General features: G+C 47.5%; 2 long non-coding RNA genes across 2 annotated transcripts; both read left to right on the plus strand.

The window, feature by feature from the left end:
- Positions 1 to 27466: 27466 nt before the first annotated feature.
- Positions 27467 to 30089, plus strand: LOC140216571 (uncharacterized). Its single transcript, XR_011893195.1, has 2 exons — positions 27467 to 28126; positions 29813 to 30089. It is a non-coding gene; the product is annotated as an uncharacterized lncRNA (long non-coding RNA).
- A 27431-nt stretch (positions 30090 to 57520) lies between these two features.
- Positions 57521 to 58392, plus strand: LOC140216572 (uncharacterized). The gene is made up of 2 exons (XR_011893196.1): positions 57521 to 57737; positions 58255 to 58392. It is a non-coding gene; the product is annotated as an uncharacterized lncRNA (long non-coding RNA).
- The last annotated feature ends 13697 nt before the right edge of the window (positions 58393 to 72089 follow it).

Below are 72089 nucleotides of genomic sequence, written 5' to 3' on the forward strand. Positions count from 1 at the left end.
TACCAAACCTCCAGGCGGTATCGTAAGCCTTATCGATATCGAAAAAGACTGCTAAACAGAGTTGCTTGTGTACGAATGCTTCTCGCACTGTATTTTCTAGGCGAACGAGATGATCAGTCGTTGAACACGTTTTCTTAAATCCGCACTGGTGGATGTCAAGGAGTTCACGTGATTGAAGAGTGAACGTCAGCCTAACGTTCAGGATACATTCAAATGATTTTGCCAGGCAACTTGTGAGGGCTATAGGCCTATAACTACTAGGGGTGGTTGGTGGTTTTGCAGGTTTCAGGAACGGTACAATCACGGCTTTTTTCCAAGCTTCCGGAATTTTTCCCGACACCCATATTTATTGAAGAATTGCAGAAGTGCGTTCACAGCAGCGTCTGAGAGGTGAGCGAGCATTTCATAATGTATTTCATCAGGGCCGGGTGCCGTCTGTTTACCTGCGGACAGTACTTTTTGGATTTCGTGAAATGTGATTAATGCATTATAGGGCTCATTTGTACAGCCACTTGTAGGAAGTTTTTGTTTTTCAGTTGTATGTTTGTGCTTCAGGAACGATTGAGTGTAGTGTGAGGAACTTGAAACATTAGAAAAATTTCCCCTAGTACGTCTGCCTGTTCCTCTATACTTGTTTGTGTGCCAGGAGCTGTTAAAAACGGGATTGTGAAAGGGGAGATGATGATGATGATGATATGTAGTGTTTATTGGCGCAAGGGCCAAGTGTGGCCAAAGAGCGCCAAGACAGTGGTGATGAGTTTGCAATGTAGTTATGGCATCGATGGGGATAATGTAAAGTGGCTGTATAGGGGCCTTAAAAATAGTCGCTCTAGAGTGCGTAAAATCTATCTGCAATAAGAATATGTCGATGACAATGACGTGTTCTATGTGCAATAAAATCCATCGTGAAAAGAGTGATGCAAAATAGAAAATATATAAGCTGGTAAAATCACTTGGAGCACTGCTGCCTCGCCAGAGCCCTTGACACGCAAGGGACGAGAGGCATGTGCTATACGGAAAAACTATCACAGCGCTATCCTCTATAGAGAGGAGGCGCTGCGAACGTATGGGCTAATTACATGTAATACAACATCTTTCAGGAAACCTAGGACTGCGTTAGTGTCAAAGAGCGGTTCTGCTCCGAGTAACATAACAGGATGGAGGGGGATATGCTGCCGGTATGCTAAGGGAAAATGTTTCTTTCTGTCATGTTCGGCTTCCCGACACTCCAGGAGGACGTGGAGGACGGTCAGCCTTTCCCCGCATCTACCACAGGTTGGAGGCTCCTTTCCCGTGAGCAAAAAGTTATGTGTGCCAAAAGTGTGTCCTATTCTTAGCCGGCAGAGTAGGACATCTGTCCGACGTGATTTTGTTGCAGAAGGCCAGAACCCTAATTGTGGCTTTATTACGTGCAGTTTATTATTTGTTTCCATGTCCCACGAGCGTTGCCAGTAGTTCCGCAGTTTTCTGCGCAAGTAGGGCCTCAGATCTGTGACAGGGACTGCTGCGGTAGGATTTACAGAATACGATGCTATTGATGTGGCCATCTGGTCCGCCAGAGCATTGCCTTCGATGCCCCTATGACCCGGCACCCAGCATATGGTGACATGCTGGTTACATATATACGTTTTACATAGGACGGAATAGAGTTCATTGATTACTGGGTTTTTGTGCTTAGAAAATGACATTAGGGCCTTCACAGCACTTAGTGAGTCCGTATATATAACTGATTTCTCGAGTTTTGATTTCTTTATATACTTTACAGCTGACAACAGTGCGTAGGCCTCAGCCGTAAAGATGCTTGTTTCCGGATGCAGTACATCGGATTCCGAGAAGGATGGGCCGACGGCTGCATAGGACACCCCCTCGGGTGACTTCGATGCGTCTGTGTAGAACTCCGTGCAGGAGTGTTTGTATTGGAGTTCCCGGAAATGCATTTGTATTTCGATCTCTGGAGCGTGTTTTGTAACTTGCATGAAAGATATATCGCATTCTATGTGCTGCCACTCCCAAGGAGGTAGCAGCTTGGCTGGCTGCATTAGGCGGGGCTCGAGGAGTGGGACATGCATTTCATCACTAAGCTCCCTCACACGCATCGAAAAAGGCCGTCTTACGGAAGGACGATTATGAAAGAGCGTGGCATATGTCATATCGTTAATGGTATTAAAACATGGGTGTTGAGGATTAGAGTGGACTTTCAGGAAATACGTTTGGCTGATGTATGTTCTCTGCAGATGTAGTGACCACTCATTTGATTCTGCATATAAACTTTCTATGGGACTTGTTCTGAAAGCTCCAGTGGCCAGTCGAATTCCTAGATGGTGGACCGGATCTAGCATCTTTAGCGCGCTCGGGGCTGCAGAATGATAGATCACGGCACCGTAGTCCAACCGCGATCGGATGAGGCTCTTGTAAAGATTCATTAAACATTTCCTGTCGCTGCCCCATGCTGTGTGGGATAACACTTTAAGTAAGTTCATTGTTCTTAAGCATTTGACCTTGAGGTACTTTATGTGTGGAATGAAAGTTAATTTCGAATCAAGTATGATGCCTAAGAACTTGTGTTCTTTGTTCACAGGAATTCGCTGACCATACATTTCGATACTGGGTTCTGCAATGAGTCCTCTCTTTCTTGTGAAAAGCACACAAGAACTTTTGTTGGGGTTGACTTTAAATCCGTTTTCTTCTGCCCATTTGGACACTTTGTTCAAGCCCTGTTGAACTTGCCTCTCACATACTGTAAGGTTGCAGGATTTGAATCCTATCTGTATGTCGTCTACGTAAACAGAATAAAAAATGGCTGGCGGTAACGAGGCACGAAGGGTGTTCATTTTCACGATGAAGAGCGTGCAGCTAAGTACACCTCCTTGAGGTACACCAGTTTCCTGTATAAAAGGTCGCGACAATACATTGCCGACTTTCACGCGAAATGTACGGTTGGACAAATAGCTTTCTATTAAGACGAGCATATTGCCACGGATGCCAATTCCCCACAAGTCTCTCAATATTCCATAGCGCCACGTAGTGTCGTACGCCTTCTCCATATCGAGGAATACGGATAGGAAATATTGTTTATGTAGAAAGGCGTCGCGAATGTTTCCCTCAATGCGCACAAGGTGATCGGTTGTGGACCGCCCTTCTCTAAAGCCACACTGAAAGGGATCGAGGATATTGTTGAGTTCAAGGTAATGTACAAGTCTGCGGTTAACCATTTTTTCAAAAAGCTTACAAAGACAATTTGTAAGAGCTATCGGACGGTAACTTGCCGCCAAGGAAGGGTCCTTGCCCTGTTTAAGAACAGGGACCACAATCGCTTGTTTCCATGTGGATGGGAGGTTTCCCGCAGCCCAAATAGCGTTGAAAAGCGTGAGTAGTGTAAGTTTGGTGTCAGCGTGTAAGTTTCTGATCATTTCATACATGACCCTATCAGGTCCCGGCGCAGAGCCCCTGCATGTGGTCAAGGCAGCTCTCAACTCAGCAATATTGAAAGGCCGGTTATAAGGTTCATTCTGCCTGGATTTTCGTATTATGGGCTTACATTCTTCTATTTGTTTGTATTTCAAAAATGATTGCGAATAATGGTTTGAACTCGACACGCTCTCGAAGTGTTCCCCAAGTGAATCTGCCTGATCTTTTATTGTTTCACCTTGTGTGTTTACCAAAGGAAGTGAATATGTTTGGCGCCCTTTTATCCTATTAAACCGGTTCCAGACTTTGGCCTCATCTGTATACGAGTTGATACCGGATAAAAACGTCTGCCAACTCTCCCTTCTAGCCTGTCGGCGTGTTCGCCTGCCTTGCGATTTCACTTTCTTAAAGTTAAACAGATTCTCCGCAGTGGGAGAGGCGCGTAGCAATCCCCACGCTTTGTTCTGTTTCTTACGAGCGATCCTACAGTCCTCGTTCCACCACGGGACACGCCGTTTGCATGCCAAGCCATTTACTTGTAATATACATTTAGTTGCGGCATCTATTAAAAAGGCTGTAAAGTATTCCACGGCAGCATCAATTCCTAACGAGGACATCTCATCCCATGAAATATTACTGAGAGTTCGGAATTTCTCCCAGTCAGCTGTATCAATCTTCCACTTGGGAGCCTGTGGTGGATATTCGTTTTCTTTAGGTGTTCTTAATAGTATGGGGAAGTGGTCGCTTCCGTAAGGATTGTTTATAACTTCCCATGCGAGTTCAGGAAAAATAGAAGGAGAAACTATGCTGAGATCAATTGAAGAAAAGGTTTTGTTGGCAAGACAGTAATATGTGGGTGCCTTCTTATTAAGCAGACACGCACCGGAAGACAAAAGGAGCTGTTCAACGAGACGACCTCGCGCATCGATACGAGAGTCGCCCCATAGGGAGTTGTGCGCATTGAAATCGCCAAGAACAACATAAGGTTCTGGCAATTGATCTATAAAGGATTGGAATTCATGTTTCGTTAATTTGTAATGTGGGGGTATATAAAGAGAGCTAATGGTGATGAGTTTGTTTAGGAGAACAGCTCGAACCGCCACTGCTTCGAGAGGCGTTCGTAGCTGTAAAAGTTGACACGCAATGCTCTTATGGATAACAATGGCGACACCGCCCGATGATGCGACAGCATCATCGCGATCTTTGCGAAAAGTTATGTACTGTCGGAGAAAATTTGTGTGTTTAGATTTTAAATGTGTTTCCTGTAAACACAGCACTTTTGGATTGTGTTGGTGGATCAGTTCTTGTACATCATCAAGGTTTCTAAGGAGACCTCTGACGTTCCATTGTAAGATTTGTGTATCCATATTTAATGTAAATTAGTGCTGTGTGTACGGAAAAGGAAAGATGCCTTAGATTACAGAGCCCTTTCGAGGCCCTGTAATTGGTGTTTTGTTCTTTTTGAAGCGTTCGAGTGATGCTCGACGCTCCTTAGGCGCCTGGTGCGCCTTGAGGATAGGTGTGGTGTCCATTGCCTCTTGTGAGGCGCCGGACACGTGCTCTTGAGAGCGGGAAGTTTTCAGAGGGAGTCCCGCCTTGGAGGGCAAGACCCCTGCGCCCACCAGCCCGGAGGTCGATGGGGCTCCCAGAGGGATTTGGCTGCGCTGGCCGTTGCCAGCGCTGGAAGGGGCCTCGGAGGCTGGGGCAGCCTCGGCTGCACCCACCTTCGGGGTGGATGGTCCCTTCTCCTCGGTTGACGGCGCAGCGCTAGCTGCAACCGCCGCGGGGGCAGATGGCGTGACTGCCGACTCACTGCCTGTGGGTCGGACAGCCGCCGGAGGCCGTTGTGACGCTGCCCCCTGACGCGCCACTTCGGCAAAGCTGGCCTTAGGAAGGTATGCAACCCGCCTGCGTGCCTCTTTGAATGATATGTTTTCTTTTACTTTGATAGTGACTATTTCTTTTTCTTTTTTCCAAGACGGGCATGACCGCGAGTATGCGGCGTGCTCGCCATCACAGTTGACACAGTGTGGAGTCTTCTTGCATGTTTCGGAGGGATGTTCAGTGTCACTACACTTGGCACATGTCAGCCGGCCTCGACAGTTCTGTGAACTGTGGCCGAACCTTTGGCACTTAAAGCATCTGAGAGGATTGGGCACGTATGGCCTAACACGAAGTTTGATGTAACCGGCCTCGACGGACTCGGGGAGGACACTTGAACCGAAAGTGAGTATCAGGTGTTTCGTATTGATCTCTTTACCGTCTCGCCTGATCTTAATTCGCTTAACATTTATGACATTCTGTTCACTGAAGCCCTCCAAGAGTTCAGCTTCAGTGAGCTCTAGCATGTCATCGTCTGAGACAACGCCGCGGGTGGTGTTCATGGTTCGGTGCGGAGTAACTGTTATTTGGGTCTCCCCAAATGAGACAAGTTTCGGCAGTTTCTCGTACTGCTTCTTATCGTGGAGCTCCAAGAGAAGATCACCACTTGTCATTCTCGACGCCTTATATCCTGTTCCAAAAACTTCAGTTAAAGCCTTCGAAACAAGGAACGGTGAAATGTTACGCACTAGTTTGTCTGGGTTTTCTGAGTGAATCACATGGTATTTAGGAAAGTTCTGGACTTGTCGTCCGAAAAACTGAAAGAGATCTTCGGTGCGCCCTCGTTTGTGAGGGCGATCAGGGAGTTTGGGGAAAGAAGTTTCCATGAAATATATAAAAATTCGGCAACAGCGCCGACCACCCACCACGGAGCCCAACGAGGGGACGCGGCAGAGCTTGCATCCAAGTCTGCACGACGCCAGTCGTACGCCGTCACTATAACCGAATATGGTGTACCCAAGGTTGGATAGCCACACAGGGTTAACCCTTGCCGCCAAGAAGAAGGAAGTAAATAGAAGGGAGGAGGAGACAGGAAAGGTGGAAAGTAAGGGAAAGACGAAGGTTGTAGGAAGAGAGAGACAGGAAAAGGCGACTGCCGATGTCCTCCAGGTGGGTCAGCCTGGAGGTGCCGTCTGTGTGAAGCCGAGGCCGAAGAGGTGTGTTGCCTCCGCCGGGGGGCCTTAAAGGTCCAGACACCCAGCATCGACTCAACCCCCAGGATCCCCTTTTCCCCAGACACGGCTAAGCCGCGCACGGCTACACGCGGGAGGGTCCCACCCTCGTGTGCTCGGGTCCGTGGTGTCGCAACACACCAAACGCCTGCTGACGCAGACGCCCCTGCGGGGTGTGAAAGGGGAGAAGCTGCCATTTAATTTATGGACTTGTTCCCACATTTTTTTTGGATGTGGTTGAGCTGTTAATAGATGATATGTAGTTCTTCCAGGAAGTTTTCTCAGCATCTCGACGAATGCGGCGTGCGTTGGCTTTCGCTTTTTTAAAATTTACAAGATTATCATGGGTTGGGTATCTACGGAAGATGCCCCAGGCTTTGTTTTGTTTCTTTTTTGCTTCCCTACATTCTTGCGTATACCAGATTTTATGATTATGTCGAACCATTCCTGAGGACTGAGGAATAGCTAGCCGCGCGGCGTTCATAATACAGGTTGTGAACAATTTGTTTTGATCCTCGACATTTAGATTACTCGAGAAAGAGACTGATAGAGACTGATAATCGATTTTTAAGGAGTGGTGGTGGTGTTGACGGTGGTAATGGTGGTGGTGTGTGGTGATGGTGGTGTCGGTGGTGTTGACATCTGCAGCGCGGCACTTCGAAAGCGTGTGAATATTTAGTAAGAATTTTCGGACATCAGCAGCCCCTAAAGAAATGTGTCCCACCTCCAGCAAAGAAAAAATTGTCAGCGTTGTTGATAGCCTTGCTCGCAAATTGCGAAAGCCGCCTATGGTTCTGCATTCACAGGAGGGATTGTAACAGCGCTTAACTATTTAGACTTTGATCTTTTCGACCACATTTGAAAACAAAAATGTGGGCAAGTTATGGCGGGCTGGCCCCCGTTATCGCTCTGTCAATAGACGAGTCAAGCCAACTCATGAGAAACGAAGGCAGCACCACTTTTCTATGCACTGCAAACAAAGGCTTATCTGCAAATTGCAATACTAACAAAAACACCAGGAACTGTGCAAACAAGCAGAAGGTCACGTGGACTCCTTACGCAGCTTAAAAGTTTACACAAAGCTCCTTACGCAGCTTTTCCGCGCGGGCTGGCAAAGGTTATTTTTGGCGACTTTTAGTGAATAAGTAATAATATATATCCACGTTTAACGCAATAACATGGCTTGTTTTAGCCACTACGACAGTGAATCATTCCATCAGCAGGATTATCTCGATTCATATTCTAAGCGGTTGTATGTTCCGTTCTTGTACCTCTCTGAGGGCGGTAAACATGCGATTAACTTCACAACTGATGCGCGCAAAGACCAGCAAAATTAAATATCTGCAGTGCGTTTAAAATGGGGCTCAACGGTCTCTGGTTAGGTGCGTAAGCTTCTCCTGCTTTATTTGTAGTAATAAGCTCTAAGGCATGGACAGACCCACTTGACAAGTCTTTCATGAGTTCGAGTAATACTAATTGCGACTGCGATGGAGATCATCAGCGAATCTCTTGGCATTCACAGTTTTCACAGGACCTGTTGACACTAGATGCTCTCAAGAAAGTAAACGCACGCGCAAGATTTAAAAAAATACGCGTAAAACAAGCAATCTTTGGTCCCACGATTAGTCTGGACCAGGTAGATCTACAATATTGTTACGTAAGAAGACGCAGATGAAAAGCTATATACAAGTATATTTACAACGTAATACGCCGCACTTGGACAAGAGGCAACAGCCCGCGCTAGCCTCCAATGGTCGTCGTCGTCTTCTTACTGCTCGCCTCTTCGTCATTGGTAATACTATTCCGTAGCACTACCCCCGGCGGCAAAAGCGCCGTCCCGGAGCGACTAAAGGCGGGACTCGGAAGGAGTGTAGTAGGCCTTGAGCCTACTGACGTGCACGAGATCACTAGACGCCCGAGTAGATGATTAGGTTAAGCTTACAGGAGCAATTTCGTACTTCACAGGCGTCACCTGGCGCAGCACGCGGTAGGGCCCTTTGTATCGCGAAAGGAGCTTTTCTGAAAGTCCGACGTGACGAGAGGGCGACCTCAAGAGCACGAGCGCACCAGGCGAAAATTGTACGTCACGGTGGCGGGCGTTGTACTGACGCTGCTGAGTGGTTTGCGAGTCCGTTAGTCGAGCACGGGAAAGCTGGCGTGCATGGTCGGCAAGAGCGATGGCGTCGCGCGCATACTCGCTTGTTGAGATCGAAGCAGGAGGAAGTGCCGTGTCAAGGGGCAAGGTCGGTTCGCGACCTTAGAGTAGACAAAAGGGAGAAAATCCGGCGGTGTCGTGCCGGGAAGAATTATAAGCAAATGTGACGTAAGGAAGAGCAATGTGCCAGTCGTGGTGGTCCTTGGAAACGTACTTGGACAGCATATCGGTAAGAGTACGGTTTAACCGCTCTGTCAGGCCATTGGTTTGAGGATGGTATGAGGTAGTCGGCTTGTGTTGAGTGGAGCAGGAACATACAATGTCGGCGATAACTTTCGAGAGGAAGTTACGACCACGGCCAGTGAGCAGCTTTCGCGGGACGCCATGAAGTAAGATAATGTCACGCAAGAGAAAGTCCGCGACGTCAGTGGCGCAACTGGTAGGGAGAGGCCGCGTGATAGCGTATCGGGTGGCGTAATCAGTTGCGACGGCTACCCATTTGTTCCCAGAGGATGACGTGGGAAAGGGAACGAGGAGGTCTAATCCAACGCGAAAGAACGGTTCCACAGGGACAGTGATCGTCTGGAGATGACCGGCAGGTAGCACCTGAGGTGTTTTCCGACGCTGGCAGGTATCACAGGCAGCAACATAGCGTCGGACGGAGCGAGCGAGACCAGGCCAATAGAAGCGGCGGCGGACACGGTCGTGCGTGCGGGTTACGCCAAGATCTCCTGCAGTAGGTGCGTCATGCATCTCAAAGAGCAGTCTGTCGTAGATGTTTTGGCGCGACAAGATCAGATCCGTCAGGGAGGAAGTTCCTTCGGTACAGAATGCCGCCCTGGAGGACATATCAGCGAACGGACGCGTCGGTAGGTGTAGCGCGCAGACGCTCGATGAGTGCTCGCAGCGGTAGGTCTCGGTACTGCTCATCGGCGATGTTAGCGAAAGCAGACACAGAGAAAATGTCGCTGGCGGTACTACTGTCGGCGTCGTCAGGCTCGTCTACCGGGTAACGAGACAGGCAGTCAGCGTCCTTGTGTAGTCAGCCAGATTTGTAGGTGACAGTATATGAATATTCTTGGAGGCGTAAGGCCCAGCGACCAAGTCTTCCTGTATGATCTTTCAGTGAGCATAACCAGCAAAGCGCGTGACGATCTGTGACAACGGAAAAGGGTCGCCATATAAGTATTGGCGGAACTTCGCAACCGGCCAAACTAGGGCCAGACACTCACGCTCAGTGATGCAATACTTGCGCGTGGAGGGTGAGAGGAGCCTGCTGTCGTAAGCGATAATACGGTCGTTGCCGCGCTGGCGTTGTGCCAGTACTGCGCCAATTCCGTGACCGCTGGCATCAGTAGGGACTTCGGTAGGCGCAGAAGGATCGAAATGGGCCAGAACGGGAGGCGTTGTGAGAACGTCGATTAGATGCGAGAATGCAGAGGTTACGTTATCGCCCCACTGGAAAGGGGCGTCTTTTTTCAGAAGCTCGGTAGTGGTCGTGCTTTAACCGCGAAATTTTTCACGAAACGGCGGAAGTAGGAACAAAGGCCGATAAAGCTGCCCACATCCTTGACACACTTCGGAACAAGGAAGTGCGTAACAGCATGGATCTTGCCTGGGTCCGGTTGCACTCCGTTCGCGTCAACGAGATGTCAAAGGACGGTAATCTGGCGACGGCCGAAGTGGCACTTCGATGCGTTCAGTTGCAGACCGGCGCGACGAAAAACAACCAGGACTGCCGAGAGGCGCTCGAGGTGCGTAACGAAGGTTGGGGAGAATACTATAACGTCGTCCAAGTAGCACAGGCATGAGGACCATATGAAACCGTAAAGAAGGGAGTCCATCATGCGTTCAAAAGTGGCAGGAGCGTTACATACACCGAACGGCATCACTTTGAATTGATAAAGACCGCCCGGAGTTACAAAAGCACTATTCTCGCGGTCGAGATCGTCCACGGCAATCTGCCAGTAGCTGGAGCGGAGGTCAATAGAGGAGAAGTAGCGAGTACCATGGAGGCAGTCAGAGGCATCATCGATCCGAGGTAGGGGATACACGTCCTTTTTGGTAACCCTGTTAAGGTACCGATAATTCACGCAAAAGCGCCATGAGCTATCATTCTTTTTTACCAGTACAACAGGTGACGCCCATGGACTACATGACGGTTCTATGATGTTCTTGGCAAGCATTTTGCGAACTTCTGCGTGAATAACTTGACGCTCAGCCGGTGACACTCGATACGGGCGGCGATGAATAGGAGGGGCATCGACGGTATTAATGCGATGTTCAACAGCTGTAGTTTGGGCCAAAGGACGATCGCTAAAGTCAAAGACATCGTTCTAGGAAAACAGAACGCGGTAGAGCTCACGAGCGTGCTCGGACGGCATGTCGGGCGCAATCATTTTATGTAAGTCGGCGATGGTAGAAGTCGTGGACTGCGATAGTAGAGGAGGAGCGGCTGAATTGTTGTCTACCTCAAAAGATGCTATTGAGTGATCCTCGAATGAGCAAAGCTGGGCCAGAGACATCCCGCGTGGCAGCACTTGTGTCGTCAAGCCAAAATTGACCACTGGCAGGCAGATGCTATTCGCCGTAATAGATATAACGGTATGAGGTACCGTGATCCCGTGTGTAAGGAGGACGTCTTGCATAGGAGCCGCGATATACTGACCGTCGGGCACTGGTGGGGATGACACTAGGTCAACGTAAGTCAGTGCCGAAGGTGGCAAGCGAACAAAGTCTATAAGAGCCTATAAGTATATAAGAGCCTGTCTATAAGAGCAGATACAGGAACACCGTCGACTTGCACGTCAAGAAGGTTCAGATGAGTGCGCAACGTCAGTAGAGGATTTGGCGGCGTAGGGAGCAATGCAGCGTCACCTCGAGGAGCTGCATCATCTACATTTCCGGCTGGGAGCGGCGTCCGGAGGGAGTCAGCGAAAAGAAGCGACGGGGCTGGGAAGAGCGAGATTGTCGTCGTTGGGGCGAAGGTGAACGAGAATAGGGGCGGTTCGGCGCAGGAGAGTCAGTGGCGGCATTATCGGAGCGTGCGGCATAGGGACGAGAAGGGCCACCTGAGGGGCGAGAGTAGGCAGTATAAGCAGACCGGGTCGGGGAAGTCCAGTGATTGCGACGACAGTGAAAACAAATGGGCTTGTCGTCAGCAGCGCGCCAGTCAGATGGGTTGCGGAAACATGGTGGGTCAGAGGATGTGGGACGGGGCGGAATCGAAGAAGCCGGATGGGTATCAAGGCGATGGGCCGAGCAGATGGTGTGAAGGCCCATGTTTTCGAACTCCTGGCGGACAACTGCCTGGATCAGGGAAACCGTGACTGCAGGTGCGTTGGTGGGGCTGGAGTCGAAGGCAGCCGGATAGGCGGCCTCAATCTCACGCCGGACGATCTTGGTAATATCGCCAGTGTTGTTGGGACGAGGAGCGTCGGCACAGGTAGATGTCGCTGGGGTGTTGGGCAAACGGGCAAACCGCTGGTCGATACGTCGGCTTTTAGCGAGTTCCAGGCGGCGGCACTCTTATATAACAGCATCCACCGTCGCGACGTTGTTGAATACGAGCAAGTTGAAGGCGTCGTCGGCAATGCCTTTGAGGATGTGGGATACCTTGTCTGACTCAGTCATGCGTGCATCAACTTTGCGGCACAGAGCCAAGACGTCCTGAATGTACGTGACATAGGACTGTGTTGACGTCTGCACACGGCCGGAAAGCGGTTTAGAGAAAACTGAGAAATGGCCCAAATCGCAGAACATTTGAATGTAGAAGTTTGGGCTAGTTGGTGATAACAGAACTTTTGCTAGGCAAAGCAGGCAAATGATTTTGAAAAGTGGGGATTTCTTCAGGTGACGCCTTAATGCAACCAGTACAATCTGCCTTTTTCATTTTCCTGTGCTGCCCTCTGCCGCACGCTGCTGAAAACTTTTTGGAAAGGTCCCAGGGCTTTTGCTGGTTAATTTGTGTAACTGCGGCCACGTTGAGTGCGCGTCGGTTGTGCATTTCGTGGATAGCAAATAATTTTTGGCATTTCCGGGGCAGCATGTCATTCCTGGAAGTCATGTACCACTCGCAGACTACTGCGTTAGCAGGTCTGAGTGCGCTGTTGTGCAACTAGTCCGGCCAATAAAGGCACGCTGAGTTCCGTTTGGTGACACGGCTGCCTTAAAGTTTGTCACTGATTTCTGCACTTGCAGCTTGCTTTTGGTGTTTTTTTTGCACATTATTCAAACAGTTTGCATATTCGAGAAATCTTCGAGCGCAGCCTTATGCGTCGGATTTATCAAAGCGGTGCACTTGTTTACGACATCTGCACCCGCAGGTCGTTCTCATCGTCAAATATTTTGGAAGAAGTGCATCGCTTATATCAAATGTCAAACCGTAGCAAAAAGTTCATATCTGCACATATGTGCCATGTTGTTCCCCCCTGAGACGAGTCAATATGAGCAGCAGAACCATCTAAACAACGGCAACTGTGATCCAGATACATATATTACAGGCTGTTAATTTATCAGTGATTGTCGCTTTTCTTTACCTCCATCATACTTACTTCTTGCGTGCCATAGAGTATTATTAGAGAAAACTGTGCTCGCATAGGTGCTCATTCATCAGCAGAGTTATTCGCTTGCGAAAACATGTGGATTACATCGCTCACACGGCATTGGTATCACTGAGTGAGGCAGTTGTCTATGCTGCTGTATAGTGAATGCAGTCTCTTGTTTTCCATTTTACGCGGATGCAAACAGTGCATCTCTGAAATGGAAAAATGTGTTGTTAAAGCAACACGTACCGACACATCCATATACGTAGCGAATGCGGCTGGCAGCCTACCAGTGCGGGGATGTATAGGTGTTGACGCAGCGCTGTGTCACCGCTTGCTGCTTATTGAGTACGCGCTGTGCACAGTGAAGTGTACTTGATTTCATATTGCTAAGCCCAGAACTGAATTATAAAAGCAGTTTCATTCGACCTAACTGCTTATATTTCAGTTCAGGTACGCCAGTAGCGGGTGCACGAACTCGGTGGCGGCAGGCTTAAGCTTTGCTGAACAAGATCGACATTGGCTCAAACTCCATGGGCATGGTTTGAGAGGGTTGAATCTTGTGCATTTCAACTTGGTAGGCGAGTTTAGCTCATTTTCAGCAAGTATAATTATATAAACAAGCTAAGACGCTATCTTGTTGTAGGTTCAACGGCTGATCGCGCGGCGTTAGGTTGAACGATGGTCGGCACGCCCAGTGGCGTAGCTAGGTCGTCTGGCACCCGGGGCCCATAGGTCTTCTGTCACCCCCCTCCCCGGGTGTAGCCGGCGGAAAGAGGGGTGTCTTCAGACGTATATGACACCCCCCCCCCCTCTCTGGCCCCTTGCACACGGGGCCCACGGCCCCCCGGCCCCCCTGTTGCTACGCCACTGGGCACGCCTATTTGCCGGTACTGTTGTGAAGAAAGCCCGTCGCAGTAAAACTAGTGCCTGTCAGTTGCGTCTTTGTTGGCCTGGTATGATGAAATGGTTTCAGTGACGCACAATAGTCGGTCAATTGTTGACGTGAGTGTCTTGTCGGTTTCGTATCGACCAAGTGCTACCGCACCTTATGAGTACATGAAGTCAGGCACGGGCTGCCACTACCAGCAAGGGAAGACCGACGTTGCAAGTAGATTGTGTCAGCAGCGTGATGTATTTAAGTGTCGTCCAAGTCTAAAGCACAGGTTTTCCGTTAAATTTCTTGCCATCAATGAATGACAGGAATTACTCGGCGTCTGGTGCTGTCCAGACAACTTGGACGAAGCCCTGGCCGCTTCCTATCTTAAAGTGGAGTCGCAGTCTTACGGCATCAAACGCGTTTGATTCACTCGAAACCTCGGCAGTCACGGTGGCATTACGGATTTCGAGTGTACATGATCCGTATGTAAAAATACTGAAATATATCTATAATGGTTCCACAGCCACCGTAGTCCTCCACAAAAAAAGCAACACAATCGCAACAAAGAAGGGAGTCGGGCAGGGAGATACGACCTCTCTAATGCTGTTCACAGCATGTTTACAGGAGGTATTTAGAGACCTGGATTGGGAAGAATTGGGGATAAGAGTTAATAGAGAATACCTTAGGAACTTGCGATTCGCTGATATTACCTTGCTTAGTAACTGGGGGGAACAAGTGCAATGCATGCTTACTGACCTGGAGAGGCAAAGCAGAAGGGTGGGTCTAAAAATTAATCTGCAGAAAACTAAAATACTGTTTAATAGTTTCTGAAGAGAACAGCAGTTTACGATAGGTAGCGAGGCACTGGAAGTGGTAAGGGAATACATCTACTTAGGGCAGGTAGTGACCGCGGATCCAGATCATGAGACTGAAATAATCGGAAGAATAATAATGGGCTGGGGTGCGTTTGGCAGGCATTCTCGGATCATGAACAGCAGTTTGCCATTATCCCTCAAGAGAAAAGTGTATAACAGCCGTGTCTTACCAGTACTCACATACGGGGCAGAAACCTGGAGGCTTAAGAAAATGGTTCTACTTAAATTGAGGATGACGCAACGAACTATGGAAATAATGTTGGGTGAAACGTTAAGGGATAAGAAAAGAGCAGATTGGGTGAGGGTACAAGTGCGAGTTAATGATATCTTATTGGACATCAAGAAAAAGAAATAGCCATGGGCAGGACATGTAATGAGGAGGGAAGATAACCAATGGTCATTAAGGGTTATGGACTGGATTCCAAGGGAAGGGAAGCGTAGCAGCGGGTGGCAACAAGTTAGGTGGGCGGATGAGATTAACAAGTTTGCAGGGACAACATGGCGACAATGAGTACATGATGGGGGTAGTTGTATAAGTATGGGAGAGGCCTTTGTCCTGCAGTGGGCGAGACCAGGCTGCTGCTGCTGATGATGATGATGCAGTCTTGAGCTACGCACGTTTTCGGCTCCACACCGATGTCAAGCTACCAGTGGAGCTTCAACACAGTGCACAGCACGAGTGTTTGCAGCAGCGCGTGCCCGAGTGCTTTTTTTACCTCGAGGGACTTTCCGGTGCACGGCCACGTGCATGACCCTTCCAAAACGTTTTGCGATTAATTCACTAGGGCAGAGCGCATGCGCTGTTGTGCCACGAAAAAGGTGGATTACTTATAACAGTGGTTCTCATATTGGGACGAACGCTGCCATTTTGATCATCTCGCTGCCTCGAGCAGGCGCTCACACGCAGATCCGCTGGCAGCCATATCCATCGCCAAGGCAACGCTAGGCCTAGCGATTTTGACGTTCTCTATCAAGCTTCTTACTGTCTGGGGCCGTGTTTTTCAATAAAACAATGTCTGTGTTAGCAATGACGCCGACTCCGCCTTTTTAATCCTCGCCAATGGCTTCAAAGCTCGGATAGTACGACGGTTAATGTCTACCACAGCACAACTAAGTTATCGTAGCGATCTTTTCCTCCTGCCGTGCCCACAATGATTGGTTAGCATTGCTTGTGATGTGTTCGGCATGTGCCTGCTTCTCATATGTGGTGACATAGAATCAAATACTACTCCTACAATTGAAGCCTTGCTAAAAGAATTGCTGTTCGGGCAAAATAAGTTAGCTGCTGGCATGGCAACACTTAGAGCACAGCGTAGTAATATGGAAAAGCTCATGGCTGATAGGGTGTGAACTAGCTGGCCTTTTCTGAACTAGAAAAACGAGTTGTATTTTTTGACGCTTGGAGGAAAAAAAGTGGGCTTTCTGACCTGGTTGTTTTCGGTATTCAGGAGGAATCAGATGAGACAGATTCTGTACTAAAATCTAAAGTTATAGACGATGCGTTCTTCAGGAAGCTTGACGTTAGGTACAAATGGATCGGAAGAATTCATTGTGACATAGAAAGATACCAGTAATTTCTTTTCAGGACTTCAACGAAAAACGGCTAATTTTCTAAAACGCCTACCAACTAAAAGGAACTGGAATATTTGTGCAAAATGATTATCCACGTGTCACGTTAGGGAAGCGCAAGCTTCATTAGGATAGTACGAGTCCGAAAAAACCGCAGGTAAAAAGTCCCTTTGAAAGATAATGAACTGCGTGTAGACGATAAACGATTTATCTGGGATGACGGCCAGAACACGAGAATAAATATTCGGGACGATCCAGCTACTTTTAATGAAAGCTGACTTCACCCAACGAGTTGCAAAGAACTGGAAATTCTCAATAAAAATGCGCGCAGTATTGTTAATAAAATTGATAGACTAGAGGCAATTCGGATACACCCCTCATGAAGCTTTCATAACGGAAACATGGTTTCATGAAGTTATCAACACATATCACAGATATCAACCCATTCTTATGTTTCAGTTCTACCTTTGCATCAGGCCGAAAACATTGAATTCATCACTTTAAAGCTAGCATGCTGGGATGTGTCATTGTGGCTGTTCAGCTTCTACCACCCTCCTGACTCACCACCGCGGTTCATGCATGAAATGCGTGAACACATGCCAACGTTTGGTCATGACAAAGTGCTTCTTGTTGGGGATTCTAATCTCCCAGAAATAGAGTGGGAGCATGGTTTCTTTAATTTCGATTTGAATTCAAACGTTAGCTACTTAAGTGATAATGTACTGTATCACAACTTGCAAAAAATTTTCAATCAACAAACACTCATACGAGGCACTTCAGCAACTGTGCTTGACCTTGTCTTCATCAGTCAAACCATTGGCAAATTTTGATGATGATATGTGGTGTTTAATGGCGCAAGGGCCAGGTGTGGCCAAAGAGCGCCATGACAAGTGGTGATGTTGACGATGTATTATGGAGATGTGGCTTGGCTGTAAAGTGGCCTAAAAATAGTTGCTGTAAAGTGCATAAAATCTACGTGATATAAAATTATGGCGGTGACTAATGACGAATACTATGAACATTAAAATACATCGTAAAAGAATGACATAGAATTGAAAATATATGAGATGGTAAAAATAGCTGGAGCACTGTTGCCTCGCCGGAGCCCTTGAAACACAAGGGCCTAGAGGCACGTGCTATACGAGAGAACTATCACAGCGCCATCCTCTGAAGAGAGGAGACGCTACGAACATGTCGGGCTAACAACATGCAATACAACATCTTTCAGGTAACTTAAGACTGCATTGGTGTCAAAGAGTGGTTCTGGGCCAAGTAACATAACAGGATGAAGGGGGATGTGCTGCCGGTATGCTAAGAGAAAATGTTTCCTTCTTTCAGATTCGGCTTCCCGACACTCCAGTAGAACGTGGAGGACTGTCAGCCTCTCCCCGCATCTACCACAGGTTGGAGGCTCGTTTCCCGTGAGTAAAAAGTTATGTGTTCCAAAAGTGTGTCCTATTCTTAGACGGCAGAAGAGGACATCTGTCCGGCGGGATTTTGTTACAGGAGGCCAGAAACCTAATTGTGGCTTTATTACATGCAGTTTATTATTTATTTCTTCGTCCCACATGCGTTGCCAGTGGTTTCGTAGTTTCCTTCTTAACAGAGGCTTCAGGTCTGTGACAGGGACTGAAGCAGTAGGATTAACTGCATTCAATGAAATTGATGTGGCCATCTGGTCCACTAGAACGTTACCCTGGATGCCCCTATGGCCAGGCAGCCAGCAAATAATCACATGCTGGTTAGATACATATGCCTTACATAACACGGAATAGAGTTCAATTATAACAGGATTTTTGTGCTTACAGAACGATATCAAAGACTTTACGACACTTAGGGAGTCTGTATATATAACTGATCTTTTGAGTTTTGATTTCCTTATATGCTTCACGGTCGATAATATTGCGTAGGCTTCAGCCGTAAAGATACTAGTTTCCCGATGCAGTACGCCGGATTCCGAGAAGCATGGGCTGACGGCTGCATAGGACACCCCGTCGTGCGACTTCGATGCGTCTGTGTAGAACTCCGTGCAGGAGTGTTTGTGTTGGAGTTCCCGGAAATGCATTTGGATTTCAATGTCTGAAGCGTGCTTTGTAAGTTGAACGAAAGATGTGTCGCATTGTATCAGCTGCCACTCCCAAGGAGGTAGCAGCTTGGCTGGAGGCATTAGGCAGAGCTCGAGGAGTGGGACATGCATTTGATCACTAAGCTCCCTCACACGTAGCGAGAAAGGCTGTCTTACTGAGGGACGATTATGAAAGAGTGTAGCATATGTCATATCGTTAACGGTAATGAAACATGGATGTTGAGGGTTAGAGTGGACTTTTAGGAAATAACTTTGGCTGATGTATGTTCTTTGAAAATGGAGTGACCACTCATTTGATTCTACATACAGACTTTCAATGGGACTTGTCCTAAAAGCGCCCGTGGCTAAGCGGATACCTAGATGGTGAATAGGGTCTAGCATTTTTAGCGCACTTGGGGCGGCAGAGTGATAAATCACGGCACCATAGTCTAGTCGTGATCGAATGAGGCTTTTATAGAGGTTCATTAAGCACTTTCTGTCACTACCCCACGTAGTCTGGGATAGAAGCTTGATTATGTTCATTGTTTTTAGACACTTTTCTTTAAGATGTTTAATGTGGGGGACGAAAGTGAGTTTGTAGTCAAGTATGACACCTAGAAATTTGTGCTCTTTGTTTACTGGTATCTGTTGTCCACACATTTGTAAGCAAGGATCCGGAACTAGGCCTCTCTTCCTTGTGAACAGCACACAAGAACTCTTTTGAGGATTGATTTTAAATCCGTTTTTCTCTGCCCACTGTGACACCTTGTTCAAACCATGCTGTACCTGTCTCTCGCAAACAGTGAGATTGCAGGATTTGAATCCTATCTGTATATCGTCTACGTAGACGGAGTAGAAAATAGCTGGTGGTAAAGATGCACGAAGCGTGTTCATTTTGACGACAAAGAGCGTGCAGCTGAGTACGCCACCCTGGGGTACCCCAGTTTCCTGTATGAATGTACGCGACAGTGCAGGACCTATTTTCACTCGAAATGTACGGTTCTCTAGGTAGCTCTCTATAATATTTAACATATTGCCGCGGATACCTATCGCGGAAAGATCGCGCAGGATTCCGTACCGCCAGGTTGTGTCGTACGCTTTTTCCATATCCAGAAATACAGATAAGAAAGATTGCTTGTGCACGAATGCATCGCGAATGCTCGCTTCGATGCGCACAAGATGATCGGTTGTAGATCGCCCTTCCCGAAAACCACACTGAAATGGGTCAAGCATTTTCCTGGACTCTAGGAGATGCACGAGACGGCGATTGATCATTTTTTCAAATACCTTACAAAGGCAACTTGTCAGGGCTATCGGGCGGTAACTTGCCACTGAGGAAGGATCTTTGCCTTGTTTCAAAACCGGGATCACTATAGCTTCTTTCCATGCAGTCGGGAGGTATCCCGCAGCCCAAATGGTGTTGAAAAGTGCGACTAGTGTAACTTGGGTGTCTTTATGTAAGTTTTTGATCATTTCATACATGATCCTGTCAGATCCCGGTGCAGAGCTCTTGCATGCACTCAAGGCAGCTCTCAACTCGGCAATGCTAAAAGGACAGTTGTATGGTTCATTCTGTTGACATTTTCTCATGAGTGGCTTACATTCTTCTATTTGTTTATATTTGAGAAAGGATTGCGAGTAATGGTTGGCACTTGACACGCTCTCAAAGTGCTCCCCAAGTGAGTCCGCCTGATCTTGTAGGGTATCGCCTTCTGTGTTTACCAAAGGAAGTGCATGTGCTTGTCGCCCTCTTATCCTATTGACCCTGTTCCAGGCTTTCGCCTCATCTCTGAACGAGTTAATACTCGATAGGAACTTTTGCCAACTTTCTCGTCTGGCCTGTCGGCGGGTTCGCCTGCCTTCGGATTTTACTTTTTTAAAGTTGACTAGATTCTCTGCAGTGGGAGAAGCGCGTAGCAACCCCCACGCCTTGTTCTGTTTTTTACGAGCGATCCTACAATCGTCGTTCCACCATGGGACACGTCGTTTGCAGGCCAAGCCTTTTACTTCTGATATGCATTTAAATGCGACATCTAATATGAATGCTGTAAAAAACTCGACTGCAGCGTCAATTCCTAACGAAGACAGGTCAGCCCATGAGATACTAGTTAGAGATCGAAATTTCTCCCAATCAGCTGTCTCAATCTTCCACCTAGGAGCGTATGGTGGATATTCGTTTTCTTTATATGATCTTAGCAGTATAGGGAAGTGGTCGCTACCGTAAGGGTTGTCGGTAACTTCCCATTCAAGTTCAGGCAGTACAGACGGGGAGACTATACTAAGATCTATTGACGAAAAGGATCGGTTTGCAAGAGAGTAATATGTGGGTTCTTTCTTATTGAGAAGGCACGCTCCAGAAGAAAAAAGGAACTGCTCAACAAGGCGACCTCGCGCATCTATACGAGAGTCGCCCCACAGGGAGCTGTGCGCATTGAAATCGCCAAGAAGAGCATAAGGTTCTGGCAATTGATCGATCAGGGAGTGAAATTCATGTTTGTTCAGTTGGTAATGCGGGGGTATGTAAAGGGAGCAAATGGTGATGAGTTTGTTTAGTAGGACAACTCGAACCGCCACTGCTTCAAGGGGCGTTTGTAGCTGTAGAGGTTGACACGCAATACTTCTATGAGTAAGAATCGCGACACCACCCGATGATGCGACGGCATCATCGCGATCTTTGCGAAACGTAACATACGTACGGAGAAAGTTTGTGTGTTTAGATTTTAAGTGTGTTTCCTGTAAACACAGCACTTTTGGATTATGTTTGTGGATGAGTTCTTGCAAATCATCAAGGTTTCTAAGGAGACCTCTGATGTTCCATTGAATGATTTGTGTATCCATGTTTAAGGTAAATTGGTGCTGTGTTTACGGAAACGGAAAGATGCCTTATATTACAGAGCCCTTTCGAGGCCCTGTAATAGGTGTTTTGTTCTTTTTGAAGCGTTCGAGAGAACCTCGACGCTCCTTAGGCGCTTGGTGCGCCTTGAGGATGGGTGTAGTGTCCATTGCCTCTTGTGAGGCGCCGGACACGTGCTCTTGCGAGCGAGATGTTTCCCGAGAGAGTCCCGCCTTGGAGGGCAAGACCCCTGCGCCCACCAGCCCGGAGGTCGATGGGGCTCCCTGAGGGATCTGGCTGCGCCGGCTGTTGCCAGCGCTGGAAGGGGCCGGGGAGGTTGGGACAGCCTCGGCGGCGGCCACCTTCGGGGTCGGTGGTCCCTCATTCTGCGTCGACGGAGCAGCGCTAGCTGCAACCGCCGCGGGGGCAGATGGCGTAACTGCCGACTCACTGCCTGTGGGTCGGACAGCCGCCGGAGGCCGTTGTGACGCTGCCCCCTGACGCGCCACATCGGCAAAGGTTTTCTTGGGCAGGTACGATACCCGCCTGCGTGCCTCCTTGAAACTTATATTTTCCTGTACTTTAACTGTTACAATTTCCTTTTCTTTTTTCCAGGATGGGCACGCCCGCGAATACGCGGCGTGCTCCCCATCACAGTTTACACAGTGGAGAGCATTCTCACAAGCTTCAGATGTGTGTTCGTGGGCACTGCATTTTGCACATGTTTGGCGGCCTCGGCAGCTCTGCGAGCTGTGGCCGAAGCGCTGGCATTTGAAACATCGGAGTGGGTTTGGCACGTACGGCCTGACACGGAGCTTGATGTACCCGGCCTCGATTGATTCGGGCAAGATACTTGATCCAAAAGTAATTATTAGGTGTTTCGTCTGAATCTCTTTTCCATCCCGCCTCATCTTAATTCTTCTGACATTGATCACATTTTGTTCGCTGAAGCCCTCCAGTAGTTCCGCTTCAGTCAGCTCAAGCAAATCATCATCTGACACAACACCACGGGTGGTGTTCATTGTACGGTGCGGGGTTACTGTTATGGGGGTCTCTCCAAATGACACTAGTTGCGGTAGTTTCTCATACTGTTTTGCATCGCGGAGCTCCAAGAGGAGGTCGCCACTTGCCATCCTCGACACTTTGTAACCTGGACCAAAAATATCTGTTAGGGACTTTGAAACAAGGAATGGTGAGATGTTTCGCACTGCTTTGTTTGGCTTTTCGGAATGAATAACATGGAAGCGGGGAAAGTTCTGGGTTTGGCGTCCAAAAAACTTGAAGACATCTTCGGTGCGCCCTCGTTTCTGAGGGCGATCAGTAAGGGAGGGGAAAGAAGTTTCCATGAAAAATGTATGCATTCGGCAACAGCGCCGACCGCCCACCACGGAGCCCAACGAGGGGACGCGGCAGAGCTTGCGTACAAGTCTGCACGACGCCAGTCGTACGCCGTCACTATAACCTAATATGGTGTACCCAAGGTTGGATAGCCACACAGGGTTAACCCTTGCCGCCAGGAGAAAGGAAGTAAAAAGAAGAGAGAAGGAGACAGGAAAGGTCAAAAAGTGAGAGATAAAGACGAAGATACGAGGAGGGAGAGACAGGAAAAGGCGACTGCCGATGTCCTCCAGGTGGGTCAGCCTGGAGGTGCCGTCTATGTGAAGCCGAGGCCGAAGAGGTGTGTTGCCTCCGCCGGGGGGCCTTAAAGGTCCAGACACCCAGCATCGGCTCAACCCCCAGGATCCCCTTTTCCCCAGACACGGCTAAGCCGCGCACGGCTACACGCGGGAGGGTCCAACCCTCGTGTGCTCGGGTCCGTGGTGTCGCAACGCACCAAACGCCTGCTGACGCAGACGCCCCTGCGGGGATTGGCAAATTTTCTGTGTCTGTTGAGCCTGGTGTCTCTGATCATTACATGGTGTATTTTTCTTTCCACTCAATTCATGTAACCAAAATCTATGCAAGAAGTTTACTGTCAACTTCTCATGCGCCAGGGAAGAGAATGTTAGGCTATCCTGACTTCTGTCTCAGCGAAAGTCATGGCGACGATGTTAATGACCTTTAGAACAAGTTTAGAAGCGTATGCATGCATTGTCTTAATAATTTCATTCCTAATAAAACAAAAAAAGAAAGCAAAGACAGCTCCTTGGATAACGCGAGAAGTGTTGCACCTTAAAGGAAACACTAAATGCTTAAGAGGACAAGGTGTCTCTCCTAATGCTATTCAGAACATTCAACCTAAATTAAACCAGTTGATCAGAAATGCAAAAGAAAAGTATTTTCTGCACACTCTGCCAAATTTCATGTGCAATACACCTGGAAAATTTGGGGGTTTATGATGGATATATCGAGGCCATTTGATCAAATTAGATACGAAGGGTGCCTGGTCGTTGATGAGCAATGCATTGTAGAGCATTTCGACAAGTATGTTCAGGGTTTTTCTCTAGTTTTTGTGATCATCCATTTTGTAGTCATATGCCATATACTGTACTGCGTGGTAAAGTTTCTTAACCAGGCATACTTTCCATGCTCCTTAATATCAAAACTAAATCCTCACCTGGACCGGATTGTATACCAAATGTTTTCTTGCACAGATAAAGAGAAAAATTATCCCACTTTTTAGTTATTATTTTTCATACTTTATTGTCCTCTGCAGTCCTTCCTAGCGGCTGTTTAAAGGCACATTTCGTACATGTACCAAAGAAGGGTACTTGCTACACTTATATCAAGTTATGGTCAGATATCACTAACGTCTTGTTGCTGCAAACTACTAGAGCATATTATAGCTACAGAGATTAACAAATTCCTTACTGATATAAATCTTCTCTGTAACTGCCAGCATGGATTTCATAAAGGTTTTTCTACTGTTACCCAATTACCTACCATCGTTCACAACTTCACAAATGTTCTTGACAAGTCTGGGCAAATCGATGCAATTTTCTTGGATTTCAGAAAAGTATTTGATCTTGTTTCACACTCGCAGCTCCTCAAAAAAATTCGAACTGATTTACCTGCCAATGTACGTGATAAATTGGATAACTGCGTACATAACCAATCGTAAGCAGTTGGTTGAAATTGACAAAAGCTTTTTCAGATGAGCTTCCTGTAACTTTATGTGTGCCACAGGGCAGCGTCTTAGGACCCTTGTTATTTCTAATATATAAATTAGCGTCAACATCATTACAGCACCCGTGCAAATCAGATTGTTCGAGCTTGACTGTGAGCTGTTTAATGAAATAACTTGCAGTGAGGACCAGATTCTAACCTTCAAAACATAGCATCCTGGTGTCGCAAGTGGAATAAGGAGCTAAATGCTAATAAATCAATTTTCATGAAACTTGCCAAGAAGAATACCGATTTATCCTTTCCTTGCAGCATGGCTTCAAAGCCTCTCACACAAGTTGAACAATACAGCTACCTAAGTGTCGCAATAACTAACAGTTTATGCTGGAACACGCATGTTTCCAACATCTGTAAGTTGGCTTTTTGTAAACTTTGCGTTCTGATGCACAAATTGAAACAAGCTCCCCCTAGCACTTGACGAACAGCTTGCTATGCACTCATCTGTGCATAGCAAGCTTACCCCCAGTCTGTTTGTCGACGACCAAAAAACATCCAAGTTCAAAGTATGAGGCTCTGCCTCCATGCCACCAAGCGGACGATGCCTGCCTGCAAAGTCGGGGGCTTGCTGAGCCAGTATCACTCCGTCCGTTGGGCCGGACCAGACACCGGCCCAACGGGTGCCGCACCACTGGCAACGCTGGATGGATGGATGGATGTGTGTTGTTTAGTGGCGCAAGGGCCAGGTGTGGCCAAAGAGCGCCATGACTGATAATGCTGTGTTAAGCGCTGATTGGTGAGTCACGATGATGGGGTGTAACATGGCTGTAAAGTGGCCTAAAATTAATCGCTATTGTAGGAGCATAAAACGATATATAGGTATAAAATTATGACAGTGATACGTGGAGTGGTCTCTGGGTATAGTACGAGTGACAAGTGATCATGGGGCTAAAATGCATGAATATGGATATAGCACATATGTCTCCTTAAAGCCTTTAAGCCCAAAGGCTGGGAGGCAGGTGCTTTCTTTTAATGGAGCTACCGCAGCAGAAACCTCTGTTAAGAGGCTGTGCTACGGATTTCCTGGAGCTATAATATGAAAACTATGTACAGCTTTTAAAAATTGAAACAATGATTGATGTTTAAAGAGAGGTTCCATACCTATAATCATTTGGGGATGAAGTGGAATTTGTTGCCGGTGAGGTAATGGAAAATGCTTTTCCCTATTTGCATCTAATTCTCTGCATTGCATCAGGATGTGAACCACGGTAAGTGGCTCACCACATTTATCACACGTGGGTGGATCACCACCTGACAAGAGGTATGCGTGTGTACTGTATGTGTGTCCTATTCTAAGTCTGCAAAGTGTTACTTCCGTGCGGCGGTTCTTTGATACCGGCGGCCAGTTACCAAGATACGGCTTGATAACATGTAGTTTATTTTCTGTTTGTTTGTCCCACAAGCGCTGCCAGAAAGCCCTTAGCTTTTTTCTTATTGAGGGCTTGAGGTCCATTACAGGGACAGTCGTGGAAGTGTCTGCAGCGTTCGTGTGGACGGATGTGGCTAGCTGGTCAGCCAACACGTTTCCTTCAATCTCGCGGTGCCCCGGCACCCAGCATAATACGATATGCTGCCTGGACGCATAGGCGGTGCATAATGCTGAATAGAGAGATACAATTATAGGATTTTGATATTTCTTCACAGTTTTCAATGCGTTTACGACGCTCAAAGAGTCTGTATATATAACTGCCTTTGGGATATTTAGTTCTTTAATGTGTTTAACGGCAGCCAATATGGCGTAGGCCTCTGCTGTAAAGATACTTGTGCTCGTGTGCAGAACACCGGTATCCGAAAAGGATGGACCGACTGCTGCGTAAGATACGCCAGAATTGCACTTTGATGCGTCTGTAAAGAATTCAGGACAGGAGTATTTGTGTTGTAATTCCAGGAAGTAGTTTCGTATATGAGCGAGAGGAGCGCGCTTTGTAACAGTTATGAAGGATGTATCACACTCTATTTGTTGCCACTGCCACGGTGGGGGCCGTATAGCAGGGGACATAAGGTGGTATTCAAGCAGGGGAACCCTTGTTTCTTCAGCTGTGTCTCTAACACGCAGTGAAAAAGGTTGTGCGACTGTGGGTCGGTTGCGAAAAAGTTGAGAACTGTACAAATCATTTATAGTGGAATACGCGGGGTGCTCACTGTTTGCGTTCACTCTCAGAAAATACATGAAAGACGAGTATGTTCTCTGCAGATTAAGAGACCACTCATCCGATTCAACGTACAGGCTTTCCACTGGGCTTGTTCTAAAGGCGCCTGTGGACAGGCGAATTCCTAAGTGGTGGACAGGGTCTAGCATCTTTAGTGCAGTTGGAGTAGCCGACTGGTAAACTATGGCTCCATAGTCTAGTCGTGTGCGTATAAGGCTTTTATACAAGTTTATGAGGCATTTTCTATCACTGCCCCAGGTTGTGCGTGAGAGAACCTTTAAGATATTCATTGTTTTCATACATTTGTTTTTAAGATGCTTTATGTGCTGTATAAAAGTTAATTTCGCGTCTAAAATTATGCCTAGAAATTTATGTTCCCTGTTTACAGGCAGACGCGCATCATGCAACACAATTTCAGGATCAGGATGCAGGCCTCTTTTTCTAGAGAAAACGACACAGGTGCTTTTTTGTGGGTTCAGTCTGAACCCGTTCTCATCAGCCCATTTGGAGACCTTGTTAAGACCAAGCTGGACCTGTCGCTCACAGATTGCGAGAGAACTTGACTGAAAACCTATCTGCACATCGTCAACATATGTTGAATAAAAGATGTTATGCGGTATGTGTAGACGGAGAGAATTCATTTTTACTATAAATAGCGTGCAGCTGAGCACCCCGCCCTGCGGAACTCCAGTCTCCTGTACAAATTTCCGTGACAAGACATTGCCCACTCGAACACGGAATGTGCGATTAGCCAGACAACTTTTGATAACATTGAACATATTACCACGTATACCTAAGTGTGAGAGGTCTCTCAATATCCCAAACCGCCACGTAGTATCATAAGCTTTCTCCATATCAAGGAATACAGATAAGAAAAACTGCTTATGGACAAAAGCTTCACGGATACGTGCCTCGATGCGTATAAGCTGGTCACTGGTAGATCGACCCTCCCGAAACCCGCACTGGTATGGGTCGAGCAAATTGTTTGATTCGAGGAAGTGTAGTAGGCGACAGTTAATCATTTTTTCGAAAACTTTGCAGAGGCAACTTGTTAATGCTATGGGTCTGTAGCTTGATACAGAGGAAGGATCCTTTCCTTGCTTTAGAATTGGAATTACAATGGCCTCCTTCCAAACAGAGGGGATCTCGCCGGAAAACCATATAACGTTGTAAAGGTAAAGGAGGGTTTTCTGTGTTTCGGATGGTAGTTGTTTTAACATATCATATATTACGCGGTCTGAACCTGGGGCGGATGTATTACAACAGTTAAGTGCTGCCTGCAGTTCTGCTATGCAGAATGGTTCATTGTACGCCGCACTTTTAGCAGATTTTGTTTCTAACTTTTGCTGTTCTATTTGCGTTTTGTACTTTAGGAAGGTTTCGGAGTAGTGTGAGGAGCTCGATATGTATTCAAAGTGTGCTCCAAGAAAGTTGGCTTGATCTTCAAGGCTTTCTCCGTGGCTATTTACTAGAGGTAAGGAATATGTTTGTTGCCCATTAACTTTCTTCACTCTATTCCAGACTTTTCTCTCATCTGTATAGGAGTTGATGCTTGATATGAAGTTTGCCCAACTCTCTCGTCTTGCTTGTCGGCGCGTTCTCCTTGCCTGGGATTTGACATGTTTAAAGTTTTCCAGGTTTTCAGCTGTTGGAGAATCGCGAAATATCGCCCACGCTTTGTTCTGGTTCCTCCGTGCTTGCCTGCATGCATCGTTCCACCAGGGAACACGCCGCTTGGAACCCATGCCGCTCGTTTGTGTAATACATTTACAGGCGGCATCCAGTATAAAAGCTGTAAAATATGCAACAGCGTCATCTATGGTTATACCGGACATCTCAGATCAGGTCATGTGTGTAAGAGTTCGGTACTGTTCCCAATCGGCTGAGTCAACCTTCCACCGAGGGACCTGCGGGGGAAGTTGATCTTGTTTCGGCGTGGTTAGGATTATTGGGAAGTGGTCACTCCCATACGGGTTGTTAAGCACATTCCATTTAAAATAGGGTAAAAGCGTCGGCGATAAAATGCTAAGATCTATGGCAGAGTATGACTTGTTGGCTAGGTTAAAATATGTGGGCTCCTTCGTGTTCAAGAGACATGTTCCGGAGGAAAAAAGCACCTGTTCAATGACGCGACCTCGCGCATCACAGCGTGAATCGCCCCACAAACTACTGTGTGCATTAAAATCACCGAGAATCATATAGGGCTCCGGAAGCTCATCTATTAATGATTCTAAGTCGCGTCTGTGAAGCTGATAATGTGGTGGTATGTACAAAGAGCAGATGGTAATGAGTTTATTTAAAAGTACGGCTCGAACGGCCACGGCCTCAAGGGCCGTTTGGAGCTTCAGATGCTGACACGCTACACTTCTATCAGCAATGATGGCTACACCGCCAGATGATGCGACAGCATCCTCGCGGTCTTTCCGGAAAGTCATGTATTGTCGAAGGAAGTTAGTGTGCTTGGAAGTTAGGTGGGTTTCTTGCACACACAGCACTTTAGGTTTAAACTTACAGAGAATTTCTTGGATGTCTTGTAGGTTTCTTAATAATCCTCTGATATTCCACTGTATGATGTCATCCATGTTAAAAGAAATTGTGCTGTGTGTCTCAAGAGAGAGGAAAATGACATTACTTTACAGGGCCTTTGTTAGGCCCTGTAATTGGTGTTTTCTCCTTTTTGGAGCGGTCAAGAGAACCTCGCCGCTCCTTCGGCGCTACCTGCGCCGTTTGGCTTGGACTGGTGTCCATGGCCTCTTGCGAGGCAGGGGACACCCGCTCCAGAGAGCGATGTGTGCGTCGCGTAGACTTCGTCTCAAGCGACGGAGTCTTCGTCCCCACGGGTCCGGAGGTCGACAGGACCCCTGTGGCCTCTGCGGTGCCCTGGCTGCTGCCGGAGCTTGAAGATGCCACTGGTGTGGACACTTTGAGAGATGGCAGGGCAGCGTTGGCTGCTCCCACCGTAGGGGCGGGTGGCGTTAGCCTCGGCACGCTAGGCGTGATCCGGGCTGCCGCCAGAGGCCGTTGTGGTGCCGCCCCCCGTTGCACCACTTCAGCGAAAGATGTTTTCAGTGAAAATAACGAAGAGACCCTTTGTCGTGCTTCACGGAATGTTATGTTCTCCTTAAATTTTACTGTAATTATTTCTTTTTCTCTCTTCCAGGCTGGACAAGCTCTGGAGTACGCAGGGTGACTGCCGTCGCAGTTCGCACAATGTACCTCATCATTATTGCAGTCGTCAGCAGAGTGACCGGTTGCGCCGCACTTTGCGCACATAAGCTGTCCTCGGCAGCTCTGGGATGCGTGACCAAATCTCTGACATTTGAAGCAACGTCGCGGGTTAGGAATATAGGGTCGAACATGCAGTTTTACATAGCCGGTTTCAAGAGACTCGGGTAAAGTAGTTGAACTGAAAGTGAGTATTAAATGCTTCGTTGGGATTTCGTTGTCATTCCGTCTGATTTTGATGCGCTGCACATGAATTACGCCTTGGTCCTTCCATCCATCCAGGAGTTCTTCTTCATTCAGTGTCATTAGGTCTTCATCTGAAACTACGCCTTTGACTGTGTTCATAGTTCGATGTGCGCTGACAGAAACAGGGATGTTACCAAATGCTACGAGGTGTGCAAGTCTGTTGTATTGTTCCTTGTCCTTTAGTTCGAGGAGCAAATCCCCACTTGCCATCTTTGTTACTTTGTAACCAGATCCAATGGTCTCTTTTAGGCACTTGGCTACAAGAAATGGTGAAATTACTCTAGCTTTAGTAGATAACTGTTCACAGTGAAGTACGTGGAATTTCGGGAAAGTTTCTTTGTTTTTCGGAATGAATAGCGAGGTTGCGTCGGTGCGTACCCTTTTCGAGGCACGATCGGGTGAAAACGGGTTCGACGATCCCATGGAAAAAAGTAAGTTGTTCGGCAACGGCGTCTGCCACCCACCACGGAGCCCAACAAGGGGACGTGGCAGAACATGTAAACAAGTCTGCACAGCGCCAGCAGTATGCCGTTACTATAACCCAATATGGTATACCCAAGGTAGGACAGCCACACCAGGTTAACCCTTGCCGCCAAGAAAACTCGAAGTGAATGGAAAAGATGAGAAGACAGGAAAGATGAAAAGGGGAAGAGAAAGACGAAGATGAGGGTAGAGAGAGACAGGAAAAGGCGACTGCCGGTTTCCTCCAGGTGGGTCAGTCTGGAGGTGCCGTCTATGTGAAGCAGAGGCCGAAGAGGTGTGTTGCCTCCGCCGGGGGGCCTTAAAGGTCCTAACACCCGGCATCGGCTCAACCTCCAGGATCCCCCTTTCCCCAGACACGGCTAAGCCGCGCACGGCTACACGCGGGAAGGTCCAACCCTCGTGTGCTCGGGTACGTGGTGTCGCAACGCACCAAACGCCTGCTGACGCAGACGCCCCTGCGGGGCACTGGCAACGCTGGCCGCCTCCGAGGTGGATGGTGCTCCGCTGGAAGCAACTGGTGTTGCTGCTAGTCCTCCTACAGCTTGACACATTGAAGTGGCAGTCGATGGTGCTGGCCAGGCCCCATCTGGCATGCGGACGAGCAGCGTCGCGGCACTGGCAGGAGACCACCTGTCCGGCGGACGAGGGTGGGCCAGGATGGAAGTTCCTGGCGAAAACTGGAGCTCCCGACTCAGGCAAAGGCCCTTGACGGCACCCTCGGTCAGCAGCCAGCTTCTGTTTCGGCTGCTTCAGGAGCACTGTGGATCGGAGGTCTGGATGCAAGGCGTCTAAGGGTGTCTTGATGATATGTGGTGTTTAATGGCGCAAGGGCCAGGTGTGGCCAAAGAGCGCCATGACAAGTGGTGATGTTGACGATGTATTATGGAGATGTGACTTGGCTGTAAAGTGGCCTAAAAATAGTTGCTGTAAAGTGCATAAAATCTACGTGATATAAAATTATGGCGATGATTAATGACGAATACTATGTACAATAAAATCCATCGTAAAAGAATGACACAGAATAGAAAATATATGAGATAATAAAAATACCTGGAGCACTGTTGCCTCACCGGAGCCCTTGAAACACAAGAGCCTAGAGGCACGTGCTATACCAAAGAACTATCACAGCGCTATCCTCTATAGAGAGGAGGCGCTACGAACGTGTGGGGCTAATAACATGCAATACAACATCTTTCAAAAAACCTAGGACGGCGTTGGTGTCAAAGAGTGGTTCTGGACCAAGTAACATAACGGGATGAAGGGGGATGTGGTGCCGGTATGCTAAGAGAAAATGTTTCTTTCTTTCGGATTCGGCTTCCCGACACTCCAGTAGGACGTGGAGGACGGTCAGCCTCTCCCCGCATCTACCACAGGTTGGAGGCTCGTTTCCCGTGAGTAAAAAGTTATGTGTGCCAAAAGTGTGTCCTATTCTTAGACGGCAGAATAGGACGTCTGTCCTGCGGGATTTTGTTACAGGAGGCCAGAAACCTAATTGTGGCTTTATTACATGCAGTTTATTATTTATTTCATCGTCCCACATGCGTTGCCAGTGCTTTCGTAGTTTCCTTCTTAAGAAAGGCTTCAGGTCTTTGGCAGGTACCGAAGCAGTAGGACTAACTGCATGTAATGAAATTGATGTGGCCATCTGGTCCACTAGAACGTTACCCTGGCCATAGGGGCATCCAGGGTAACAATTACAATTTCCTGTTACAATTTCCTTTTCTCTCTTCCAGGATGGGCACGACCGTGAGTACGCGGCGTGCTCCCCATCACAATTTACACAGTGGAGAGCGTTTGCACAAGCTTAAGTGGTGTGTTCGTGGGCACTACATTTCGCACATGTTTGGCGGCCCCGGCAGCTCTGCGAACTGTGGCCGAAGCGCTGGCATTTGAAGCATCGGAGCGGATTTGGCACGTACGGCCTCACACGGAGCTTATTGTACCCGGCCTCGATTGATTCGGGCAAGATACTTGATCCAAAAGTAATTATCAGGTGCTTCGTCGGAATCTCTTTTCCATCCCGCCTCATCTTAATTCTTCTGACATTGATCACATTTTGTTCGCTGAAACCCTCCAGGAGTTCCGCTTCAGTCAGCTCAAGCAAATCATCGTCTGACACAACACCGCGGGTGGTGTTCATTGTACGGTGCGGGCTTACTGTTATGGGGGTCTCTCCAAATGACACTAGTTGCGGTAGTTTTTCATATTGTTTTACATCGCGGAGCTCCAAGAGGAGGTCGCCGCTTGCCATCCTCGACACCTTGTATCCTGGACCAAAAACATCAGTCAGGGACTTTGAAACAAGGAATGGTGAAATGTTTCGCACTGCTTTGTTTGGCTTTTCGGAATGAATAACGTGGAAGCGGGGAAAATTCTGTGTTTGGCGTCCAAAAAACTTGAAGACATCTTCGGTGCGCCCTCGTTTCTGAGGGCGATCAGCAAGGGAGGGGAAAGAAGTTTCCATGAAAAATGTATACATTCGGCAACAGCGCCGACCGCCCACCACGGAGCCCAACGAGGGGACGCGGCAGAGCTTGCATAGAAGTCTGCACGACGCCAGTCGTACGCTGTCACAATAACCGAATATGGTGTACCCAAGGTTGGATAGCCCCACAGGGTTAACCCTTGCCGCCAGGAGAAAGGAAGTAAAGAAAGAGGAGAGAAGGAGACAGGAAAGGTCAAAAAGTGAGAGATAAAGACGAAGATTCGAGGAGGGAGAGAGGGGAAAAGGCGACTGCCGATGTCCTCCAGGTGGGTCAGTCTGGAGGTGCCGTCTATGTGAAGCCGAGGCCGAAGAGGTGTGTTGCCTCCGCCGGGGAGCCTTAATGGTCCAACACCCAGAATCGGCTCAACCCCCAGGATCCCCTTTTCCCCAGACACGGCTAAGCCGCGCACGGCTACACGCGGGAGGGTCCGATCCTCGTGTGCTCGGGTCCGTGGTGTCGCTGCGATTTTATGTGTTTCAATTCAATTACATTTTCTGTATTCGGCGATCTCCGTAAATTGCCCCATGCCTTATTCTGCCTCTTTCGGGCATCTCTATAGTCTTCATTTCGCTAGGGAACATGTCTTTTAGTGAAGCACCATTCCTTCGCACGCTAAACTTTTCAGCACGATCACAAATAAAAGCGGGAAAATATGAGACAGCATCATCTATCCTAAAATTGTTTGTAAAATCGGGTGATAAATTTGTTGACGCTTTAAAATGTTCCCAATCAGCCGATGCTACTTTCCAAATGGGAACATAGGGACGGTTGTCACTTCCATACGGATAACTGACCACATTCCTTTCCAGATAAGGCCGAAGAGGAGCATAGCCTATTGCTAGATCTAACGATGAATATGAGTTGTGTTGTATGCTATAAACGGTTGGCTCCCTATTAAACAGACAAGCCCCCACTAGAGGTCAAAATAATATTTTCATATAATCGACCTATCGCGTCACATCGGGAATCTCCCCAAATCGTGTTGTGGGCATTAAACTCACCCACGAGTATGTAGGGGTCAGGAAGCTGATTAATTAGGTTATAGAAATCGGTTTTACGCAGATAATAGTTAGGAGGTATGTATACAGAGCACACAGTCACCAGTTGTGAGAAAGGATAGGCCGAAGTGACACAGCCTCAAAGGGCCTCTGGAGGGCTATCTGTAGACAAGGTACAGATTTGTCGGCAACTATTGCAACAACGCCTGAGCATAAGCCTCGTTGCAGTCTTTACGATAGATCACGTACTGACAAAGAAAGTTTGTGTATGTGTGTTTCAGATGTGTCTCTTGAACACACAGCAACCTTTGATTATGTTACTGTAGTGTTACGTTTCGCCTACGACGCGCGGTATAGCTGGCGCGGATGCAACGGACGCCGGGGCTTCGTTCAAAGTGGCGGACATTGTGGCCCGTTCAGCGCCGCCGATACGCTTCCCCGCCAAGCGCGTCCAGGCACGTTTCAATGCCACGTGTCTTCAAGTGTGTGTGTGTGTGTGTGTGTGTGTGTGTGCATGTTGGTGCCCACGCTTGTCAAAGCGCGGCAACCGGGGAGAGGAGCTCCCCAAGTGTGAAGGGAGGAGGCCTGACCGGCGCCGGCTCGGCGGATGCGTCACTACACTCGTCTCAACATGTCTCTCAGCGTGTCCGTGCCCCGCCGTCACGTGGCCTCGTCACGAGGCCTTCTTCTTGCCCTCGACTCCGAGAGTATAAGAGCAGCTGCCCCCGGACACCGAGAGAGAGGCTCCGATTTCTTCTGTCGAGTAACCTGCTCTCCCGTCGCTCCACTTCGGTCGACCGCTCTTTTGCGATGCTAGAATAAACAAGTTGTTCTGTTAGCAGTAGACTCATGCTTTGCCGGGACCTTCGGATGCTTCCAGTCGTGCCCCAGGCGGCCAGGCCAACGCTACCCTTGGGGCTTGCGACCCATTTGCAACAACGGGTGTCAGCGCTGAGATTCCAACAGTAGGATTTCTCTAATGTCGACGTGGTTATGAAGAAGACCGCTAACATTCCATTGTAGTATTTCTGTCTTCATTATGATGAATGTGTTGGGTGCTGTGTGTTTAAGAGATTAAGATTAGTTGACGGGCCCTTGGGAGGCACCGTGACGCGAGTTTTGTCTTTTATGGAGCGATTCAGAGAGCATCGCCGCTCCTTAGGCGCTGGTGGCGCCGTCTTGCTGGTGGCTGTGTCCATCGCCCCTAGCGAGGCGCTGGACACGTACTCATCCGAGCGCTTTGTTGCACGTGAAGGTTTCGGAACGTTGGATGAGACCTCTTAAGCCACCTGCCCTGATGTTCATGGCCCCTTCTGCCGCGGCGGCGGAGCCGCGCTAGCTGCAACCGCCGAGGGGGCAGATGGCGTAACTGCCGACTCACTGCTTGTGGGGCGAACAGCCGCCGGAAGCCTTTGTGTCGCTGCGCCCTGACGCGTCACATCGGCAGAAGTGTTCTTGGGCAAGCAGGATACCGCCTGCGTGCCTCCTTGAAACTTATATCTTCCTTTGCTTTAATTGTTACAATTTATTTTTCTTTTCTCCAGGATGAGCATGACCGCGAGTATGCAGCGGGTTCCCAATCACAGCTTACACAGTGGATAGAGTTCTCGCAAGCGCCAAGGGTGTGGTAATGGGCCCTACATTTCGCACAAGTTTGGCGGCCTCGGCAGCTCTGCGAACCGTGGCCAAAATGCTGGCATTTGAAACAGTTTAGGGGATCTGGCACGTTTTGCCTAACACGGCGCCTAATGTACCCGGATTTGATGCATTCGGGCAGGACAATTGAACCAATGGTGAGTATTAGGTGTTTGGCTTCAATTTATTTGCCATCCCGCGTCATCTTAATCCTCGTGACATTGACAACATTCTGCTCACTGAAGCCCTCCGAGAGCTCAGCCTCTGTCAGTTGGGGCATTTTATCCGAGACAACGCCGTAGGTGGTCTTCAGAGCACGGTGTGGAGTTACCGTCACTTGAACATCCCCAAATGACACTAGACTGAACAACGTTTCATATTGTTTCTTATCATGCAGCTCTAAGGCGTGATCACGACTTGCCATCCCTGATACCTTGTAGCCTGGACCAAGAACCTGATTTAAAGACTTGGAAGCTAGAAATTAGGAGATATGTCGTACTTGTTTATCTGATTTTTCCTAGTAAATGAAATGAAATCGTGGAACGTTTGGCCTTTGACGTCCAAACAACTGGAACACATATTTGGTGCGCCCTCATTTCTGAGGGCGATCTGGAAAGGGAGGAAAGGAACTATTCATAGAGGAGTGTCTAGTTTTCGGCAATGACGCCAGCCACCCACCATGGAGCCCTACAAGGGGACGCTACAGGAACTGCAAAAACAGGTCCCGCCAACGCCAGCTGTACGTTATCACTATACCCAATATGAAATAAGCTAGGTGGGCTATTCACACAAGGTTAACCTTTGCTGCCTGGAAGAACAGCAAGTAAAGGGAAGCCAGGAGAAGGCAGGAGACGTGGAAAGTGAGAGATACAGGAAAAGGCAACTACCGATTTCCTCCGGGTGGGTCAGCCTGGGAGTGCCGTCTATGTGAAGCAGAGGCTAAAGAGTTATGTAGCTTCCACCGGGGGGCCTAAAGGGTCCGAACACCCGGCATTGGCTCAACCACCAGGATCCCCCTTTGCCCAGACACGGCACAGGCGCGCGCGGGTACACGCAGGAGGGTCCAACCCTGATGTTCTCGGGTAAGTGTTGTCGCAACAGTAAACGACTGCTGACGCAGGTGCCCCTGAGGGAGACAGAAGTGTCTAACGTACATCATGTTTGGCTTTAGGTCAAAACTGTCAGCCTGCAATGTAATGCTGCAACTGAAAGAAAAAGACATAAGGGAGACGAGAGTGACCCTGCAATTGCATGTTGCCAAAGCTTTTGACAATATAAGACACGTCTCTGTATTACAAAACATGAGTTCCTTTCATGTGGGCAAGAAAGTGTACGACTATGTCAGGGAGTTCGTCAGGGATGGGTAATAACCACTTTACGATCACGGCTGCCCAAAAGGACTACACACTCCTCTATGGATAGTTCCTTCCCTCTTCTTCCTGATCACCCTCAGAAATGAGGGCGCACCGAATATGTGTTCCAGTTTTTTGGACGTCATAGGCCAAACTGGGTAAGGTCAGGGATAGGTAAGTGATTAACAATAGTGGAATAGTCTGTTGAAAATGCAAAACTAGGAAACTGACGGACGCACCAAAGGTCGGTACTGTTGCCGACCCCTTTCGATATGGCGATGATGGAACTCCCGGAGAAACTGAGGGCGATAGAAGGAATCAATCACAGCATATATACTAACGACCTAACATTATTTGCATGTAAAGGTAGTGACGGGCAGAGGGGGCCATCGCTGCACGCTGCGGCAGGAATCGCAGAAGAGTACCTAAAAGAAAAGGGGCTCATTTTCTCAGCAGATAAATCGGCACTTCTGCTGCTAAGACTCCCTTGAAAGTGGCACTATGGGAGGAACGATAAGGCGATCATCCACCTGCACCTCTACGGGGAAGAGACCCCCGTCGCAGACAAGATTCGAGTATAACGCCAAATTATTCAGGCGAATGCCAAATCTCCAAGATATGGTAGCGGCTGGAAACCAGTGTGACCCAAAAGTATCGCCTCATAAGAAAGGTCTCTAACGAAAAAGCAGGCATGGAGGAGGCTAACCTGCGGCGACTAGCGCAAGCGTTCATCATTTGAAGACTGGTGTATGTCGTTGCCTATCTCACACTTCGGGTAGACGAACGCAAGGAAATTGATATTGAAATCCGCAAAGCCATCAAAGTACCGCTCCGCCTCCCTCCCAACACGTCCGTGATGGTTAGTGCAACTTGTAGTATCTAACACAGTCGAGGAGCTTGTTAAAGCGGCTCTCACGGCCTAGCATCACTGACACACGACACAGATGGAAAGGAGGGTACTGGATAGGCAGAAATATCAGCCCAAGAGCAAGGGCGACCACGGGGTGCAAATCAGGACGTCTGCGACAAATTTAATGTTTTTCCATTAACCATAAACATGGAAGGAAGGATAAAGCAGAGGCCTTACAGAAAAATACCAAGGCAGGGACGACGACGCGTACGTGGACTCGGCGGAATAAATATAAGACTGGCCACGTGGCGGTAGCAGTCGTGCAATACGCATCTCCACTGTGCTGTACGTACAGACAGGTCACAGCTGTAGATGCTGAAGAGATGTCCATAGCACTTGAACCTAGTTACCCTAGGGTGGAGGTGGTCAGCGATTCGAAAACGACCATAATCACGAATCAGGACGAGTTACAGCAGCTGCTGCCAAAATATCAAAATGAGCGAGGGGGCCCAAGGAGCGACTGCTGTTCGAGTTGGCGTCTGCTCACCAGGGTCTCTGGGGCAATGAAACCCACAGGGTCGCCTGAAGTCCAACATTACACACAGCCCCCGGGGCACATCAACGAGCTGAGCACGTAGACAGCAATGAAGGACTGAGAATGCATCAGGAAGTAATTATAATAAAGCATTACAGACTAAGCAGAGAGCCTTTCCAGCGACAGACTGCACGCTCAGTAAGGCAGAAGAGGTAGTATGGCAGAAGCTGGCGGACAGGGGGTGTTCCCTAACCCCGCGCTATATAGCAAATCCATCAGGAAGTCTCCAAACCACATTACAGGTTCTGCAAAGCAGCGAATATGAACCGCATGGTGTGGACGTCGAAAGGAATGTACGGTAGCTCAAACACGATAGAATGTTGGATGCCTTAATAGGCAACCAGGACAGCAAGACTTAATGATAAATCATCAGCTGAGCTGTAGATGCCTCTGAGTCTTTTGGGAAGCCGACTGACGGATGGAGGCGCGGCCGAGGAAGCCCATCGTCTGCGGGGTTCTTTGGCTGATGGTAATAAATGTTATTTTTCTCTCTGTCGAAGTCGCTGTAGTGTGCGTGTGAAACCAAGGTGCTCGGAAGTGATGTCGTGCATGAAATGAAGAACTGAAGTTCGCAGGTTTTTAGGCACAAGTAGACGCACTGCCGGACCACCGTTTAGTAATTTTTTGGTACAGCTAATCATTACGAAACGTAAATGGTGGTGTTCCTGCTGACTCACGTGCAGCTTTGCGTAAGGATTTCAAGGTAGGGTCGCAGCGTTGCTCGTTTTCAAAGGTACTGATGTCTGGAAACCCTTAGGAGATGGAAACTAGATCGTCATCATAGCTATTGATGATATGTGGTGTTTAATGGCGCAAGGGCCAGGTGTGGCCAAAGAGCGCCATGACAAGTGGTGATGTTGACGATGTATTATGGAGATGTGACGGCTGTAAAGTGGCCTAAAAATAGTTGCTGTAAAGTGCATAAAATCTACGTGATATAAAATTATGGCGATGATTAATGACGAATACTATGAACATTAAAATTCATCGTAGGAGATTGATGCAAAATAGAAAATATATAAGACAGTAAAATTACTTGGGGCACTGCTGCCTCGCCAGAGCCCTTGAAACACAAGGGCCTGGAGGCATGTGCTATACGAAAGAGCTATCACAGCGGCATCCTCTCAAGAGAGCACCCGCTATGAAGATGTGGGGCTAACAACATTGAAGACAACATCTTTCAGAAAACTTAGAACTGCGTTGGTGTCAAATAAAGGTTCTGGGCCGAGTAGCATTACAGGATGTAGGGGGAGGTGCTGCCGGTATGCCAGAGAAAAATGTTTCCTTCTCTCAGATTCGGCTGCCCGACACTCCAGGGGGACGTGGAGGACGGTCAGCCTCTCCCCGCATCTACCGCAGGTTGGAGGATCATTTTCAGTCAGTAAAAAGTTATGCGTGCCAAATGTGTGTCCTATTCTGCGGCGACAGAATAGGACATCTGTTCGCCGTGATTTCGTTACGGAGGGCCAAGAACCTAACTGTGGCTTTATCAAGTGCAGCTTGTTATTTACTTCTGCGTCCCATATACGTTGCCAGTGGTTTCGCAGTTTCCTTCTTAAGAAAGGCTTCAGGTCTGTGACAGGGACCGAAGCAGTAGAATTAACTGCATGAGATGAAGTTGATGTGGCCATCTGGTCGGCTAGAATGTTTCCCTCGATGCCCCTGTGTCCAGGCACCCAGCATATAATCACATGCTGGTTAGATAAATGTGCTTTGCATAACACGGAATAGAGTTCAATTAGAACAGGATTTTTGCGCTTACAGAACGATATCAAAGCCTTCACAACACTTAGGGAGTCCGTAAAAATAACTGTTTTTTTTAGTTTTGTTTGCCTTATATGCTTCACGGTCGACAATATTGCGTAGGCCTCCACCGTAAAGATACTAGTTTCCGGATGCAGTACGTCGGATTCCGAAAAGGATGGGCCGACGACTGCATAGGAGACCCCCTCGCGTGACTTCGATGCGTCTGTGTAGAACTCCGTACAGGAGTGTTTGTGCTGGAGTTCCCGGAAATGCATTTGTATTGCCATCTCTGGAGCGTGTTTTGTAACTTGCATGAAAGATGTATCGCATTGTATCGTCTGCCACTCCCAAGGAGGTAGCAGCTTAGCTGGAGGCATTAGGCGATGTTTGATGATTGGGACATCCATTTCAACACTAAGCTCCCTCACACGAAGTGAGAAGGGCTGTCTTACAGAGGGACGATTACGGAAGACTGTATCATATGTCATATCGTTAAGGGTATTAAAACACGGATGTTCAGGATTAGAGTGGACTTTCAGGAAATATGTTTGGCTGATGTATGTTCTCTGGAGATGGAGTGACCACTCATTTGATTCGACATACAAACTTTCAATGGGACTTGTTCTGAAAGCGCCAGTGGCCAGTCTAATTCCTAAATGGTGCACCGGATCTAGCATCTTTAGCGCGCTCGAGGCTGCAGAGTGATACATCACGGCACCGTAGTCCAATCGTGATCGAATGAGGCTTTTGTGAAGATGCATCAAACATTTTCTGTCGCTGCCCCATGCTGTATGGGATAAAATTTTCAGTAAGTTCATTGTTTTTAAGCATTTCACCTTGAGATATTTTATGTGTGCAATAAATGTTAGTTTAGAGTCAAGTATGACACCTAGGAACTTGTGCTCTTTGTTCACAGGGATTTGCTGGCCATACATTTGTATATCGGGATCTGCAACGAGGCCTCTCTTTCTTGTGAAAAGCACGCAAGAACTTTTGTTCGGGTTCACTTCAAATCCGTTTTCGTCTGCCCATTTAGGTACTTAGTTCAAGCCCTGTTGTACTTGCCTCTCACACACTGCAAGGTTGCAGGATTTAAAACCTATTTGTATATCATCTACGTAAACAGAATAAAAAATGGCTGGTGGTAATGAAGCACGGAGGGTGTTCATTTTCACGATAAAGAGTGTGCAGCTAAGCACACCTCCTTGAGGTACACCATTTTCTTGTATAAAAGGTCGCGACAATACATTGCCGATTTTCACGCGGAAGGTACGTTTCGACAGATTGCTTTCTATTATGTTCAGCATATTTCCACGGATGCCCATCCCCGACAAGTCTCGTAAGATCCCGTAACGCCACGTCGTGTCGTACGCCTTCTCCATATCGAGGAATATCGATAAGAACTGTTTATGTACAAATGCGTCGCGGATATTTGCTTTAATGCGTACCAGATGATCAGTCGTGGAACGCCCTTCTCTGAAGCCACACTGATAGGGATCAAGCATATTGTGCAGTTCAACAAAATGTATTAGGCTAAGATTAATCATTTTTTCGAATAGCTTACAAAGACAACTTGTAAGAGCTATCGGGAGAAAACTTGCCGCCAAGGAAGGGTCTTTGTCTAGCTTCAAGACGGGAATAACAATAGCGTCCTTCCATTAGGATGGGAGGTATCCGGCAGCCCAGATAGAGTTGAAAAGTGCCAGGAGTGTCATTTGTGTGTCTTCGTGTAAGTTCTTAATCATGTCATAGATGATTCTATCAGCTCCCGGAGCCGAGCTTCTACATGTGCTCAATGCAGCTATAAGCTCGGCAATGTTAAAAGGACGGTTATAAGGTTCATCCGGACGGCATTTACGATCAAGTGTCTTAAGTTCAGCTAAGTGTTTATATTTGAGGAATGATTTTGTGTAATGTGTGTAGCTTGATATGTGTTCGAAGTGTTCGCCCAGAGCGTTCGCCTGGTCCTCAAAGGTAGTCCCTTGGTCGTCCACTAAGGGCAGAGGGTGGATTTGTTGCCCCTTTATCTTTCTTACACCATTCCAAACTTTAGATTCTTGAGTGTAGGATGTGATGCCCGAGAGAAACCTCTCCCAGCTAGCTCTCCTTGCCTGTCTCCGCGTGCGCCTCCCTTGTGACTTTGCCAGTTGAAATTGAATAAGGTTTTCTGCAGTCGGGGAGCGACGCAGCAAACCCCACGCTTTGTTTTGTTTCTTTCGTGCCAGTCTGCACTCTTCATTCCACCAGGGTACCCGTCTTTTCCAAGAGAGACCTTGTGTTTGGGGAATGAACTTTTCAGCTGCGTCGAATATAAAAGAAGTAAAATATACTACAGCATTGTCTATGTTAAAATCAGTGATAAAATCTCGTGATAAGTAAGTTGCTTTCCTTAAAATCATTCCATTCGGCGGAGGCTAGTTTCCACCGGGGTGTATGTAGGGGGCATTCATGTTGAGGCATTGAATTTAACATTACAGGAAAGTGGTCACTTCCATATGGAATTTTTATTACATGCCATTGCAAGTCTGGGAAAATTGAAGCCGAGCCAATAGACAGGTCTATTGATGAATATGAATTGTTATGGATATTATAATAAGTTGGCTCCTTCTTGTTGAAGAGGCATGCACCGGAGTTCACAAGAAAATTTTCAATGAAACGGCCTCTCGCGTCACATCGCGAGTCTCCCCACATGGCCTGGTGTGCATTAAAATCGTCTGCGAGTATGTAAGGGTCCGGTAGCTGATCGATTAGGATATAAAAATCACTTTTTTCCAGATGAAAATTGGGGGGTATGTATAAGCAACATACAGTGATCAATTTATTAAAAAGAATTGTCCGAATTGACACTGCCTCAAGGGGCGTCTGAAGGGCGACCTGGTGACAGGCTACGGACTTGTCTACAACTATTGCAACACCGCCAGACGAGGTATTCGCCTCGTTGCGGTCTTTACGGTAGATGGCGTACTGACAAAGAAAGTTTGTTTGTGTGGATTTAAGATGTGTCTCCTGAACACACAGCACCTTTGGGTTATGTTTGTGTAAGAGTTCTTTAATGTCATCGAGGTTGTGGATAAGACCTCTAACGTTCCAGTGTATTATTTGTGTAGCCATATTGTTCGTGTTTTTGTGCTGTGTGTCAAGAGGAGTTTAGAGAGAAGACTTACGGAGCCGTTTCAGGCCCCGTGATTATGGTACGGGTTCTGTCTGTTTTGGAGCGGTCGCGAGACTCGCGCTGCTCCCGAGGCGCTGGATGCGCCTTCTGGCTCGGGGTTGTGTCCATCGACTCCTGGGAGCCGCTGGACTTCCGCTTACTAGAGCGGGGTGTTTTCAGGGTAGGCCTTGCCTCGAAAAGCAGAGCCTTGGAGGCCACCAACCCAGAGGTTGATGGGCCCTCCTTTAGAGACGGCGCAGCAGCGCTCGCTACTGTCGCCTGGGGGGCTGAGGACACTGCCGTGGCCACACTCTTTGTGGGCCGGGCTGATGCCCCAGTCTGCTGCGGTGCTGCCCCCCTACGCGCCGCACCAGCATACCCTGCGGTATGGAGGAAAGAAATACGCTTTCGCGCTTCTTGAAAAGAAATGTTCTCCTTGATCTTTAATGTGATGATTTCCTTTTCCTTCTTCCAAGAAGGACATGACCGAGAGTATGCAGGGTGGTCACCCTCGCAGTTTGCGCAGCGGTGTGCCTTGGTACAATTATCGGCAGGGCGTTCGTTTGAAGCGCACTTTGCACATGTGGTACGACCCCGGCAGCTCTGAGAGCCGTGACCAAATCGCTGGCACTTAAAGCAGCGGCGCGGGTTCGGAATGTAGGGCCTTAGTTTTATTTTCATATAGCCTTTTTCAATGTACTCTTGTAAAGTGCTTGTGCAGAATGTCAAAATTATGTGTTTAGTGGGGATCTCTTTGTCATCCCGCCTGATCTTTATTCTTTGGACATTTGTCACGTGCTGTTCCTTCCAGCCTTCAAGCAGCTCGGTTTCACTCAAATCAAGGAGATCTTGTTCAGATACAAATCCGCGTGTGCTGTTCAAAGAGCGATGCGGATTTATCGAGACGGGGGTACTATTAATTTCAACAAGTCCAGAGAGATTCTCGTATTGTTTCTTGTCACTAACTTCGAGCAACAGATCGCCGCTGGCCATTTTCGTGACCTTGTAGCCGGGACCTAGTTTCTCAGTAAGAGACTTTGCGACAACAAATGGTGATAGGGTTCGAGCAGTTTTATCAGGGTTTCCACAACTTAAGACATGGTACTTTAGATAAATTTCTTTGGTCTGGCCAAAAAGTTTCAGGGAATCATCGGTGCGCCCTCTCTTGGAAAGAGGGCGATCAGGGAGTCGGGGGAATGATGAAAAAGCCATCAAAATAAATATCACTTCGGTAGCTATGCCAGCCGCCCACCACCGAGCCCAACAAGGGGACGCTACGAAGCCCAAAAGCTACGAAGACGCCAGCTGTACAGTCACTATAACCCAATATACGATACGCAAGGTTGGATAACTACACCAGGTTAACCCTCACCACCTGGAAGTCTGGAAGTAAGAAGAAGCGAAGAGAAGACAGGAAAGATTGAAAGTAACAGAAAGACGAAGATTGAAGAGAAGGACCGGAAAAGGTGACTGCATATTTCCTCCAGGTGGGTCAGCCTGGAGGTGCCGTCTATGTGAAGCCGAGGCCGAAGAGGTGTGTTGCCTCCGCCGGGGGGCCTTAATGGTCCAAACATCCAGCATCGGCTCAACCGCCAGGATCCCCTTTTCCCCAGACACGGCTAAGCCGCGCACGGCTACACGCGGGAGGGTCCAGCCCTCGTGTGCTCGGGTCCGTGGTGTCGCAACACACCAAACGCCTGCTGACGCAGACGCCCCTGCGGGGCATCATAGTTATTATCGCCAACCTTATTGTGCGGCGAAGGGATAGGGGATACACAAACAGCTTGCATATGATATCGTCCGCTGTTTTAGGTGAAGCAAAAGCTGTACTTTTGAAGGCGCAACACCCAGCGGGCCACCCGGCCAGACGGGTCGTGCAGCCCAATGAGCCAACATAGTGAATGATGGTCATTCGCTATCGCGAATGTGCCGCCTTGCTGATGCGAACAGAACTTCTGAATGTCAGAGATGACTGCTAGACACTTCAGTTCAGTAACGGTGTAGTTTCTCTCCACTTTTGTAATTGTCCTACAAGCGTAGGCAATGGCATGCTAGTAACCCCCGCAGCTCGAAACATGCACACCGCCGACACCCCCAGCGCTGGGGCTTGTATGGAGCTGAGTTGAAGCCGCCAGATCAAAATGCAGCAGACCCGCTCCAGCAGTCAACAAATCTATCAGCTGTTGAAACGCGGACTCGCAGCCAGCAGTCCACAAATTTTGGGTACCTTTGTAAAAGTGAGACGAAACGCAAGCTGCGCGAAATTCTTGATGAACTGTAGGAATTATTATCAAAGAATTAAAAATCGCAGATCTTTCGCCGTCTGTGGCGGTTGAAAGTCATGAACCGCTGCGTTATTTTTGGGGGCTGATCGTATGCCGTCTTTGTCAACCAGAAAATCTAGTGCGATTGCTTGACTCTCAACGAAACAACACAATTTGGAGTTTAACGTAAAGGCAGGTTTCTGGATACAGTCAAGAACGACCGACAGCCATTTATTGTGCTCAAGAAATATCCATCCTTATATAATGACGAGCCAGAGCAACAAGAATGGGGGCGCGTGAGCTTTGCTGTACCTTGCACCTCCGCAAAAGATGTTACTAAAAATGTTTACTTACAGGGTGAAACGACGTCCAGGAGGAAGCTACAAAGTAAAGACCAACCGGCGAGGACTACAGCCGTGATCACGCAGCCCCACTCTATGTTCTCTGGATCTGTTGTGCAGTGCTGGAACAGTATTGTTAGAGAAAACTGTGCTTCCATATGCGCTCAGTTACAGGCTATGTAATTCTCTTGCGAAAATTCGGATGCCATCGATGCCCCATGGCTAACTGATCGAGGTGGTTGTTTAGGATGCTGTACAGAATGCACGGCCTGTTGCTTCCAGATGGACATAGAGCTAAAGAAAAGCATCTCCGGAATTAAAGAAATGCATCAGTATAGCATTACTTACAGATCCACCCATCAAATATTCAATGCGACTGGGCAGCCTTCAGGAACGGTGATATACAGATGTTGGCATAGCACTGTATCGCCGCCTCCCGCTTATTGTGTGCCGTGAAAATCACAAAGGACACACCAGAACTATAAAAGCAGTTACCTTCGTCCTAACTGCTTATGTTTTTAGTCCAGTTCTGTTGGTAGCAGGTGCACGAACTAGACGACTCCGCTAGACCTAACCTTCGCTAAACATCACCAAAGTCTGCCTAACCTTCATTTGCCATCCTGGTATGTTATCCTGGTATGATGAAATGTTCACAGCGACAGATTGTTATGAATACGCCCATAGTCCCTGGCGTCGACCTCTTCTACCGACCAAGTGTTTCCGCGCATATTAAACAAGTATTGTTATGTATTAGTGGGCCGTCAGTGCATCTGATTGAGAAATATTACGTGCCTTGTCCTTGGCTGAAATTTCTGCGCACCCCCTTCTCTACAACCTCCACCGAAGGTTTTTTTTTGTGTGGGGGAATGATTGCTGCCAGACAAGCTGCACGTACCCTTCTTGTGGTCACCCGCACAGGCTATCGTTGTTGATATAGTTAGGTATGCCCCGTTCTCGGGAGATCATTTATTTGAAAAAAAAAAAAACAACACTGACAGAATTCAGCAATGTGGTGTTTTTGAGGTGTCGCCGTAGTGCAATGGAGGGATTTTTTCAATAAACTTGCTAGCCTTCAATGAAAGTCAGCTGTATGTTGTTGACGGTACAGTCCGGACAAAGCGCTGGTCCGTTTCCGCTTTAAACATAAAGTTATGTACATTTTCTCAGCAGTGCACTGGAATCTAGATACCGGTTGAGTTGCAACATGATGCAAGGCACAAGTAGTCGTAGCAATGCGGAGCCGTGCGCTTCCTTTTCTTTGGGGGGGGGGGGGAGCGGCACTTGCCTCCGTGACTCCAACACATCATTTTACAACTAATCTGCTACGGCAAGGCTTATTCGCTGCCATGCCCTGGAAACGCAGCATTCAGAGAACCTGTAAGGTTACGGTAATGCATGTCACACTAGGTGTAGACCGTGACTTGTCCTCTAGAAGGCTGATGAAAAGCACCGATAGCAACTCATGAATGCTTCCAAGGGCCACCAGACAAAAGGCCCAAGAAGATGCCGGATGTTAAAAACACCACACCCTACAGCCTTGGTGCATTTTTATTAAACGTCCGCTGCTTGTAAAATTTTTCAGACCATTTACTAGACACACAATAAGCACTAACTCGTGCAGTCATTCACAGGATAAGAAACGGACAGGAATGTGGCAGACATAACTGTCTAGACATTGCGGTGGTAATGGCTGGATGCAACTGCCAGCAAGGCATCGTGGAGCAGCATACAAAAGGGGCACAAAACACTGCCAGCAAGAGCCGATGCCGCAGTCGCAGCAGGCGCCGAAGGCCAAGCCACAGCACTTGTGAGCAGTATTAGGTACAAAGGTGGTTCGCCACAGAAGGAGCACTCTGTCCAACTAGTATCGCCAACTCCTAGTCTCCGAGGAGTGAATGCGAAAGGTGCAGTGCCCACACAGAAAATAACTATAGGCAGTTACGCGACTGCGAAACAGAGGTACCTTCCTAAGCCTTGTCATCTTTCCCCGTCCGCCCTTGTCTAAGGGAGGTATTGCCTCCACCCTGCCAAAGTCGATGCAACCCTGCCCTCTCAAAAAAAAAAAACAACTGGAATGAAAGGAGAGAAGGGACCATGTATTAGAAGTCAATTTAACTTGGCAGGAGCTGATTTGTGTCTTTGCTAAGTCCCTGAGTGTTCGCTCTCGTGTATGAACTGGAACTGCATCTTGGCGTAGGCTTGTGCTCTCTTGCTCAAGCCCACTCATGCCACTGCCGGTTATAGTTACTCGCTGTCCTCGTCGACACCGAGGTTTGAAAGTGGTCCCTGAACTGTGTCAATGCGCTCCACTCTTAGAGTTTGCTTTTCGGCTCTCTATGATTTTCTTAACTTCCCGAGTACATCAATCCTGGGGCGACTTCAGGAGAGTGTTGTTGGCTTGCAACGCCAGCTACATGCACCGAGACAGCGCTGCTCCTGCCAGTTATGCGACGGATTCCGTCGCTCTAGGTGACTACGTTATTCACTTCAATTTCGAGGCTTGTCAGATTGGAGTGAAAAATGAAGCTGCCCACAACAATGCTTCAGATTGCATGGTGTAGTTATAGAGTGTCTGCGTCCTGCTTCCGCTGCTGACAACTGGCGTTCAGCTTTGAAGCGCGGCCATCATTGACATCCTGGCTAGGGAATCCCCGGGGTTGCTGGCTGCCGGCAAGTTAACTCATTTCGCAAACCACAGTGCACTGCCAGGAATATGCAAATGGCTCTCGAGATTGCTGAACAGCAATAATCACGAACTGTTAGCGAAGCGCCAGCATTTATGCGCTGGCATAAATTTGACCACTTCAGTGGGCACAAGTGCAGAATGGTGACCACCGTGGTTGATAGGACTTCCTTTGTCATGTTACAGGTGTGCACAATCCCCTTTGGGTACGATCTGCCACATCTTAAAAATAGTGATTACACCTGGGTAGTTATATGCCGTGCCCATGGTTTGTGGCACTCCATCTGGGCATGCGACGCTTTCATGGAGCACGCCTAATCTTCTTGTGCTTAAAAGCAGTGGCGGCCAAGCTTGCGCGGCTCTTGCTTGTAACGCAGAACCAGCCAGTCTGCTCGTAAATGTTAAATTGGTGGCTAAATAAAGCCTTCACGTTACGCTCGACCACTGTTGTCTTTCCGTCAGACATGACATAGCTGCTTGCGGCCACCGCTGGCGAACAGTACTTTCCAGAAATCGACATCAATAGGGCATAACGGTAAAGTAAATAAACCCTGAGTTGCAGCAGTGCCTTACGCTAAATGTTCACTAGTGCCGTTACGCTGTGAATTGCCGGCCCATCACTATTTCTTCAGTGCGCACAATACCTAAATAATAGGACAATGTTCTGAAGGACCTGAAATTTGTGTTTTGCTGTATCGATAACATCCTGACTGACAGGTTCAAGGGCAGAGCATTTCCACAACCTTGACGCGGCTTTGAGAAGACTCGCAACGTGGGATTCGCACAAAGCCGTCGAAATGCTAATGTTTTTGCAACGACCTTCAGTATTTGGCCATTTGATTAACCGGTACGGCGTCAACCCAACGGTTGAAAAGCTGGCCGCGATAGCCAATGCACCGGCACCTGCTGATAAGCATGAACTTCAGTCGCTATTAGGTTTTGACTACAACGGAAAGCTTGTTTCAAACTGTTCTTTCTCCTTTTCACACGCTCCTATGGAAACATGTTGCGCGAGTTCGGGTTGCAGCTTGCGAGAATGCCTCTCGGCACATTAAGCAACTGCTTTCGTCTGCCACAATCCTGGCGACCAAAGCCTGACGCTGCAACTGTCTTGCGATGCGTCTGCCTGTGCAATTCTTTCTCTATTTTCCCAGAGAGCGTATAAGGCCATTAGCGTATGCTTCATGCATATGGGACCACAAGCCTTTGCCTACAATCTTACATCCCAAAACTGGGATTGTGGCAATTTCCTCCGCAACATTCCACTGTTAGGCAGATGGATCAGCATCCTATTCGTTTTCAATAAATTTCTAATTATCGGCACCTAATGCTGCCGCAAAATATTAGTTTCAGCTTCTGATAAACGAGCCGGCTGTCGACGAGCAGGAAGAATTTTCTGACGGTCTACGTTTCGGTACGATGCCAATTAAAAGCGATGATATGGCTCAAGGGACCTCACGTGATGCAGTTCTGTGCACAGTGACTCAGCATATTCTTGCAGATTGGCCGCAGAGTGTCCCAGATGAGATAAATATTTTATACGCTTAAGACTACAACTGTCAGTACATAGAGGATACACTTTTATAGGAATGTCTGTACTTGTCTTGGAAAATTTTAGGAAATTTCGACAAGTTGGATCAAGCGCATCCAGGGGCAGTTTGCACCAAGAAACTAACAGGGAGCTACATGTGGTGGCCTAACATCGACACTGACATTAAGCCCTTCACCTCCAGTACAACTAGTGCATCTAACCGCAAATTAGCACTGAAGTGCCTTTGCTTACTTCGGTGTGGCCTATGTGTCCTTGTTAACGGTTACATATCGATTTTGATTGCCCTGTATTTGGTGTGAAGTACATCATGGTGGTCGACGCACCATCCAAGTGACCAGAAGTATTTCCAAAACGAACAACCACTACCGAAATAGCCATTTCATGCCTGCGCAAGCTGTTTTGCAGATTAAGATTTGAGAACACCTTAGTGTCTGGCAAGAGCACTCGGTTCACTTCTACAGATTTTAAGGAGTGCCTGCAGAGAGTCGGAATGAAGAGTGTGCGAATATATCCGAACCAGCCAAGAAGCAATACTCCGGCAGAACGGTTTTTCGAGATGCTCAAGGCCACGCTTCTGAAGTCCAGCCGATCCACATCACTTTGACACCTTTCAGGCTTCGTCGTGTTGTAAGGCAACACTTCACAATCAACTACTGCAGATGCACCCTCTGATTTTGCTCTGGGGGAAATGCCTCAGGACTAGGCTGGAACTGGTCACACCTTGTGTTGTGGAGCAGATCGCGCGAAATGAGCTGCACGAAGCCATTCGCCATTGGAGACGAGTGGCTACGTTTAGTGAAGGAGACTTCTTGTGAATGCGCAGATTTTTGCCGTGGACCAAGGTTGTTCAGCGTCATTGTTCTTTCCCACATAGGTCCAGGGCCATGACCCCTCGGTGTGTGTAAATAGGTTGGGCAGCGTAACGACATCGACCATGCACCAGACTGACGACCGACTTTCACAATGAAGGTAATGGCACGACTGGTAAAAGAGGTAACACTACCGCCGAGCCCATGGAACAACTGTGAACTACCAGCGTGGTCACAGAATAATGTCGCCGCTACTTACTTCAATAGTGACGACCTCACGATCGCTATGGTACGTAATGCTTTTTGCAAAGAAACGTGTTTTGTTTCATGTACTACTTTGGACTGCGCCCAGGTCGAATCATATCGCCGCTCGCGTCGAGGTTCAATTTACGGGCTACCTGCGTTCAAATGGCACTCTATCGCAGCTGCTTCCGCAACATTCGAGTTTTAAGAACGGCGCCGTAAAAGCCCTTCGGCGGTAGCTCTGCGTATGTATGACGTAGTGCGTGGAGTAGTGAGCGCCTGATAAGAAGACCCAGAAGAATTCTGGTAGCATTTCGCTCCACCGTTCGCTATAAGAAGGCCACGCATGATCCGTACACCTAAAGTCCAGCGTCTATACGATGAGCAATGTCGAGAGCGGCAGCGAGAGGTGAAACGTCGACGTCTTGCCAACTCGGCAGCCCTAGAAGCAGAGCATGCCTGCGGAGACGCGTAAGGGAGGCGCAAGAGCCGATGACGGCGAGAACGCAGCCAAACGTCAGCGACGCCACGAAGGCACGGTGCGCTAATTGCCATCAAGCGTGGAATAGTCTAGCCTTAAAGGCTAACACCTCATACTCATTAATTACTTTCAAACGTTCAGTTCGCCTGTTCATGAGCAGTTGATTTATATGACAGTCGCTGTCGTTACCTTCCTCCTCTCCAGTGAATTTCGTGTATTCTTATTTATGTTCGTTTAGTTAATTCATGTCGTGTGATTTATTTGCGTAAAATGTTGATTCATTGTATATTAAAATATAGAATTTTGGTTAGTTCCGTTCGTTACTCCCCATCGCCAACTCCCTGTATTTGTATGTATTGTATTTCGTAATTGATTCTGTTTTCTTGTATTGCATGCCTGCATTTGAATTGCTACTGTTATTTTGCGTTACATTATGCATATTTTAACAAGAGGTGCCAATGCAGCGTTCACACTAATGCACCTCTTTTTGTGTACCTTCCTCAATATGTAATCCCCTCTTCATGTGAAGTTCAATAAACTCAACTCAAACCGGGATTCGACGGCGAATACGTAACATTCTAGACATACTTTCTTGATCAAAACTTCACATCAAGCTGTCGGCTATGTGATCGATTGTGGTTCGACAACGACCTGTCGGAAATCGACAGCATACGGTCTGAAAAACGACTGCACAAGGTGGTGGAAGTGCAAGTGCGCTGCTTTTCCCGCCAAGAACATTGGTGAGTTTCGAGTCTGCAGCACGTGCAAGGAGATGCTGATAAAGAAAAAACGCGACTCGGTTCAGTACAACAAGAGATTACGTGTACTGCCCCGTGTCTCTACATTTGCCAAAGTTTAATTCCTCGGAGGAGAGCTTTGTCGCGCCACGCCTTCAGTTCATGTGTATACGACAGCTAACGCACGACAGTGCACAATTTGGCATCAAAGGGGTAGTGGTCCAAGTCCCCGTCGCCGCTATGGCGACGGGGACTTGAACATAACGACGCCGCTATGGACGCCCACATCAAACGTCGGCTCCTCTCAAAGTCAACGTAAAGGAGGGGATTGGCGAATGCGTCAAACATGAATGCATGGCTCGACTTTTTGATTGACACGCCGTTGTACCAACATTCGTGGCCGCAGCTTTCTTCAAGCGTGTGGAATTCCAGCAGCGCTGAAGTCCTCGCATCCACATCCTCCACTGGTTCGACGGTGCGCCTGACGAGGAACCAAGTATGGACATGCAAGTGACCGCCGACATGATAGAATTTCTAGCGTCTCTGGATAAGTCAGTTCTTTATCGGGAGAGAACGTAAACGCACCAACATATACACACGTGCTAAAAGAAGAATCTACAAGAGTGCCGCTTCCGTGCCACCTTTATGCTGAGCGAGAGTACTGTGGTGGTGGTTCTCATTCCTTCCTCTGAGAATAGAAACGAGATCGAGGGGAGAGCCGCAGATGTACCAGGAGATGCATGCGGCTTTGGGGAACACGAATTTCAACACAATTCAATTGTTTTGGCATCAATTTGGCACGTTGTCTCAAGCCACGTACATCGGCATACTTCCGGAGGGCTCTCCGAGTCTGCGTCGTACATGCTCGTACAGGTCCACAGAAATGCGTCAGTGCCTTCAACGCGTAGATTAGCAGCATGCTAAATTCCAACCTGGATCTTCAACGGATTCTGGACCACTATGCCTGCACGACCTACGTCGTTCATTGAATCCACAGGGCAGACATTGATATGCCGCATGTGCACAAGCCAGTAATCAAGTTCATGGAGGAGAATCCTTTCATGGCTTTCAGGCAGGTTCTAAAAGCACTCGTTGCTAGCATGCTCAACGTGATATATATTTCATCTCAAGAGGCCGCTTGGTCGTTGCTCAAACAAGAGCTTCGACGTCGTCTGTATACTCGCCTGGCTTCCAGAGGAAAGGACACCTGAACATATGTCCAACAAGTGTGGAAGATAAATGTGTTACAGAAATATGAAGATTGGCCTCTTGACATGAATTACATGTATTTGGCAGATTTCGTAGCTAAATATTGTTACAATATGCCCTCAAAGCCACATGATGATAATTCATTATGGCCACCATTCTTCAGAGAGGTTGTTGGATTAGAGGGGGTAACATGTGCTCCTATTTCTTCGATTTTGACGGGAGGTGAGTCTCCTGGACGATAACGCGATCAAGCTTTTCCACGAGGTAAACCTGCCTCGGATCGCGGAGATGCAAAAGGAGTACACAATCGGCGTTGACATTGGACATATAATGGAACTCTCTCGCTCCATTATATCGGAAGATGAGGTTCCCCAGGTAGCTACGCAAAACGAATCAGGACATTGACATTCTCGACGACCCCAAGTGTGTTACCACCGTGAAGAGTAGCGATAGTCCGTGTGCTGTGGTGCGATAACGGTTTCCACCGCCGATAGGCTGTGGAAGTCCAAACGCCCGGCATTGGCTCAACCTCCAGGGGACACTTTTCCCCGGAAACGGCTGCGCCACGCATGGTTAGATGCGGGAGGGTCCTGTCCTTGTGTGCTCTAGTAGGTGTTGTTGCAGCACATAGAGAAAAATCAATATCTGGGCAGCCTCACAATACAGCCTAGTGTTCGCATTTACAGACTACCAGTGTATGGGAATAATGTGATGCTCGGTTTCCCAGTTACATGGTGCTTGGAAAGTGAACGTTTCCTGAGATGACATGGTCCGTAAGCTATTGTGGTTGACTGTAACCCCGTGGTTGGCATATTACGAGAGCTGTTTGTACAAATTCCAAACGAAGCCTGGGTGGCTCGAGGTGAAGCCCAGTTTCAGCTTTCTGTCTGGTGTTCCGCAACTTGCTAAAAAGTTGCGTTGCAAAATATCGCGTGACGCATACTTCAAAGGCCCCGCCTTCATTTTCCTTTCCTCACTTTTTTCGGCTCTATGCACTGCCGCTGACAATGTCGAGTGCGAGCTGTTATCTCTTCTTCCGCAGCGCGCAATTTTGCGCGCTCTGCACAAGGAAACATGACTAGCTGAATATTTAGCCGAATGCCGAATATTTAGCCGAATAGCTGACTAGCCGAATACCGAGGCACAACAAGCGGATTGCAGAGCATGATCACGCACTGGAACACCGTAGAAAATGGCATAGTTTCGGCACCTGTGTTCGTGACCGCATGAGTGTGGGAAGAAGCAGACGAAGCCGAAATACATCTCACTTACTTTGGTGCGAAGTAAAGCAAAAAACACGCACACATTCTGTTTGTGTCTAATATTATTTCTCTGAACTTCAATTCAATTTGTCAACTTCAATTTGTCAATTCAAGCAACAGATCACACAAATAAAAAGATTGCCTTGAATAATTTTCTTAGTCACATGTCACAACGAGCGACGTCACACTGATGACTCGAATACGTCATTGTCCGGCTTGGAGCGCGGTGACCGCAAGGGGAAGAAAAAATAGCGTTCGGTTTTAGATCTTTCCGCGGCGCGTGGCGATTTAATACTTTGCAGCCACGATTGTTATCGGGCAATGTATTCTCTGCGCTTGTCCACTCAAAATGGCCAGACCGGGTGAGGGGCCCTTTAAATCGTTAATTCAGATACCAAGGAGAAGGAAGGAATCTCTGCATTAACTCGATCAGTCTTGAAATGTACAAAGAAAACAAAAGAAATGCTTGCTACGTCAACACGCCTTCATTGACTGAGTAAATCCGTGACCCCCACTTCAATTTCACACAAAATCATCACGGAAGCTGCAATTCACATCATTCCATCAGAGATTAGCACTTGCAGTGTTAAGGGCCTCTTGACTATCTCCACATGGTAGTTGCACGAGACCGACCTCTTCATCAAAGTAGACATGATCTTCTTTACCATGCGCGCAACCAGGTTTTTTTTTTCGCCAGCGAGCTGGTTACCAATAGGTCGTCCATTAATCGCGACATAGCCGGCATTTTTGACACCAGCGTGCGGGCTGCACAGAAGCGCACTTCATCCTCAACGGCTTCTGCAGTGATTATGACATTGCAAATGCCTAGCACCATTGAAACGCAAATACTGCTCACCGTAACCGCTGCTGACAAATCCATGGTCACTACCGACATGATGATGTATGGCGACGCACAGCTTGAAGGCAGGTGGCCAGTGCGAGACATGGCCAGCAGTATATGCAATGTAAAGGCATGAGGCATGGTACTACGCTAAGAGCTATGCCTGCAAGAGCACGGTACTTGCAGCACATGCTGCTACCTACGTAACCACGAGGAACAGGGCCTTGACATTGAAAGCACCTTGGGCACTAGCAGTAAGATGCAAATGCCATTGCAAGAACATTTTTGATGCACATGTATATGCTGCATATTCATGCATGTTGATGCATATATGCACATTGATGCATATCCGCATATTTTAAGTTTAAATAGGTTAAAGTAGATTAAAGTTTAAGTAGGTTAAAATGTCCCTCATTGAATTCCACCTGTCCTTTCTGTGCAGCAATCTTCTCACCTCCACGTTCACTTTTTGCTCAACTCGGAGGCCAACTTACAAGTATGAAAACCGAACATAACAAACAGACAGACAGACTGAGAACAAAATCTCAAATGCCTCAATAAGTACTTAAAAATTTCAAGGGGGACCATGCACTTCAAAACTTTATTTTATTCTCGATTTGGTTAAACTAGCCGAGTTTATATAATACAATGTGTTCATTTAAAATATACATTCAGTATTCTTCCTGCTGCATCCACACTTCAAACACAATTCTTAAGTTTTACATGGCAAAAGCAGGAACTGACTGAGGCGTGTCGTAGTGGTGAACTCAATTATGACCACACGGGGCTTTTTGACGTGCACCTAAATCTCAGTACACAAGTATTCTCGCATTTCACTTCACGTGAAGTGCGTCCATTGTGGCCTAAGCTACCACAAAATGTACTCCACCCTACACAAGCCGACAGTACATAATGAATTAGTTTACAAAATTCTGTAACGTCTTCTATTGAAGTTCAATCATGCAAAGCTGATACAGCGCAAATTGTAAATTTATATTGTTCTCATTGCGTTCCTATTTTCGCTCACGAAATTCTTTGCAAGAAATACGTCCGCTCATTCACGTGAATGATCACCATATAGTCGTCAAGTATGGCTCATTGTGTGGCATAGCTCACGACACTCTGCAAGTTCTCATGCTTTATGCCAATTGTGTACTAAAATGTACTATACTAGTTTCATCACACGGAGATGAAACCTATTGTACTTTTGCTCCAAATTTAAGTTTCGTCGGGCACACTTAACAAATATACGTTTTTAGATATTGAGACTATTAAATGGGAACTATGAATCGAATAAGGCAATATTGATGATATGTGGTGTTTAATGGCGCAAGGGCCAGGTGTGGCCAAAGAGCGCCATGACAAGTGGTGATGTTGACGATGTATTATGGAGATGTGACTTGGCTGTAAAGTGGCCTAAAATTAGTTGCTGTAAAGTGCGTAAAATCTACGTGATATAAAATTATGCCGATGACTAATGACGAATACTATGAACATTAAAATCCATAATAAAAGAATGACATAGAATTGAAAATATACGAGATGGTAAAAATAGCTGGAGCATTGTTGCCTCGCCGGAGCCCTTGAAATACAAGGGCCTAGAGGCACGTGCTATACGAAAGAGCTATCACAGCGGTATCCTCTGAAGAGAGGAACCGCTATGAACATGCGGGGCTAATAACATGCAGGACAACATCTTTCAGGAAATTTAGGACTGCGTTGGTATCAAATAGCGGTTCTGGGCCGAGTAACATTACGGGATGTAGGGGGATGTGCTGCCGGTATGCTAGGGAAAAATGTTTCCTTCTTTCAGATTCGGCTGCCCGACACTCCAGGAGGACGTGGAGGACGGTCAGCCTCTCCCCGCATCTACCGCAAGTTGGAGGATCATTTTCAGTGAGTAGAAAGTTATGCGTGCCAAATGTGTGTCCTATTCTAAGGCGACAGAATAGGACATTTGTTCGCCGTGATTTTGTTACGGGGGGCCAAGAACCTAACTGTGGTTTTATCACGTGCAGTTTGTTATTTACTTCTGCGTCCCACATACGTTGCCAGTGATTTCGCAGTTTCCTTCTTAAAAAAGGCTTGAGGTCTGTGACAGAGACCGAAGCAGCAGGATTAACTGTATGCAAGGAAATTGATGTGGCCATCTGGTCTGCTAGAACGTTACCCTCGATGCCCCTATGTCCAGGCACCCAGCATATAATGACATGCTGGTTAGACATATACGCTCTACAGAGAATAGAATAGAGCTCAGTAATTACGGGGTTTCTGTGTTTACAGTGTGACTTCAAGGCTTTCACGACGCTTAGGGAGTCTGTAAATAAAATTGTTTTTTGAATATTTGATTTTCTGATATGTTTCACAGCCGACAATAGTGCATGGGCCTCAGCCGTAAATATACTTGTTTCAGGGTGCAGTACACCGGATTCCGAGAAGGACGGACCAATGGCTGCGTAGGACACCCCGGCATGCGACTTTGAAGCGTCTGTGTAAAACTCTGTGCACGAGTACTTGTACTGGAGCTCCAAGAAATGCATTTTGATATGTGTCTCTGGCGCATGTTTAGTGACCTCTACAAAGGATGTGTCACACTCTATCAGCTGCCACTCCCAGGGCGGTACTAGCTTAGCTGGAGGCATTAGGCGTTGTTCGAGAACTGGGACATCCATTTCCGTGCTAAGTTCTCTTGCACGCAGTGAAAAAGGAAGTCTCATAGAGGGTCTGTTATGAAAAAGTGTTTCGCACGTCAAGTCGTTAGCGATTGTGAAACACGGATGTTCCTTATTAGAGCGAACCTTGAGAAAATACGTTAAGCTGATGTTTGTTCTCTGAAGATGGAGTGGCCACTCATCTGACTCTACATATAGGCTTTCAACAGGGCTTGTCCTAAATGCGCCAGTGGCCAGACGGATACCCAGATGGCGAACGGGGTCTAACATCTTAAGTGCGCTCGGTGCGGCCGAGTGATATACTACGGCACCATAATCTAACCGTGATCGAACTAGGCTCTTGTAAATATTCAATAAACACTGTCTGTCGCTACCCCACGTTGTGTGGGATAGGACTTTAAGTAAGTTCATTGTTCTAAGACATTTTTCTTTAAGATGCTTTATGTGAGGTATGAAAGTGAGCCTGGAGTCAAGAATAACACCAAGGAATTTGTGCTCTTTGTTGACAGGGATTTGTTGTCCGCCCAGTTCTACACAAGGATCTGGGACCAGGCCTCTCTTTCTTGTGAAGAGAACACAAGAACTTTTGTGGGGGTTGACCTTAAATCCGTTTTCGTCTGCCCACTTGGAAACCTTGTTCAAGCCCTGCTGTACCTGTCTTTCGCATACTGTGAGATTGCAGGATTTGAAGCCTATTTGTATATCGTCTACGAATATGGAATAAAAAATGGCAGGTGGTAGTGAAGCACGTAGCGTGTTCATCTTAACGATAAAGAGAGTGCAGCTGAGCACGCCTCCCTGGGGTACACCAGTTTCCTGCGTAAAGGGACGTGACAGTGCATTGCCGACTTTTACTCGGAAGGTACGATTTGACAAATAGCTTTCAATTGTGTTCAGCATATTTCCACGGATGCCAATTTCCGACAGGTCTCGCAAGATACCGTAACGCCATGCCGTGTCATATGCCTTCTCCATATCGAGGAATATCGATAGGAAAGACTGTTTATGTATAAAGGCATCGCGGATATTTCCTTCTATGCGCACAAGATGATCGGTCGTCGACCGCCCTTCTCGGAATCCACACTGATAAGGATCGAGCATATTGTTGACCTCGAGGAAATGTATTAGTCTGCGATTTATCATTTTTTCAAAAAGCTTACACAGACAATTAGTTAGAGCTATCGGACGGTAACTTGCCGCCAAGGAGGGGTCTTTTCCGTGCTTCAGAACAGGGACTACAATCGCTTCTTTCCATGTGGATGGGAGGTATCCGGAAGCCCAAATAGTGTTGAATAGTGTAAGTAGTGTAACTTGTGTGTCAGTATGTAGGTTTCTGATCATGTCATACATGACTCTGTCAGGTCCCGGTGCAGTGCTTTTGCATGTGTTCAAGGCAGCTTTCAACTCGGCAATACTAAAAGGTCGGTTATACGGTTCATTCTGCCTGCATTTTCGTATGATTGGCTTACGTTCTATTATTTCTTTATGTTTAAGAAAGGACTGGGAATAATTGATTGAGCTCGACACACGCTCAAAGTGCTCCCCAAGTGAATCTGCCTGGTCTTGCAGAGTTTCGCCTTGTGTGTTTACCAAAGGGAGGGAGTATGTTTGTCGTCCTCTTATCCTACTAACCCTGTTCCAGACTTTCGCCTCATCTGTGTACGAGTTGATGCCCGATAAAAAGTTCTGCCAGCTTTCTCTTCTAGCCTGTCGGCGGGTTCGCCTGCCTTCGGATTTTACTTTTTTAAAGTTGATAAGATTTTCTGCAGTGGGAGAAGCGCGTAGCAAACCCCACGCTTTGTTCTGTTTTTTACGTGCGATCCTACAATCGTCGGTCCACCACGGGACGCGCCGTTTGCACGAGAGGCCATTTACTTGTGATATGCATTTAGATGCGGCATCTATTATAAAGGCTGTAAAATACTCCACAGCAGCATCAATTTCTAACGAGGAGATGTTATGCCATGAGATACCAGTAAGAGTTCGAAATTTGTCCCAATCAGCTGTCTCAATCTTCCACCGACGTGCCTGTGGTGGATTTTCGTTTTCTTGGGGTGTTCTTAGTAGTATGGGGAAGTGATCGCTTCCGTAAGGGTTCTTTGTAACTTCCCATTCAAGTTTAGGCAGAATAGAAGGAGAAACTATGCTGAGATCGATTGAAGAAAAGGTTCTGTTTGCTAGAGAGTAATATGTGGGTTCCTTCTTATTCAAAAGGCACGCACCACAAGAAAAAAGGAACTGTTCAACAAGACGACCTCGCGCATCTATACGAGAGTCGCCCCACAGGGAGCTGTGCGCATTGAAATCGCCAAGAACAACATAGGGTTCTGGCAGTTCATCTATAAAGGACTGAAATTCATGTTTAGTTAATTTGTATTGTGGGGGTATATAAAGCGAGCAAATAGTGATGAGTTTGCTTAGCAGAACAACTCGCACCGCCACTGCTTCAAAGGGCGTTCGAAGCTGTAAAGGTTGACATGCTATACTTCTATGTGTGAGAATCGCAACACCACCCGATGATGCGATGGCATCATCGCGATCTTTACGAAACGTAACATACGTACTGAGAAAGTTTGCGTGTCTGGATTTTAAATGTGTTTCCTGTAAACACAGCACTTTTGGATTATGTTTGTGGATGAGTTCTTGCAAATCATCAAAGTTTGTAAGGAGACCTCTAATGTTCCATTGAATGATTTGTGTATCCATATTTAAAATAAATTGGTGCTGTGTTTACGGAAACGGACGGGATGCCTTAGATTACAGAACCCTTTCGAGGCCCTGTAATAGGGGTTTTGTTCTTTCTGGAGCGATCGAGGGAGCCTCGCCGCTCCTTAGGCGCTTGGTGCGCCTTGAGGATGGGTGTAGTGTCCATTGCCTCTTGTGAGGCGCCGGACACGTGCTCTTGCGAGCGAGATGTTTCCCGAGAGAGTCCCGCCTTGGAGGGCAAGACCCCTGCGCCCACCAGCCCGGAGGTCGATGGGGCTCCCTGAGGGATCTGGCTGCGCCGGCTGTTGCCAGCGCTGGAAGGGGCCGGGGAGGTTGGGGCAGCCTCGGCTGCGCCCACCTTCGGGGTCGATGGCCCCGTCTGCTGTGTTGGCGTAGCAGCGTTAGCTGCAGCCGCCGAGGGGGCGGATGGCGTCACTGCCGCCTCACTGGGTGTGGGTCGGACAGCCGCCGGAGACCGTTGTGGCGCTGCCCCCTGACGCGCCACATCGGCAAAGGTGTGCTTTGGCAGGAAGGATACCCGCCTGCGTGCCTCTTTGAAACTTATGTTTTCTTTTACTTTAATTGTAACTATTTCCTTTTCTTTCTTCCACGATGGGCACGACCGCGAGTATGCAGCGTGCTCCCCTTCACAGTTTACACAATGGAGAGAGTTTTCACAAGTTTCAGAGGTGTGCTCATGAGCACTGCATTTCGCGCAGGTTTGGCGGCCTCGACAGCTCTGTGAACTGTGACCGAAACGCTGGCATTTGAAGCAACGCAGGGGATTTGGAACATATGGGCGAACACGGAGCTTGATATAGCCGGCCTCGATTGATTCGGGCAGGACACTTGATCCGAAGGTGATTATCAAGTGCTTGGTTTGGATTTCTTTGCCATCTCGCCTCATCTTAATTCTTTTGACATTGATTACATTCTGTTCACTGAAGCCCTCCAAGAGTTCAGCCTCAGTGAGCTCGAGCAAGTCATCGTCCGACACAACGCCGCGGGTGGTGTTCATAGTACGGTGCGGGGTTACTGTTAGTTGGTGATCCCCAAATGACACTAGCTTAGGCAGTTTCTCGTATTGCTTCTTATCGCGGAGCTCCAGGAGGAGATCACCGCTTGCCATCCTGGTCGCCTTATAACCGGCTCCAAAAACATCAGTCAGGGTCTTTGATACAATGAAAGGTGAAATGGTGCGTACTGGTTGGCCTGGTGTTTCCGAGTGAACTACATGGAAACGTGGGAAGTTGTGGACTTGGCGTCCGAAAAACTGAAAGACTTCATCGGTGCGCCCTCTTTTCTGAGGGCGATCAGGGAGTTGAGGAAAGGAGCTATCCATAAATATATGTGATATTTCGGCAGTAACGCCAGCCACCCACCATGGAGTCCTACAAGGGGACGCTGCAGGACCTGTGAAACACTGCCTGCAAACGCCAGCTGTACATTACCACTATAACCAAATATGAAATAACCAAGGTTGGCTATTCACACAAGGTTAACCCTTGCTGCCTGGAAAAATCGGAATGAAAAGAAGCCAGAAGAAGACAGGAAAGGTGGAAAGTAAGGGAAAGACGAAGGTTGTAGGGAGAGAGAGACAGGAAAAGGCAACTACCGATTTCCCGCGGGTGGGTCAGTCCGGGGGCGCCGTCTACGTGAAGCAGAGGCCAAAGAGGTGTGTTGCCTCCGCCGGGGGGCCTTAAAGGACCAAACACCCGGCATCGGCTCAACCCCCAGGATCCCCCTTTCCCCGGACACGGCTAAGCCGCGCACGGCTACACGCGGGAGGGTCCAACCCTCTTGTGCTCGGGTACGTGGTGTCGCAACACACCAAACGCCTGCTGACGCAGACGCCCCTGCGGGGAATAAGGCAATATTCAATTCGATGTTAGAAATATGAAAACAATTCTACACCCCTTGCAAACTAAGGCAACACTAATAAAAGAAAAAAAATCATGACCGCACAGTGCATACCTGGTCAAGTACTTGACCTTGTCTAGAGACAGCTGGCTGTTCTTCCTTAAGAGCTTTTCTAGGATCATGGCCCGCGCGATCGCGCCCAGTAGGGTGACATACAACCACTTCGTAAAACGCCTGCAAAGAGTAATGCATATAATATGATCACGCTTGGCTATATCAGCTCACAACACAGATTCCACTTTGAGAGGGAGCATGCAGTTTGTATTCCACCGCGAACTTAAGCAGAGGTATTGCATCGTCTAACCACTACAGTACACTTCCATTGATTCAACTCCGGTATATTCGATGCTTCGGTTATTTTGATCCCGGCCAAAGGTCTTGGGCAGCGTCCATGAACTCTAATGGCCCCCAAAAATTTTTGCTCTTTATACCCTAAAATTTGCCTTTACCGGACAATTCCAACTAGACTAGTCAGCATATACGTGCCTGACACCTTGTAGTGACTTCAATAACGACCCTTTTAGAGGTAGCGTCTCTCTTGGTGGAGGTTAGGGGAAGGTGCGTGCTTTGAAAAAAGGTCACCTGCCATCATAAATATGTATTTCTCTAGGGCCTGCCCTAGGAAGCTTTTCGAACGGTGACCATAGGTCAGAATGAGTGTTTGCAGTTCTTGCCAGTTATAACATGCGCGTCTTTTTTTAGATAATGGGTTGGCAATTGCTTGTGCGGTGCTATTGAACCCCAAACCACACCGACCAATTTGTATGCTTTACCACATAACATAAGCCTACTGCAAGAAAGCTGATTTTCGAAAACTGGTCACATTGTGCAACAATACATATTAAACCCTTGCAATTTCTCTTGCGAAAGAAATCGGATGCGTGTAAGATTTCTACTTTGCATATAAGGTTTATGGTCATTTCTACGTTACTTTTCACCTTACGACACATAGAAATTGAGTGCACGTCTAATTGAAGGGGATGTTAGAATAGGGAAAATATTCCCAAATGTATCGGAGAATGTACTTCCGTTTTTACCACACGTTGTTCAATTTGACTTCATGGCTAATTTGACCAATTTTCTTGGTTTCATCAGGGTCGAATTAATGGAAGCCTACTGTATCACATTTTCTGCACATATACGGAAAAGGTGCCGCACCAACAGCATTTCAGAAATACAAACTCAATATTGATGCATCTCAATTTTAATAGCAGCTAAAATATAAAGTTGGACTATGCTTTGAAAGTAAACAAGTAGGTCTGAAAGTAAACAAAAGGTGACAAGATTTGCTGCCTAGCTACTCACGTCAAATTTATTCATAAAAAACGTATGTCATATAGTGAAGATGTTAATCTAGTTCAACCGCGGTTCACTGGCTGTGTTGCTTTAAAAGAACGTACAGGCTTGGTTCCGGTGAAACTTGCTTTTTTGTATTGCATTCTGTTCCTCGTTGGCGCTTCTTTTCGATACCATTTACTACTGCGATACAGTTCGACTTATAGAAGACAAACAACTTTGCAACAATGGCAGTGTTAGATTGCACAAAAAGCCTACAGAAGAATTTTTCACTACAATGGTAACCACCCGACAAGGTAGCCAAAGCGAAAAAGGGAAGGTATTAAGCTCTAGCTCAGCTTTGCAATGCGGACTATGACTAGAAATGTGAATATGAACCGGTGCTTGCTGGAAATTATCACCACGGCAATGGTCTTGGCCAGCAGCAATAATCTAGTTTTCAATCCACTTGGTTTCAAGTACTAAACATAACTGGAGACCATCATTGCTCAAACAGCCTGTGCTGACGTCACACTGATAAGACATTGATTTACTCACCTTACTGCAGCAGCATCCAACTCTTGAGCCCTGTTTCTGGTCACATCAAGAGAATCCGCTCTTCACTCCTAGTGTGAAGCTGCACAAGAAAGCACTACATTCAGCCCAATGCAAGTGGATTACATTTCATTATGAGAAAACTACAACAACTGCGTGGATATTATTGGCGCGTTCCAGTTATGACCAGTACTGTTGGCAGACGACGTTGACAGCTAATACCACTTTGAGCCCCAGCAATGTAACAAGTCTGGAACTGTCTCGAGGGCGTCTCTGCAACACGACATCCTGCCGTGTTGAAAACGGAGATGCTAAGGCACATATAGTAATTGCACTAACGCTGAGCGTGCAAACCTATGAAAAATAATGTTGCGTACATCTAGCGTGTAAGAAAGTGTCAGTGTTTTTTCTGCGAGCAGACACCCTTCTCGTTATGATGATGATGATGTGTGGAGTTTTTTGGCGCAAGGGCCAGGTTTGGCCAAAGAGCGCCATGACAGGTGGTAGTGTTAACGATGTATTATGGAAGATGTGACTTGGCTGTAAAGTGGCCTAAAAATAGTCGCTGTAAAAGCGTAAAATCTATGTACTATAAAATTATGGCGATGACTAATGACGAATACCATGAACATTAAAATCCATCGTGAAAGAATGATGCATTGTTTAAAATATGCGAGATGGTAAATTGCTTACAGCACTACTGCCTCGCCAGAGCCCTTGAACCACAAGGGCCTAGAGGCATGTGCTATTCAAAATAATTATCGCAGCGGCATCCTCTGGAGAGAGGAAGCGCTACGAACGTGTGGGGCTAATAACATGCAACACAACATCTTTCAAAAAACCTAGGACGGCGTTGCTGTCAAAGAGTGGTTCTGGACCAAGTAACATAACAGGATGAAGGGGGATGCGGTGCCGGTATGCTACGAGAAAATGTTTTTTTCTTTCGGATTCGGCTTCCCGACACTCCAGTAGGACGTGGAGGACGGTCAGCCTCTCCCCGCATCTACCACAGGTTGGAGGCTCGTTTCCCGTGAGTAAAAAGTTATGTGTGCCAAAAGTGTGCCCTATTCTTAGACGGCAGAATAGGACATCTGTACGGCGGGATTTTGACACAGGAGGCCAAAAACCTAACTGTGGCTTTATTACATGCAGTTTATTATTTATTTCTTCATCCCACATGCGTTGCCAATGCTTTCGTAGTTTCCTTCTTAAGAAAGGCTTCAGGTCTGTGACAGGGACCGAAGCAGTAGGATTAACTGCATGCAATGAGATTGATGTGGCCATCTGGTCGGCTAGAACGTTTCCCTCGATGCCCCTATGTCCAGGCACCCAGCATATGATCACATGTTGGTTAGATATATATGCTTTGCACAGTGCGGAGTAGAGCTCAATAAATACTGGATTTTTGTGATTACAGAAAGACATCAAGGCCTTCACAACACTGAGGGAGTCCGTATATATAATTGATTTCTGGAGTTGTGATTTATTTATATGCTTTACGGCCGACAGCAGTGCGTAGGCCTCAGCCGTAAAGATACTAGTTTCCAGGTGCAGTACGTCGGATTCCGAGAAGGATGGACCGACGGCTGCATAGGATACCCCGTCGTGTGACTTTGATGCGTCTGTGTAGAACTCCGTGCAGGAGTATTTGTGCTGGAGTTCCCGGAAATGCATCTTGATTTCAATCTCTGGGGCATGCTTTGTGACTTCCACGAACGATATATCACATTGTATGAGCTGCCACTCCCAAGGAGGTAGCAGCTTGGCTGGATGCATTAGGCGAAGCTCGAGGAGTGGAACGTGCATTTCCCCGCTAAGCTCCCTCACACGCAGCGAGAAAGGCTGTCTTACGGACGGACGATTGCGAAAGAGTGTAGCACATGTCATGTCATTAATGGTACTAAAACAGGGATGTTGGGGGTTTGAGTGGACTTTCAGAAAATATGTATGACTGATGTATGTTCTCTGCAGATGAAGTGACCACTCATTTGATTCTACATATAAACTTTGTATGGGACTCGTTCTGAAAGCGCCAGTGGCCAGTCGGATTCCTAGATGATGGACTGGGTCTAGCATCCTTAGTGCGCTCGGGGCGGCAGAGTGGTAAATCACGGCGCCATAGTCTAGTCGTGATCGAATGAGGCTTTTATAGAGATTCATTAAGCACTTCCTGTCACTACCCCACGTAGTCTGGGATAGAAGTTTGATTATGTTCATTGTTTTTAGACACTTTTCTTTGAGATGTTTAATGTGGGGGACGAAGGTGAGTCTGTAGTCAAGTATGACACCTAGAAATTTGTGTTCTTTGTTTACAGGTATCTGTTGTCCACGCAGTTCTATGCAAGGATCTGGGATAAGTCCTCTCTTTCTTGTAAAAAGAACACAAGAGCTTTTGTTAGGATTTATCTTAAACCCATTCTTGTCTGCCCACATTGACACTTTGTTCAGGCCATGCTGTACCTGTCTCTCGCAGACTGCGAGGTTACACGATTTGAAAGCTATTTGAATGTCGTCCACGTAGACAGAATAAAAGATTGCAGGTGGTAATGAAGCGCGAAGCGTGTTCATCTTCACGATGAAGAGTGTGCAGCTGAGCACGCCTCCTTGGGGTACACCCGTTTCTTGCGTAAAAGGACGCGAGAGTACATTACCGACTTTTACCCGGAATGTACGACTGGACAAATAGCTTTCTATGAGGTTTAGCATATTACCATGGATGCCCATTTCCGACAAGTCTCTTAAGATTCCGTAACGCCACGTCGTATCATACGCCTTCTCCATATCTAGGAATATGGATAACAAAAACTGTTTGTGCACAAATGCGTCCCGAATATTTGCTTCTACACGTACAAGATGGTCAGTTGTGGAGCGCCCTTCTCGGAAGCCGCACTGATAAGGATCAAGCATTTTGCTCTGTTCAAGGAAATGAATGAGTCGCCGGTTTATCATTTTTTCAAACACTTTACAAATGCAACTTGTGAGGGCTATCGGGCGGTAACTTGCCACTGAGGAAGGGTCTTTGCCTTGTTTCAAAACAGGTACCACAATGGCTTCCTTCCACGCGGTTGGAAGGTACCCTGCATTCCAGATGGTGTTGAAAAGTGTGAGTAGTGTAAGTTGCGTGTCATTGTGTAAGTTTTTGAGCATTTCATACATGACTCTATCAGATCCTGGTGCGGAGCTCTTGCATGCGCTCAGGGCAGCTCTTAATTCGGCAATACTAAATGGACGGTTGTAAGGCTCATTCTCTCGACATTTTCTTGTTAGTGGCTTACGTTCTTCTATTTGCTTATATTTCAGGAAGGATTGCGAATAATGATTTGAACTTGATACGCTCTCAAAGTGCTCCCCAAGTGAGTCTGCCTGATCTTGCAGTGTATCGCCCTGTGTATTTACCAGAGGAAGGGAATATGTTTGTCGCCCTATAATTCTATTTACCTTGTTCCATACTTTGGCCTCATCTGTATAAGAGTTTATACTTGATAAAAACTTCTCCCAGCTTTCTCTTCTAGCCTGTCGGCGGGTTCTCCTGCCTTGGGACTTTACTTTCTTAAAGTTGACAAGATTTTCTGCTGTGGGCGAAGCGCGTAGCAACCCCCACGCTTTGTTCTGATTTCTACGTGCGATTCTGCATTCATTGTTCCACCACGGGACATGCCGTTTGCATGCCGAGCCGCTTAATTCACGTATGCATTTAGATGCGGCATCTATTACAAAGGCTGTGAAGTACTCCACAGCAGCGTCGATTTCTAAAGAAGACATGTCATCCCATGATATATTAGTTAAGTTTCGGAACCTCTCCCAGTCTGCTGTGTCAATCTTCCACCTAGGAGCCTGTGGTGGATATTCGTATTCTTTAAGTGTTCTTAGTAGTACGGGGAAGTGGTCACTTCCGTAAGGATCATTCGTAACTTCCCATTCTAGTTCAGGCAGTATGGACGGAGAAACTATGCTCAGATCTATTGAAGAAAAGGTATTGTTTGCAAGACAGTAATATGTGGGTTTCTTCTTATTCAGAAGGCACGCACCAGAGGAAAAAAGGAACTGTTCAACAAGACGACCTCGCGCATCTATACGAGAGTCGCCCCACAGGGAGCTGTGCGCATTGAAATCGCCAAGTACAACGTAAGGTTCTGGCAATTGATCTATAAAGGATTGGAATTCATGTTTCGTTAATTTGTAATGTGGGGGTATGTAAAGAGAGCTAATGGTGATGAGTTTGTTTAGGAGTACAGCTCGAACCGCCACTGCTTCGAGAGGCGTTTGTAGCTGTAAAAGTTGACATGCAATGCTCTTATGGATAGAAATGGCAACACCGCCCGATGATGCGATAGCATCATCGCGATCTTTCCGAAACGTGACATACGGTCGTAGAAAGTTTGTGTGTTGTGGTTTTAAGTGTGTTTCCTGTAAACACAGCACTTTTGGATTGTGTTGGTGGATCAGTTCTTGTACATCATCAAGGTTTCTAAGGAGACCTCTGACGTTCCATTGTATGATTTGTGTATCCATATTTAATGTAAATTAGTGCTGTGTGTACGGAAACGGAAGTGATGCCTTAGATTACAGAGCCCTTTCGAGGCCCTGTAATAGGGGTTTTGTTCTTTCTGGAGCGTTCGAGGGAACCTCGACGCTCCTTAGGCGCTTGGTGCGCCTTGAGGATGGGTGTAGTGTCCATTGCCTCTTGTGAGGCGCCGGACACGTGCTCTTGCGAGCGAGATGTTTCCCGAGAGAGTCCCGCCTTGGAGGGCAAGACCCCTGCGCCCACCAGCCCGGAGGTCGATGGGGCTCCCTGAGGGATCTGGCTGCGCCGGCTGTTGCCAGCGCTGGAAGGGGCCGGGGAGGTTGGGACAGCCTCGGCGGCGGCCACCTTCGGGGTCGTTGGTCCCTCATTCTGGGTCGACGGAGCAGCGCTAGCTGCAACCGCCGCGGGGGCAGATGGCGTAACTGCCGACTCACTGCCTGTGGGTCGGACAGCCGCCGGAGGCCGTTGTGACGCTGCCCCCTGACGCGCCACATCGGCAAAGGTTTTCTTGGGCAGGTACGATACCCGCCTGCGTGCCTCCTTGAAACTTATGTTTTCTTTTACTTTAATCGTAACTATTTCCTTCTCTTTCTTCCAAGATGGGCACGACCGCGAGTATGCAGCGTGCTCACCTTCACAGTTTACGCAGCGGAGAGAGTTTTCACAAGATTCAGAAGTGTGCTCATTAGCACTGCATTTAGCGCAGGTTTGGCGGCCTCGGCAGCTCTGAGAGCTGTGACCGAAACGCTGACATTTGAAGCAACGCAGGGGATTAGGGATATATGGCCGAACACGGAGCTTGATATACCCGGCCTCGATGGACTCGGGCAGGACACTTGTGCCAAAAGTTAGTATCAAATGTTTGGTCTGTATTTCCTTGTTGTCACGCCTCATCTTTATTCGCTTAACGTTCACGACGTTCTGCTCACTGAAGCCCTCCAAGAGCTCAGCCTCAGTCAGCTCCAAGAGATCATCATCGGAGACTACGCCACGGGTGGTATTCATAGTACGATGCGGAGTTACTGTCACTTTGGCGTCGCCAAATGATACTAGGTTCGGTAGGTTCTCATATTGCTTATTGTTTCGGAGCTCCAAGAGGAGATCACCGCTTGCCATTCTGGATGCTTTGTAACCTGTACCAAAAACTTGGGTGAGAGACTTAGACACGAGAAATGGTGAGATTGTTCGTACGGGTTTGTTTGGTGTTTCGGAGTGGACTACGTGGAAGCGTGGAAAAGTTTCTTTTTGACGGGCGAAAAATTCTAAGACATCATCGGTGCGCCCCCTCTTCAGGGAGCGATCAGGTAGTAGGGGAAAGGAAGTAGCCATAGGAGATTGTAATTTCGGCAGTAACGCCAGCCACCCACCGTGGAGTCCTACAAGGGGGCGCTGCAGGGCATGTGAGACACGGCCTGCAAGCGCCAGCTGTACATTACCACTATAACCAAATATGAGATAACCTAGGTTGGTTATTCACACAGGGTTAACCCTTGCTGCCTGGAAAAATTGGAAGTAAGCGGAAGCTTGGAGAAGACAGGAAAGACGAAAAGTAAGAGAAAGACGAAGACTGGAGGGAGAGAGAGACAGGAAAAGGCAACTACCGATTTCCCCCGGGTGGGTCAGTCCGGGGGTGCCGTCTATGTGAAGCAGAGGCCAAAGGGGTGTGTTGCCTCCGCCGGGGGGCCTGAAAGGTCCAAACACCCAGCATCGGCTCAACCCCCAGGATCCCCTTTTCCCCAGACACGGCTAAGCCGCGCACGGCTACACGCGGGAGGGTCCGACCCTCGTGTGCTCGGGTCCGTGGTGTCGCAACACACCAAACGCCTGCTGACGCAGACGCCCCTGCGGGGACCCTTCTCGTTATGTTTCCAAACCTTCTACTGTGACACCGTCTTGGTTAAACAAGAAGGTAGCCTCCGTCTTTTGTTACTTTGATGCTGTTTTTGTGAAGTTGTGTGATTAGATGTCCATTTAGCCATTTACAGTCAGTATTGGAACACATTCATTAAGATTCAAAAATACTGTGCATGGCTAACACTGCAGGAAACTGACAATAAACAGGGTGCACATAAATACATGTAAGGCAGTTGGAATTTAGGCAAAGACATGTTCCAGCGTAGAAGAAAAGAGTAAGAAGTCCAGAGACAAAACAATCACAAGACGAAGTAGAGTTGATTTGATTGACGTTTGAGGTTTAATGGCGCAAGGGCCAGGTATGGCCAAAGAGCGCCAATATAATGTTAATGAGTATGTAGTGGTCTAATGGGAACTGTGACGCTAGTGTGACGTGGCTGTAAAGGGGCCTAAAAGAGCTGATGTAAACTGTATAAGATCTACACGTAATAAAATTATGGCAATGATTAATGACGTGTACTATGATCACTAAAATGTCCTAAGAAAGAATGATGCAATACATAAAATTTGCGAAATACTATAATTTTGCATAAAGCACTACTGCCTCGCCAAAGCCCTTGAAACACAAGGGCCTAGAAGCATGTGCTATACGCAACAATATATCATAGCGGCATCCTCTGAAAAGAGGAGGCGGTACGAACGTATAGGCAAATAACATGCAACAGAACCACTTTCAGGAAA

This window comes from Dermacentor andersoni, chromosome 3 (genome assembly GCF_023375885.2).
Source record: "Dermacentor andersoni chromosome 3, qqDerAnde1_hic_scaffold, whole genome shotgun sequence".
Classification (NCBI taxonomy): domain Eukaryota; kingdom Metazoa; phylum Arthropoda; class Arachnida; order Ixodida; family Ixodidae; genus Dermacentor; species Dermacentor andersoni.